The sequence below is a fragment of the Arachis ipaensis genome, chromosome B9, assembly GCF_059453495.1.
Source record: "Arachis ipaensis isolate K30076 ecotype BB chromosome B9, ASM5945349v1, whole genome shotgun sequence".
Classification (NCBI taxonomy): domain Eukaryota; kingdom Viridiplantae; phylum Streptophyta; class Magnoliopsida; order Fabales; family Fabaceae; genus Arachis; species Arachis ipaensis.
The window spans coordinates 154787911-154859999 of NC_142444.1; the positions used below are offsets into that span (position 1 = coordinate 154787911).

General features: G+C 37.7%; 5 protein-coding genes and 1 pseudogene across 9 annotated transcripts in view; 5 read left to right on the forward strand and 1 right to left on the reverse strand.

Annotated features, from left to right (window-relative positions):
* The first annotated feature begins 10916 nt into the window (after positions 1–10916).
* Positions 10917–12343, forward strand: LOC107616218 (F-box/kelch-repeat protein At3g23880-like). Its single transcript, XM_016318205.3, has one exon. It carries the CDS (start codon positions 11055–11057, stop codon positions 12177–12179), a length of 1125 nt encoding a protein of 374 aa, XP_016173691.1. The 5' UTR covers positions 10917–11054; the 3' UTR covers positions 12180–12343.
* Positions 12344–22369: 10026 nt separating this feature from the next.
* LOC110266390 (uncharacterized) lies at positions 22370–23829 on the forward strand (the record flags this gene model as incomplete). Its single annotated transcript, XM_088499412.1, has 2 exons — positions 22370–23278; positions 23381–23829. A coding segment is annotated over one exon (723 nt), but the record flags the coding sequence as incomplete, so codon positions are not given.
* A 7013-nt stretch (positions 23830–30842) lies between these two features.
* Positions 30843–32338, reverse strand: LOC107618347 (omega-6 fatty acid desaturase, endoplasmic reticulum isozyme 1-like; annotated as a pseudogene). Its single transcript, XR_015899839.1, has 2 exons — positions 32162–32338; positions 30843–32008 (listed from the first exon to the last, which is right to left on the reverse strand). The product of XR_015899839.1 is annotated as an omega-6 fatty acid desaturase, endoplasmic reticulum isozyme 1-like (transcript).
* A 15239-nt stretch (positions 32339–47577) lies between these two features.
* On the forward strand, positions 47578–48869 carry LOC107616699 (F-box/kelch-repeat protein At3g23880). Its single transcript, XM_016318644.3, has one exon. It carries the CDS (start codon positions 47644–47646, stop codon positions 48769–48771), a length of 1128 nt encoding a protein of 375 aa, XP_016174130.1. The 5' UTR covers positions 47578–47643; the 3' UTR covers positions 48772–48869.
* Positions 48870–63865: 14996 nt separating this feature from the next.
* On the forward strand, positions 63866–65358 carry LOC107616689 (F-box/kelch-repeat protein At3g23880-like). Its single transcript, XM_016318632.3, has 2 exons — positions 63866–65165; positions 65256–65358. Exon 1 carries the CDS (start codon positions 64015–64017, stop codon positions 65116–65118), a length of 1104 nt encoding a protein of 367 aa, XP_016174118.1. The 5' UTR covers positions 63866–64014; the 3' UTR covers positions 65119–65165; positions 65256–65358.
* Positions 65359–67677: 2319 nt separating this feature from the next.
* The window catches only part of LOC110266389 (F-box/kelch-repeat protein At3g23880-like), a 4733-nt gene continuing 321 nt past the window's right edge, over positions 67678–72089 (forward strand). Inside the window, exons 1-4 of one of the 4 annotated variants that reach the window (XR_015899062.1) lie at positions 67678–69805; positions 70559–71145; positions 71383–71592; positions 72050–72089. The exon at positions 72050–72089 is cut by the window's right edge and continues 321 nt beyond it. Coding sequence is in view for 1 of the 4 variants with exons in the window: in XM_088497801.1 (XP_088353927.1) it covers positions 67819–68973 (1155 nt within the window). In the remaining 3 variants the exon portion in view is untranslated. Of the gene's footprint in view, positions 71146–71382; positions 71593–72049 lie in introns of those variants that run through there. The other 3 variants (XR_015899063.1, XR_015899061.1, XM_088497801.1) reach the window with 3 other exon arrangements.

Consider the following 72089-nt stretch of genomic DNA (forward strand, 5'->3'; position numbering starts at 1 on the left):
AAAGCAAAACAGAAAATGGAGAATGTGCGTCGATTACACTGACCTCAATAAAGCTTGCTCTAAGGACCCTTATCCACTCCCTAGCATCGATGCTCTGGTCGACTCCACTTCAGGCAACAGATACTTGTCCTTTTTGGACGCCTACTCGGGATACAATCAAATCCCGATGTATAAGCAAAATCAAGAAAAGACCTCAATTTTTAGTGGCTTTAACATGCATACGTTTGTTTTGTGTCTTTACTTTGTAATTTTATCTCTGTTGTAATTAGTTTATATCCAGCTTTCACTGTACTTACTGCTTAATGCCTTATTGTTGTATTACCAATAAAATTATATTTTTCGGGTTTTTACTGTTTTATTTTATTTTATTTTACCAATAAAACTATTTCGGAACAAATTGTTCATCCACAACACACCTGGTCTGCAGAATGAACCGACCATGTTATTAAGGTGAAACAATTATATAGTACTAAATGAACGGAACATTATCCATTAAATAAAATCAAATTCAAAATAGCTTTTTCGCAGAATGAACCAAACATGTTATTAAGGTGAAACAAGTGTATAGTACTAAATGAACGAAACATTATCCATTGTATAAAATCAAATTCAAAACAGCTTTCTGCATAATGAACCGAAGACGTTATTAAGGTGAATCAACTATATAGTACTAAATGAACGGAACATTATCCACTATATAAAATCAAATTCAAAACACTTATGTCTACAATTTAGAGATTATCAATTCAATTCAATTCAGAATACTTGCGTACATTCAATTCAATTAAATTTAGCAATTGTATTCTGTTCCGAGGGTTACCTGAAACCGAATGATGTTTGTGCTTGGAGGTGAGGCCCAAATGCTTGAGGGAGTGGTCTCCGACTTGTCCCGCGTCAGAGAGCTGCCGTCCGAGTTGCGTGTCTGAAAAGGTAGGGGGTGGTACCTGCAAGACACTCAAATGCCTAAGTCAGCAAGGGGTTAAGCATGTTTTTGATGTATTGGAACTTAAAGGTACCTGAGTCTGTCAGGGTATTTATAGGTGATGAACCAATAACCACCATTGGAGTAGTTCCACTTCTGGTGGTAGATAACCGTCCCTTCATCTTAGGGCTGTTGAGATCTCCTTTCTAGAAGTGGGTGAGAGATTTAGGGAGGCAGTTACTTACGTGGGTAAGTATAAGTTGCTCGTTTTCGTCGATTCCGACCTCCTCAAAGAGGTCGGATATATGGTAGAGGCTACTCTCTCAGTAGGGCCTTTTCAACTTTATTGGGCGTAGCTTATGTTTTGGGTCAGGGTATGAACAGTGCCCCTACTTGAGTCCGATCTCTTTACTTTGAGTCGGATTCAAGTATGAGTGAAGTCGGAGATATTTAGGTCGGTATCTTTTGTCAAGTCGAAAAACCAATGTGATTTTGAATAAAAGTGACGTGATTTCAGGTTGCCAACCGTCGCATCCGTTAGCTTTTCGCATTAACACGTGGGGGGCAGTTACGTTGGTAACGGCAAACCATTTAAATGAGTGGGACGTTTTACGCTTTCTCCCTCTTTCTCTTTCTTCTTTTTCGTCTTCCTCTGTGAACTTTCTTTCTTGCTTCCTTCGTCTTCCAGTGTTTGGTGCTTCAAAATGCTTGCTCTTCCTTTGTTGAGATTTCCCTCTCTTCGTTCTTCTCCAAAGAAAGGTTAGTTCCTTACTGTTTAAACTTTTTTCTGGCTTTACGGCATTCTTTACTGTTTCTGCAATTTCTGCCTGATGAACTAGGTGACTGTCAAGGGATTTTATGTGGTTTTATATGTCTCTATTGTCGTCTTGTTGCTGTACTCGTTAGAAGCCTTCAAGACCTGTTGTGTTTCGCTTTTTCTTTAAAAGTTTATTTCTTTGTGTCTATGGGCTGCTCTTTAAAAGAAAACTGCCCCTGTTTCGAACTTGTTTGTAATGATTCCCTTTTTTGTGTAATGTAGGTATACCATCCTATATGTCTCGATCATCTGTTTCCAAAATGTCTTCGAGGGTTCCTAAGGACTTGTTGAGATGGGTAGATGTCTCAGTTCTTTGTGAAATTCCTTTAGTAGATAGTGTTTTGTGGATGAGTTTCGAAAGCACCACAGGTTCTGCAGTTCTGGGGAGGATGAAGTGAAGTACGAATTGGTTGCCCCTGATTCTGAGGATCGAGTCTATTTTGGTCGAGTTATAGATTCTGAACCCCACTTCATTTTCATGTATGATTGTTTTTTCACCCGGCTTGGGGTGACTTTTCCTTTTTCTGATTTTGAAACGGAAGTCCTGTCTTACTGCAGAGTAGCCCATTCCCAACAAATTCTTGGGGTTTCATGAAAATCTACCAGCTTGTCAGTCGCAAGCTTGGTTTTCCAATTTCTTTAAAGATATTCTTCTTTCTGTTTCATCTTACCAAACCCTTTAGTGCCACTTCTAATAAAAACAAACAGTAATAGGTTTCCTTCCAAGCCATTCAAGGTCAGAAAGTCTTTTCCATTTTTGACGAATTCTTCCATGATTTCAAGAATTTCTTCTTCAAAGTCCGAGCCGTAGAGGGTCACCATCCCTTTTTTCTAAATGAGAATAATGAGCCTCACTTTCCACTATATTGGATAGAGACAACCTCTGTTGAAAAATAAAATTTAGTAGATTTGGACGAAGTCGAAGAGGATGTGGTCGAATTTCTCTGAGAGGCTTGGGGGTGGGCTCCAAACCTCGACACAAAAAAGTTCCTTCTCGGAATTCCAAGTTATATTGGTACCAAGCTAGGTAGCCGTTTACTTTTTATTTGTAGATTTTTTTTTTGCTTTTCCGACCTATCTGCTTTTCTGACCTGTTTGCTAACGCCCTCAAGTTTCTTTTTCAGAAAAAATGAAAAGTGGATCTAAGGCGTACCTTAAGGTCCAGGAAGCAAAGAGGAACGCTCGCGCCCGAGCTGCTCAATCGCAAGAGGGCAGAACGTCGGCGACACCTTCTCCTCAGAAGTCGGATTCGGGGACCTCTTCCTCTTCCCTGGGTAAGTTGGTAAATCCTCTTCCTCCTCCTCCTCCTCTTCCTTTTTTAGTTGCTATCCCACCTATCCCTCCCTTCTCGGAGCCAAGTTCCAAGAAGAGAAAAACCTTGGAGCCTGATTTTTCCAATATTGGCAACGCTGGATTTGACGGAGTGAAATTCTGTGAGAAGCACATTATGCCCCGCAGTTCCATTTCTATGGATGATGCTTCGATCAGAAATCATCTCCAGGTTTTGATTTGGGGAGGGATAAGGACTACTGAGGATTGCACTTCCCTCCTGAAAGAGCTGGATAGGACTCCTCTGAATGCCACTTAACGTTCTTTGGAGTCCCTTCAGGCCGAGGTGGCCACTCTTCGGGGGGTAGAAAAGGAGCTGGAGGAGGAAAAGGCAACCCTCAAGGCCGAGCTCCGGAAATCACGTGGTGGCAAGCCACGGTACTTTACCCAGGGAATCTCATATCTCAGATCATTTGATTATTCAAGCCAAATATCATACATAATCATTCATAACATTTCATAGTCAATTCAACGCCTTTTCAGCTTTACTTCACCCCCAAGTTATCCCCATTTCCTAACTTCACTTGATTATCAAACTTAATACTGTTATTTATGACTAGAAGAATGAAAATAGATGTATAGAAGTTTGAAATTGGGTTTAAAACTCAGAAAAAATATGTTTGCTGAAATAGGGGCCACGCGTACGCGTGGCTCACGCATACGCGTGGGAGTGTAAAAAGGCAGCTCACGCGCGCATCCCCTTGTCATGCGTACGCGTAGATGAATACTTCATGTCACGCGTACGCGTGGGCTATGCGTACGCGTGGACATGCATGCTGGTCTATTATGCGTACACATAGGGCTACCCGCGTACGCACAGTTAAAAATTCCATGCCATGCGTACGGGTGGGCGTACGTTTTCCTAAAAGCCTGATTAGGCAGAAAGCTGCAGAATTACATAATTTTTAACCAAACTTCCGACGCTCATAACTTAATCATTTTAAATCGTTTTTCATCCGTTCTTCGAACAGCATAAACTTCACGAACCCAATTTTAATTTAAAACAAGTTGGAAACAAATTGAGGGTCCAGAAGCTAAGTTATAGCTCGCCGAAGTTTGGCCCAAAACCAAATTTTGCAAAATTCCCAAACCTCATTTCCATTCAAAAATGATTATTTTCATCACCAAACCTGCATTTTTCAATACAGTATACCCTTCCTCATCATCACAACAATCACCACAATAAACCTACCTCAAATAAACATTAATACAGATATACTATTCAAATCCATCAACCAAAACCAACCAAAAACCATAGTTTACAAATCCTAGGCTTATAACACAATTCTCATCACAACAACCACCACAATAATCATACCTCAAATCAATAATTTACCAAATCATCAATTAATCAACAAGCACCAAACCAAACATGTTTCTCAACAAGATACTAAACAATAAATATACACATGCATTCCAACTTATCCTACGGTCATCTAGGCTAAGTTTTCACAGAATATTATATATTAAATACAAAAAACCTAAACCATACCTTGGCCGGTTTTCACGTATTGTCCAAGGTAACTTACTGAAATAAACACATCCCCCCAAAAGTTCAATAAAACAGCTTCCTCTAAGTTCTAATATCCACAATTTCAAGCTCCAATTATTTATTCATAACCTAATACACATTCATAACACATATATACCCAATTTAATACCCAAGGCATAAATTTAGTAAGTTAAATAGGATTTATGATATCTTCACCTTACCCAAGCTTCGTATAAGCAAGAGTGAACGTTTTCCTAAAGCTAATTGGATCCTAAAACATCAAAGAGCAAAGAAATTCAATACTTCCACTTAATTTTCGAAAATTGGGGAAGAAGAGGCTGAGAGTGAATAAGCGGGTTACCTATAAAATTGTTCTGGTAGAAACGTAGAGCTCAATGCGGTGGTCACGTAGCCACAAACGGTGCGGCGATCGGAGCTCGAACGGAGGAAATACGGGATTTTAAAGTTAGCGTAAGGGTTAATCTTCTTCTCCTCTTCCCTGCTGTTTCAGCGTTCTTTGGTGAATGGGGAGGAAGAAGATGGGCTTCGGTTCTTTTAAATGCTAAGCCGGTTGAGCCCACGGGCCCAGTTTGGGTCCGGCTCAACCGGTTCGGCCCGTTCGGTCCAATCTTGGACCGAATTCTTCGAAATTAGTGTCAAAATTCTCGTTTTGATTAGCTCTATCCTAATTTAATATAATATTCACATTTCTAATTTTTTTATTAAAAATTAATTTATTGACTAATTATTTTTTAATTTAACGGGGTTTATATCCTACCCATCTAACAAAGAATTTTGCCCTCAAAATTCAAATTTAGTTACCTGAAAAGAGATGTGGGTAGTCTTTTCGCATATCTGATTCGAGCTCCCAAGTATGTTCCTCAATACCAGCTCGACTCCAAGCTACTTTTACTAGTGATACTTCTTTCTCGCGCAATCGTTTAACGCTAATGTCATCAATTCTCACCGGAATTACTGGAAGTATTAGATATTCTCTCACTTGAATCGGTTCCGATTCCAGAACATGACTTGCATCAGGAGTACACTTTCGAAGCTGTGACACATGAAACACGTCGTGCAAGTTCGAAAGATACGGAGGTAAGGCGTTTCTATAAGCCATCGGCCCAATTCTTTTCAGGATCTCAAACGGTCCAATATAACGGGGATTCAGTTTCTTAGTCTTAATGGCTCTTCCCACTCCAGTGGCTGGTGTAACCTTCAGAAAAAACATGCTCTCATTCTTCAAACTCCAAAGGCTTTCTCCTTTGATTAGCATAGATCTTTTGACAGCTTTGGGCTACCAGCATTCGACTACGTATCTTCTTTATCTGCTCAGTAGTTTTAGTTATCATCTCAGGCCCTAATAAGCTCTTTTTTCCAGTTTCATACCAACATAGCGGAGATTGACATTTCTTGCCATATAGAGCCTCATACAGAGCCATTCCGATGCTCGTATTGTAGTTGTTGTTATAAGCAAATTCCGCTAGTGGCATATATCGATCCCAGCTTGCCGGCTGGTCTAAAACACAAGCCCTTAGCATATCCTCTAGAGTCCGGATAGTTCTCTCTGATTGACCATCTGTTTGAGGGTGATATGCAGTACTCAAACTCAACTGAGTCCCAAATGCACGCTGAAAGGCTCCCTAGAACCTTGATATGAAACGAGGATCTCTGTCAGATATAATGGTAGAAAGCACGCCGTGCAATCTGACAATCTCTTTGATGTACATTCGAGCCCATTCTTCCATTGTGCAACTTATCCGGATGGGGAGAAAGTGAGCTGATTTTGTTAGTCGATCCACTACCACCCAAATAGCGTCATAACCAGTCCGAGTCCTAGGAAAACCTATCACGAAGTCGATTGCGATACTCTCCCATTTCCATTGTGGAATCTCTAAAGGCTGAAGGGTTCCTGATGGTCTCTGATGTTTGATTTTAACCTTCTAACATGTTAAACATTTAGATACATACAATGCCACATCATTCTTCATTCCTGGCCACCAGAACATTGATTTCAAATCTTGATACATTTTGGTACTTCTTGGATGGATTGAAAACCCGCTCTTATGAGGTTCCTTCGAGATACTTTGTCGCACATCTCCGACATCTGGCACAATAATTCGGTTCTTAAACCTCCATAAACCATCCTTATCTTCTGGCACTCTCCACTGTTTTCCTTGCTCAATTGCCGGCAATACCTTACGTAACGCTTCACCATCTTGATGAGCCTTCAGAAGTTCTTATTTAAAATAACTTGAAATTTGCAACTGACTCAAACACAGAATTCCAGATTCTTCCCGAACTCCCAATTTCAAACCCTGAAATGCTTTTAGTAACTCTTCTTCTCGTAGCATCATCCAAGATGCATTCAAAGACTTCCGACTCAAGGCATCCGCCACAACGTTTGTTTTTCCAGGATGGCAATTCAATTCGAAATCATAATCTTTCAGAAGCTCCATCCACCTCCTCTGACGCATATTCAACTATTTCTGCTTAAATAGATACTTCAAACTCTTATGGTCTGAGAAAATGCAAAACTTAACGCCATAGAGATAATGCCTCCAGATCTTTAGAGCAAACACAACTGCAGCAAGTTCTAAGTCGTGAGTCAGATAGTTCATCTCATGCGGCCTTAATTGCCATGAGGTGTATGCTTCAACATTTCGGTGCTGCATCAGAACGCACCCCAAACCCTTTAATGATACATCACAGTACACTTCAAACGGTTCACTTGGCTGAGGCAATACCAACACAGATGTAGTAGTCAACCTTTGCTTCAATGCTTGAAAAATCTCTTCGCACTCCGAAGTCCAGACAAAAGGCGTATCCTTCCTAGTCAACTTAGTTAAAGGTAAGGCAAGCTGTGAAAATCCCTTAATGAATCTTTGATAATACCCCGCCAAACTTAGAAAATTCCTGATCTCTGTCACTGAAGTTAGTCGCTCCCAATTCATTACCGCTTCTACCTTAGCAGGATCCACAGCTATTCCTTGCTTGCTCACTACGTGACCAAGAAATTTCACCTCACTCTTCCAGAACTCGCATTTAGATAACTTAGCGTATAACTTCCTGTCTTTCAAAATTTGCAGTACAGTTCGCAAGTGATCAGCATGCTCTTCTCCAGTCTTAGAGTAAACAAGGATATCATCAATGAAGACAATAACAAACATGTCCAGGTACGGCCAGAAAATCCTGTTCATATAATCCATGAATACTTCCGGAGCATTGGTTAATCTGAAAGACATCACCGTATACTCATAATGACCATAACGTGTTCTAAAAGCAGTTTTCAGAATATCTTCACCTCTAACCCTTATTTGATGATACCCGGATCGCAAATCAATCCTAGAGAACACACCGACACCCTGTAACTGCTCCATTAGGTCGTCGATTCTAGGTAATGAATATTTATTCTTCACAGTAATCTTATTCAGTTGCCGATAATCGACATACAAGCGCATACTTCCGTCCTTCTTCTTTACCAGTAACACTGGTGCTCCCCACGGAGAAACACTTAGTCGAATGAAGTGCTTACTCAACAGATCTTCCAGCTGAGCTTTCAGCTCAGCCATTTCTAAAGGTGACATCCTGTAAGGAGTAATCGATATCGGACCGGCTCCAGGTACTAACTCAATTGCGAATTCAAATGCTGGCTTAAATAGTATGTCGGCTAAACTGCCTTGGTCTACCAGGGTTCTGTGCAAGTGAGCATTGGCAAGGATCATGGTGATTACTACTGGATTGTCGTGCCCGGGTACAATGCCCTGTCCGTCTTCTTTGGTGAAAGAGATTGTTGGGAGATCGGGTCCATCATTCCCAACTTGGTAGACTTCTTTTAAATGTCTCTTCTGAGACGACTTGGTCAACCGCCCTCCAGTGAATCCTCCCGATATCATGTGAACGTGTCGTTTTAGAGTCTGTGGGAGCGGACCTCTTCGGTCAAATTCTTCGTCGTCTCTTTTTCTTTTTCTGTGATTGTTTGACCTTTCCATGAGATATCTGTCTAACCGACATTCCCTGGCCAGCTTTTCTATCATATTTTTAGGTCGTAACAGTCATTTGTTGAATGTCTGTACAGCTTGTGGTACTCACAATATTCATTATAGCTTCCACCCTTTTTGTTTTTTATTGGACGTGGGGGAGGGAGCTTCTCGGTGTGACAGATTTCTCTATAAACGTCCACGAGAGAAACTCGTAACGGAGTATAATTGTGGTACCTTCTAGGTTTCTCGGGTCCGACTTCTTCTTTCTTCTTGGGCTCCCTCTCTTTTTCCTTTAGCTGATGCGGATGCCCAAGTCGCTATCTCAGTTATTGTAACCTGGCATTTTCCTCCATGTTGATGTACTTTTCAGCTCACTCTTGCATCGTTCAAAGAAGTCAGGTGCCTTTTTGAGATAAATTGGGAGAAGGGTCCTTCTCGGAGACCATTGACCAGCCCCATATTACCGCCTCAGTAGACAGGTCTTGGATTTCCAAGCATGCTTTGTTGAATCTTTCCATATAGTCACTCAGGGGTTCTCTGACCTCCTGTTTGACTCCGAGTAGGCTGGGTGCATGCTTGATCTTATCTTTTTTAATTGAAAATCGTGTAAGGAATTTACGCACTAGGTCGTCGAAACTCATAACCGACCTAGGGGGCAGGTTGTCGAACCACTTCATGGCCGCGTTTGTCAAGATTGTCGGGAAAGCCTTGCAGCGAGTAGCGTCTGAGGCGTCAGCCAAATACATCCGACTTGAAATTGTTGAGGTGGTGCTTCGGGTCGGTTGTCCCGTCGCATAGGTTCATGTCGGAACTTTTAAAGTTTCTAGAAACTTTAGCCCGCATGATATCTTCGGTGAAAGGATCTTCTCCTCCCAATGGGCTATCTTCCTGAACTGTGCGAGAATCCTTGTTTCAAAGGTTGGATTCTATCTTTGAGAGCCTCTCCTATAGCTCCCTTCGCCGTTTGATCTCCTTCCTTAGGCTTTTCTCCGCTTTTCGTTGTTGCTCTAATTCCTGCTCCAGTTGTTTAAGTCGACCATGGTGTCCATGTAGCAATCCCATGAGGTCGGCGCTATGAGGTTGTTCTTCCCCTTCGGGGAGACGAACCTCGGATGGGATTCTCCTTTGGTGTTGGTCATCGGAGGGGCCTTCACCATGAGGTCCCTCCATTCTTAGGGGATGTATCACTAGAGCTTGGTTGTTGTTTATCCTATCTTGGTATTCTTGTTCTAATTTAGACGCTGTGCGTCCGTCTTCATACTGATCGTTTGCCATGGAGTGTTGTTTTCCAGGTCCCCGGCAATGATGCCAATGTTCCGAGGGTTACCTGAAACCGGATAATGTTTGGGCTTTGAGGCGAGGCCCAAATGCTCGAGGGAGTGGTCTCCGACTTGTCCTGTGTCAGAGAGCCGCCGTCTGAGTTGCGTGTCTGAAAAGGTGGGGGTGGTACCTGTAAGACACTCCAATTCCTAAGTCAGTAAGGGGTTAAGTAGGTTTCTGATGTATTGGAACTTAAAGGTACCTGAGTGTAGGGTATTTATAGGTGATGAACCAATAACCACCATTAGAGTAGTTCCACTTCTGGTGATGGATAACCGTCCCTTTATCTTAGGGCTGTTGAGATCTCCCTTCTATAAGTGGGTGAGAGATTTAGGGAGGCAGTTACTTACGTGGGTAAGTATAAGCTGCCCGTTTTCGTCGATTCTGACCTCCTCAAAGAGGTCGGGTATATGGTAGAGGCTACTCTCTCAGTAGGTCCTTTTCAGCTTTATTGGGTCTGGCTTATGTTTTGGGTCAGGGTATGAACACCATTCAATTCGATTCAAAAAACAATCCAAACCTCGTTCGCTTGATTCGTTTCAGAAGAATAATCCAAATTGCTCTCATTCAACTGATTTGAAGTTGAATCATTCATTGTTTTGATAGAATATTGAAATCCGAAAACGAAGAAGAAAACGAAGAAGAATAGGAAAAAGAAGGACGAGCAGCAGAAAAGAACAACGAATAGAAGAGAAGAAAAAAGAAGAAGAACAATGAGCAACAGAGATTGCGTATCCAAATCGTTAACATTGAAGAATGTCTATGTTAAAGAAGAAGTTTACGTAATTCTATTACGTTAATATGAGAGAAAGGGGCGCGCGTGGGGAAAAGGGAGAGGGACGTTAACAAAAAAAGTGCTTGGAGACTTAGTTAAGTTTTTTATATGAATACGGAGCATTATTATTCTAAAATTTAGAAAATATGATTAAATAAAAATTAAAAGATAATATAATAAAGTAATTAAATTTAAAAATTAAATCCAAACACCATATTAACTAGGAGCAATGCTAGGGGGCCAGCAACATTTGTGATTGGTAGCCATCAACTAGCCATCAATGATGATTTGATGGTGTGAGATTGGCGTGAGATTTCATCCAATGACTCACCTTTCTCTACTGGTTACATGCTGGCCAAAATGCAATAAAATTGCTGCCCCCTAGACTTTTCCTATTAACTAGTGTTACTGTTACAATGCGGGGAAACCTTCTCGGAACCACCGACAAGCGGCCGAAACCCCTGTCTCCAACAAAGGCGCCACCCATCCTTCCGAGCGAGGTGATCGAGGAGATCCTGGTGAGGGTTCCGGCGAGTACCCTTGTGAAATTGAAGATTGTGTGCAAATCATGGAATGCACTCATCTCCAACCCCGTATTCGCCAGAGACCACCTTCACTGGTCAAGAGCAGATCCAAGCATGACCCGCCCACGACTGATATATAGCTTTTCAAATGATCGCAAAATCCGATTTTCGAACCCATCCTCCCCTCTTAATGAAGATGGGTTCTTCGAGATGGATGTTGGTCTGGATATCTTGGGTTCCTGCAATGGCTTGATCTGCCTCCGCTGGATTACCGGTTATCTGCGGCAATCCATCAGATTGTGGAATCCCTGTACCAGATCAGCATCCGATTGGTTGAAAATTGCGTCGCAACCGGGTAACATGTATGGTTTTGGCTATGATCGTGTGCATCATAATTACAAGTTTCTATATGGCCACAAAATTCACACTTTCGGTTCGAATTCTCGGACAACCATCGTGCAAGATCCCCCATCTTACGACCCCAAGCCGGCGATAGGGACGTTTGTGTATGGCACTCTAAATTGGGCAGCTCAGGCTCGTAGCAACTTTCTCGAATGGGTGATCCTTTCCTTTCACTTAGCCAACGAGAATTTTTGCCCATTGTCTCTGCCTGGTATGGATAATAGTGACGAGCGTTATGTTCCTGCCGTGGGTGCGTTGAGGGACAGGCTTTGTGTTTGTTTGAAGGAAAAGTATGGTCGTTGGATCTTCTGGGTGATGGAGGATTATGGAGTCCAAGAGTCTTGGACTAAGTTCATCACCATATTTAGTAAGCGGCATCAAGAAACTCTAACGTGTTATTCATTTAAAGCCATGTACATGACGGAAAATGATGACGTTCTGGCTGTTTTCTTCAGTCCGTATGATAATGTATCTTTCAATTTAGTTATTATTGAAGCAAATGATGGCCGAGCATCGCAACGAAATCTTTACATGGCAGGTCATCAGTACTGCTATGTTTACCATGAAAGCTTGGTTTCGCCCTCCCATTTAGGTCTTCCAAGTTTTCACTACTGATTAAATCAAGTCAGTCCATGTTTATTGCTTAATGACTTTCTGTTATTGTAAGTGTTACTCTCATTCATCAATGCAGTTTATTTTGTTGTTTATCTCAACTTGGTGACTCTACTTTTTGTCCATATGATTATCCCCAATGGCTATCTCTATCAGTATTGCATAATCTAATGCATAATGTTGGAAAACACTAAGGTAGCGTTTGGTGGAGAGACAGAGACGGAAAGACTGAGACTGAGACTGAGAGACAGAGACCAAGAGACAGAGATTGAATAAATCGCAGTATTCTGTTTGGTGCAAAATGGGAGACAGGAATTGAAACAAGAATAAAACTCTAATTTAATTTGCACAAAGGGTAAAATTGGAATTAATTAATTGAAATGAAAGTATTTTAAGTATAAAATGTTATTAAAGTTTCAGTCTTTATCTCTAAAAATTTTAGTCCCCTGTGTCCTACTTTTTGGAGGTACTGAAATACTGAAATTTTAGAGACAGACAAAAATTTTAGTATCAGTCTCTAAACTAACAAACACGATACTGAGTCTCAGTCTCTCGGTCTTTGTCTCAGTACCTCAAAACAAACGCTACCTAAGCAATGCATGAAAGATGTATACTATTGGATTCCTAAATCTTGGGTTCATGACAATTAATCAAAAGCAAAGGTCCTAGGTATGCAGGCACTTACTCTTTTTGCCACCACTTCCATAAAATTTCCAGTCATAAAATACATACTAAATATAGGAGTAGCTTCAACATGAGAACTCTTGTTGAAATTGGTGGGAACAAGGAAAACTTTCAAGTAAATATATTCAGCAAGAGAAGCTCTGATTAACATTTAAAATAATGGTATGACTTGAATAAATTTGTAGTTATATATACAACATAGGTGACAATCTACTAGAACATCAAAGATAATGCTACCATTTTATGCTATCAACCACTGACTAAGGTCTTAAACATTCTTCAACAGATGCACTTATTAGATTTTAAACCTTTAATCACTTTGATCCACTCTTCAATTCTGTTTTCTATTTTGCTATTGCTGTTAAATTTCTTACCTCAGGTACCAGTTGTTACAGTGAATCTCAACATGCTTCCTATTCTTGAAAATCCAAACACAAGTTACTGATCAGATTTGAGTTCGAGTTAAATTGCCATACCATGCTCCCAAACCCAAATTATACTGGAGGTGTCCCTTTCTGAATCCATTGCACAAAAGCTTTGATCCAAGGTTTAAGAAACAATTAACAACAACATCAACTAAGGGGCCCCAGTCAGCAGCAATTTGTATTTGGACTTGATGCAGAATACAAATGAACTCTCTTCGCAGGTGAGTTCAATGACTCTAACAATAATATGATTACTTGTTTAAAAAGAAGTGACTCAGATAATGCAACTATCAATTTTATCCTCGTCCATACCACTTGTAGCCAGTTGGTAAATGAGATATCAATCCACGGTACATGCAATAGGAGCAAGAGCTTCATTTTGCTTTTCCTCAAGTCATTGATGATTCCATTATGCCCCACCACAACTATATAAGATAGCTGGAGGCAGAAGCAAATATTGAATTGGAAACCACAAAAGCACCAAAATCAGATAATCAAATATTGTGAAGATGTGAAGAGGTATCCCAAGGGCTTCAGAGTAGATGATAGAGTTTGATCTATTTCATTCTTAAAAAGTTCCACACAAATTTGCATACAATTATGGAATAAACATGCTCTGCAAGAATAAAAGGATAAATTTTCTTTTGAAACAAAGAGCAATTCAATAACAGTCTTACGTATTCAATAACAACTGATATTTCTTGCTAATTATTATAGCATACTACAACATCCATTTCAGATACTTCTTATAGACAACTTTAAGATATCTATTTCACATTGTCAAGACTAATTCTCAACACTTATAAACTTTCACAATTCATTGTGTGGTATATGAACTACAGCGCTTCTTCAAAATGCAAGTTTTAAAAAGGAACTCTTACATTCTGCGGTCTGCCAATACACGTGGATCACCACCCAACGAATAAAAAGAAAAATTAATTTCTACTGTATCATATTTTTTTTATATAATTAATTAATTATATATATTATCATATCATTAAAAAGTAACTCATTTTTAAATTTATTATTTAAAATATTATTTAGACGTATGAATTTAATTTGATAAACTTAAAATTGACTATCTATTTATTGTTTTGTTTAACTCAAAAATTACTCAAAAGAGAATTATTTAATTTTATATAACTATTCAATTTATTTCACATTCGTCTCTCTCAAATAATTTTTGTAAAATAATGTGTAAACAGTGAAAATGATCTCTCAAATCTTATTTCTAACATATAAGTCAAATTAATTCTGTAATTTTTGTTCAACCAAATTAATCCTCCAATTACTGGCGTTAATTGTGTTAGTCCCAAATTTACTGAAGCTACTGGACTTTATTTCCCAAACATCAAAACTTCCCAAGAGCTCTCTTTCTCTCTCTCACACGCGCATGCATTCTCCATAACTAATGTTCTGAAAATCGGTTTAGATTGGTCGGCCGAACCAGTTGAATCGTAAACTGCTGAAAAAACGAAGGTTTTGAAAACTGAACCGATCATCGAATCACTCTAAGTACTGGTTTATAGGTTCAACTGGTTCGACCGTGGTTGAACCGTAAAAACCGTTTTATAATAAAATAATAAATAAAATATAAATAAGCACATGAAAATATAATTATAGTCTAATCTAAACTTTAAAATATCATTCAAATTAAAAGTATTACATAAATCAAATGTTATAATCTCATTCAAATACAAATTCAAAAATCAAAAGTCAACAAACAAAACAACCAATCAAACATAACATAGCAGCATCAAAATGATCCAAGTTTGTCATCAATCATCAAAATCCTCCATAACTTGCTGCAGATTTGCGTCATTTATTCCATCACCTTCATTTCCACTACTTGGACCAAAAAAAGCAAGTGGTGCAGCATAAAATGTACTAGTACTACCACCACCACCACCTTGATCTAAATCAGCATCAATCTCATCTAAGAAAATATAACACATTATCAATAAATTAAAGATCAAAACTATTGTAATTTATTGTCTGATCAATAAACTATAATACTCACCAAGCAAGTCTTCAATATTACTTGGAAGATCAGGCTCTTTTTCAACAACCTCTTCCGTCACCCAAAAATCAACCTTATCAATAGTTTCAATATCGATTGGATCATATTGCGACTTTTGCTTTCTTTTTTTTCTTTCCTTCCTAACAAATTTAATACAATATATGATAAGCCTAGTATATTAGCTATACAAAATCTAATGATATGAAATGAAAAGATGAAATAATTATTAGGTCCAATCCATTCAATCACCTCTGAAAACAAGTCACACAAGCTTGAAGCATTTTTAACCATACTTGAGGCATCTACAGATTTCACAAAGCATAACCCTTTCGAACAATAAACCAAAAAATTAATCAACGTTCTTTGCCTTTGATCTGTCCAACCATCAGCCATGAGAGTACATCCAATTTCTTTCCAAGCCGACCTATAGCTATCAACAACCATTTGACACTCCCTTTTGAGATCGGCTAATAAGTTAACCCTCAAAGAGTCATAAGAAGGACCTTTATAACCAGGCCCAAAGCCAGCTACACCATCCAACATATCTTGAAAAAAAGGTGACATAACCGCATTGAAAGGAATCCTACAATCCAAAAGTCATCTAGCCACTCGCTTATCAACTTCATGAAGCGCCTCTATGTTTTGAAACACACTTTTCAGACTTGGTTGACTTCCCGGAGTTGTTCTTGGTGCAAACATAGGAGGAATAATGGTTTTTGCTTTCTTTGTTGGATCGCCTCCAATAACCTCCTTAGTTGGTAACTGACTCGGAGTTTGTTGTTCTTCTTGCGGTATTGCTTCATCAATTGCATCCTCACACTCATCGGTACCATCTTCGTTGAAACTTACTTTCCTTATACTAGTTTTACTTTTCTGAATCTCTTTCAATAAATCTTCCATTTATTTTTCTACATCATACGGGACCTTAGAACACTTCTTAATGTCTCCACCTATCTTCGCCAAATGATTTTTTATTCTATTAATTTCCCTGCCCCCAAAAGTACTCAGACGAAATAAGCATTGGTAATGCGGTTTTTCATTTATATTTTATAAAGCAACGTATCTCCAAGCAGGATCAGTTTTCCCCCGAACATTAGAAGTTTGTGACTGACTTTCGTTACTCGCGGGAGGAAGAGAACGTTCATTCGAAGCAGAATTATTTTCAGCATTATTATTCCTAGGTAGTTCTTGGTTGATACTTTCATCCATACCTAAATATTACCAGCAATCCAACCCAATAATCTCAACTCTAAAGTTCACAACAAATGAACAAACAACATCCAAAATTCAAAGTTTAGCAGTTCATCATGTCTCAAAATCAGTGTTGACAAAATCAGAGTTCACACTTCACACAATCAGAGTTCACACAATCAGATTTCACAAAATCAGAGTTCACAAAATCATGTCACAAAATCAGAGTTCAAAAAATTCTTTGTTCACAAAATCATGTCACAAAATCAGAGCTCACAAAATCAGAGTTCACAGTTTCATCAGATTTCACAGTTTCATCAGAGTTCACAGTATCAGATTTCATCACAGAATCAGAGACTCATAGTCAGTTCATCATGCAACAGTTATTCAGTGATTCAATCAAACAATCATAAGTTCATAACTAAAATAAAAATTACCTGGAACTCTATTGCTTTCTCTCAGAGCTCGAAGGCACCTTGAGGCTTCAGGCTTCAACGCTTCAACCGAACTCTATTGCTTTCTCTCAGAGCTTGACGGAGGTGACTGGTCGAAGTGGCTGAGTGCACGACGGAGCTGAGTGCGCGACATAGCTGACGGCGCGACGGTGCTGACTGCGCGACGGAGCTGACGGCGCGACAGTGCTGACGGCGCGACGGATCGTGATGGCGTTCAGGCGTTCTCTATATCTCTCTGACCCAGTGACCCTTGATGAGAGTGGAGCTGAAGTGCTGAACTGTGGGGCGTGAAACGAAACTGCGAAGGGCAAAGGGAATTAGGGTTCACAAAACGCAAAACGGCAGCGTTTTGCTGCACAGCTAAAAAACCGGCCGGGTCCCGGTTCGGTTCGACCGACCGGTAACCGGCCGATTCGTCGGTTCAATGCTGGTTTTCTAATTTTACGGTTTTCCTTAATGTTCGAACCGCTTTAGTGTCCGATTCACAGTTTGACCAGTTTGACCGGCCGGTTCGAACCAGTTTTCAGAACATTGGAAAAAACAAATCAAGCAAATGATAAAACCGCTAATTTCGAAAACCACAATTGAACTGTCGAACCGGTCGGGGACCGATCGGTCGAACCGAACCGTGATTTGGCCGGTTTTCTTATTAAGGAATCAAACGTCGTCGTTTCATCAAGCTGCTGCACAGTGCACACTAAGTCACTTACATAGCCCTACCCAGACTCCATCACCCAGAATCCAGATCCAGAACGCCTCTCTGACACTCAGTCCAGGGCTCCTCTCATTGAGCTCCTGGTCGTCCCTCACCTCCATCCAGCCACCGCCTGCTACCGCCGCTGTCGGAACTTTGAACAGCCACTGCCTGCTCCCTCACTTCCCCTCCATCGCGCAGCCGCCATCCCAACCTTCCTTCCCTTCCATCGCGCGGCCACCGTGCGAACGTGGAAGCCTCCGTCGCGTAGCCACGCCGCCGCCAGCGCTAGCTCTGCTCCACCGCAGTCACTGTCCCATTCGAAGGTGCTCCTTGTCTCGGTGTCTCTGTCTCCCTCTCGATTGCTCTGTTGAAGGCTTCTTCTAGCTTTTAGGCAATTTTTTTAACTATAATTGAATAATTTTTCAATTCTGTGAAGTGTGAATTGTGAACTGTGATCTGTGATTTTTTTTTCTGTGAACTGTGAACTTTGTTGAATAATTGTGAACTGTGAAGTGTGAATTGTGATCTGCGATTTTTTTGTGTGAAATGTGAACTGAAGTTACTGAACTGAACTGAATTGTGAGCTTTGTTGAATAATTGTGATTAATTATTTTTAGTTAAGTCGTGAACTACTGAAATTTGTTGTTTGTTGAATAATTGTGAACTGTGAAGTGTGAACTGTGATATGTGATTTTATATTTTTATGTGAACTGTGAACTGATGTTACTGAACTGAACTGTGAACTTTGTTAAATAATTTTAATTAATTATTGTTAGTTAAGCTGTGAACTACTGAACTTTGTTGTTTGTTGAATAGTTGTGAACTGTGAAGTGTGAACTGTGATCTTTAATTTTTTATTTTTCCGTGAACTGTGAAATGAAGTTACTGAAATGAACTGTGAACTTTGTTGAATAATTGTGATTAATTATTATTAGTTAAACTGTGAACTACTGAATTACTGTGAACTACTGTCCACGGCCTCTTTTGCCAGAAAAGCCTCTACATAGGCTAGTTTATGCGCATCCAAAATGTTTAGTCATTCTACTAAAATGTGTGCCCTGTTCGGGTCTATTTTGTGCTTCTGTGTGGTGTACTGGTGTGTGAACATTTTTGATTGGTACCAGTGTAACAGAATAACCCTGTGGTTGCATCATATATACAGTTTCAGTTAGCTTGTCATTTAGGAAGGCATTGTCAAAATCGAATTGCGCTATATTATGGTATCAGAGCATTTCTTCCTGTAGAGCCTGAGGAATGGACCGACTATGCTTCAATTGCATACTCTGAGCATTTGTCATGTATTAGGTCTTGTCGGATGACGAGAATTAGAGCTTTAAGCACATGACAGTCTGTTGATTAACGCTGTTAGTCTTGCATTGCATAATTCTTGGAATTAAGTTTGGCCTGCTTAATACTAGTGAATTATGTATATAAAAGCACTAATGGGTTGTCATAGATGATATACGAGTTTTGAGTAAAACGAATCGCAGGTTTTGGGAACGTTAGAAACTACTTCTCGAGGCTATTCAGTTGTGTATCTTGGATTTTGCTCGAGTCGATCTGTTCTTTCATGTCCTAACTTGAAGTTCTCGTTTGCTACTCCTCTTGAAAAGTAGTTTGATGTTCCACTCTATTCCTCTATTCATATGTATTCTTGTTTGATCCTAAGTGCATATGATTGTTTGAAATCCTTGTTGTATCTGTCTTTCTCTGTTTGAGTTCTTCTTGATTCACGTGTTCTTTGATACAGCTTTGAACTTATCCTATTGCGTTGTACATTTTAACTCCGGATTCCGAGCCCATTCTTAGAGAACTTGTTGATTCAATTTTTCTCTTATTTGACAGTGATCACAGCCAATTTTGAGATTTTTATAAACATTGCTGTTGAATAGATACATACTTGTCTATATATGAAACCTTAAAGATTTCTTATACAGTTTAATAACTATTTATTCCTAATATCTCGCCTGTACTTTTACTGGTTTACGGAACTGCATTTACTTTAAATTACAATTTGACTTTCTAGTAATTTTACTATAGTTCCAATGCACATCTTCATTTGATTCTGTATTTGGATATTTTTCAAAATTTTGAAAAGAAAGGATTTACCACTTTTGTCTCGGTTGAGTTTCGTTTGATGAACTACACTTGATTTATTTTTGGTTTGAGTCTGATTTAGCATACCACATTGTTTATGCCATTGCTACTTCTTTTAAAAATGTTGGACTCATAGCTTTCTTCTTATGAACGGACTAAATTCTCTCTTAAGCCTTCCATCTCTACGGATGCCATACTTGACTTTGTCTTTAACTAATCTTTTGCACCTTGTGAACATTACCATTGGTTTTGGTTCTCCTTCGATCTCTTGTAAATTTCATCCTTATGTGAGTCAGTTTGATTCGTTTCAAATTAGTGCATCGTTTATCTTCTCATTGTTTCTAACAGAGTTTTAGTCAAAGATTTATTCTTGAGAAGTTACTAATGATTGAGTTGTCTTTTCCTGTGATTTTTGTATCCTTTTGAATCAATTGAAAGCTGGTTTGATGTCCCACGCCTAGTGGATTTTGTTTTAACTATTTTGATTTAAGATTCTTTCTTTTATGGCTTGACTCCTTTTAAGTACATTCTAATCTTCCTGAATATCCTTTTGAGATGGTGATTTCAAGAACACTTGTGAGTCTTGTTTTTGAACTTTTAAGGAAGTTTTGAATTCTCTTTGAAGAAATTCTAAACAGAATTTATTTTTTCTGTTGCTTAATTGAGATTGAAACCATTGTTCGATTTTGACGAAGTTAATTTTTAAGTTGGCATGCGCTATTTTAAATGAAGTTTTTGAAAAGCTTCCTTATTTAGTAGAAAACCGGTTCGTTTGTAACGCACCACTTGTTTCTTTTACCAATTTACACGCAAACTTTTGCCTCGGATTTTCTCTTCCAAGTAGAGTTTAACTTTTTCTTTCGTCCTTGCTAAGACTTCCATACACGCTTGTTTGAATATGGACTTTGGGATTTTCCGAACAAGCATTTGATTTCTCTCCTGAGTTTTGTGAATTACTTTTGGTTAAGATTGTGCACTTAACTAACTTTCTAAAATATTTGATGAAAATATTTTAGCTCTTAGCCAAGCCGGTGTGCATATTGTTTTTAAAACTCTACATGATATATTTCAACATGAAATTGTATTAAGGCAAAGCCACGTTTATGCTTTTGTTACTCTCTTGGAGAATGTTTGTTGTGTAACTTCTCTTTCAGATTGCGAAGTGATTTTTTTGCAAGTTTTCGTTTCTTTTAAAAACAATGTATTCGGAAGTGTTTTTAATCGTGCTCTTGAAGTTCTGTGAGCTTTGTCTTTGGTTTGAGGAATTCTTCTCTATAAACCTCATACTTCATTGACTCAGCTTGAATTTGTTTCAAACTAATGCGCTGATTTTCTTCTTATTAATCCTATTGGATTTCTTTGTTTCAAGGGTTATCTTTGAAGTTGTCAATTAAATTGTGTCTAGCAAACTTCATTACTTGAGTATCCTTGTTTGTCTAGAATTGGATACATTCTCTCAAATTGATGAGTATTAACTTTGACAATTGTCTCTCCTTTCTAAATCTTGTATCCTTCTGAGTAGACTCGAGAATTGTTTTGATATCACGTGCGACTTATAGACGTAGTAACGCGATGCGTTAGTTCTTTAAGACGTGATGTGTGTATATGGAAGGCGAAACGGTAGGTATACAACGTTATGAGCTGTGGGTGTTTTGTTTCTTGCAAACGAGTTTGCGGGTGTTAGGCTTATGATTGGCTATGAGGTTGTAAAATGATTGGTGGAGTTAGGAAATTGAAATTCTGAAGTGGGAACAAGATTTGTCAGCGAACGTTATGCCGCTGTTTAAATATCAACATGCCTTGCAGCCTTTTACCACATTTATTACCACTTTGCCTTGTGAACGCCTATTTTGATTTGCACCCTATTTTGGCACCTGAAGTGTTTGTAAAGCCTTCAGATCATATGACCTTGTGCATTGAGCCCATCTTGTAAAGTTTGCTTTACAACCACACTCATACTTTTGTATCTTTATGCATACGACCACCCAAGTATTTGGAAACCGTATATATGTTTATATTTTGAGATATTTTTACTTCTTCCTTAAATATGTTCAAAGGTGAACTGTTATGAAATTTCTTTTGTTTTGTATCAATTTTTGAGGACGAAAATTTTTATAAGGTGGGTAGAATGTAAGACACAGAATCTTTGAAAAGTCTTATTATGATCAAGTTTCAAATCGTATAGTTATTTATAGCCTTAATTTCAGAAATAATTTTATTAAAGATAATTAAGGCACGTTTTGATTTATTGAATTTGAGACAAGTTATGATTATTATCCAATTTTATAATTATTGGATTATTTTTTATATTTAAATTATAAAGTTAATAGTTATAAAATAATAAAAATTTTATATGATTTGGATTAGGTAAGTAATATTTTAAATATTACTATTGCTATTTTAAAAAAATGAAGAAATTAAGTATATTATTTCTAATTATTTGATTTAGGCATTTTATTAAAAGTAATTTGTAAAAATTGATGAGCAAATAGTATTTTCTATATACATTTAATGTTGGATTTAATTTGGGTTTCAATTATCATATTATCCCCAATTTCAAATAAAATTACTAAAATACCCATAACCCTCATTTTTTTAAATGAAACCCTAACCCTAAAAACCCTAACCCGTTACCGTTTCCATCAGAAGCTGCAGCAGCAGCCGCAAGCCCCTTTCTCCCCCCAAAAACGAAAAGCGCAGACACAAAACAGGGGAGGAGAACTTCTGAGAGAGCTGAGGGAAAGAGAGGGGGCTTCACCCACGCCGCCATCGTCCTCACTGCGACTCACCACGAGCCGCCGATCGCGCTCCAGTTCAGCCCGCCACCGCCGCACCATCGGCGCCGTCGCCAGGGAGAGCAGAACCGAGGAGAGGGTTGGTCCGCGAGTGATGGCTGTCGCGGGCTTGGGGGCCGCCGCGCCTTCGTCGCCACCGCGCCCACGCCGCGTCGCTGCCGTCACCCTCCCTACATCGCCGCCGTCGAGCTCGCGAGCGTGGAGGAGGCACAGCGCCGCTGGTTTCGTCGGGTTTCCGCCGTCGAACCTGTCCCTACCACCGCTGCTGACCACACGCACAGAGAGAGAGGGTGCGCGAAAAAGGAGCCGCCGCGAGGCTGGGCTCGCCGCTGTGGAGGGTCGCCGCCTTCCTCCACCATCACCGAAGATCCATCACCGGAGCTGCTGGGCTCGCCGTATGCTACTGTTGTGTCGCCGGAACTGTCCTGGGGTTTTGCCACTCATTCAGATTCTGCTCTGTTTTGGGTTAGTGCTGTTGCTATTGTTTTGGCCGCCGGAAAACCTCGATGCCGCCACCTCTGCTGCCGGAAACAGCCGCTGAGTCTTCTATGATGGGAAGCTCTAACCCTGCTTCAGCTTCTTTACCTGTTAATTTCTCCATGGGCCATGAGAGTTGTTGCTAAGGCTGGTTGTGTCAGGAGTTTACCGCGAGTTGCCGTCGTTCTTGTCACCGGCTGTGAAGTTGGTGTTGCCGGAATCCACCACTGGTGCAGCCGCTACTTGGTTCCCTCGAGTTTGGTAAGCGTTTTGTTTGGAAGAGTCCTTTAATCGCTGTTTTATTAAGTTTTGCGGCGTTAATTGCTATACGATTGAGTTTCGGTTGTTGTATGTTGCGATTAGGGTTGTTGAGACTGTTGTGAAAGTGGATTGGAACCGAGGTTTTGGTTGCCGGGATTTCGATTGTTGATTTCGGGTTGAGGCGGAAAGGACTCTGTGACGCGTTTGGGCTATAGTTTTGCGTTGAGGTAGGGGGCTTTCCGAAAACTATAGTTTATTGTTGGAATTATTACATATGGATACTGATGTGAGATATTGTGTATTTGGTGATTGTAATTGCCTTATGTATTATTTGATTGACTAGTATGGTTATGGATGTTGGTTTGGCTGAATTGTTGTGCGGCTTTGTGAAATGTAATTTTTTGAAGTTGATTCTTTAAAAGATTTGAAATCTGAGTTTAATCCGTTGAGGATTGGTTTGAATTGAGTCAATTATTTTGATGATGTGAAAAGTCGAATACACTTTTGAATTTAGCCTGGATTACTTTAATTGACTTGGTTTTGGGACAAATGCTTTGTTACTGAGTCGTTTCTTTAAAGCTTTGGAAATGAGTTAAATCGGTTGATGTTGATTTGATTTTGAAACGGTTTCCTTGAGATATGCCAATGAGGCGACTGTTGGATTATGCTTGAATTGGAATTGATTTTTTTGGATTTTTGGACTGTTGAAAGGGATTGAGGAACGGTTTAGTTAGGACCCGAACTGGGTGGCAAAGTCCAAGTTTTAGGGGAGATGTTGCCGAAATTTCTATAGAATCCGAGTCCTTATTTGAAATGTTATTTGGAGAATTTTGAGTTTAATGCCTTTCCTATTTATTTCAAGGATTGTGAAATTATGGCTTCTTTTATTACCTTTACTTAGAACAATTAAGAAAGCAATGAAGTTACACTTTGAAAGAATTTTTGAAAAGAGAATCATGATTTCTCCTTATTTTCCAAGAAGAATTTTGGGTACAAGTCATTCGAAAGAGAATTTTGCTTTGAGGCTGTTTTAAAAAGGTAAAACGGGTTTATGTTTTTCTTTATTAAACATAAAGATTGTCCTTTGGAAGACACTGCTATAGATAAAATCACATAGTACTTGGTCTAACCACTACGCTATAAATTTCTTCATAGCCAACTCCCTCAGGTTGGTGAAAACCTCTACCCACAAGTCTTGCCTCGTATCTCAGAATCTTCCCATATTGATCTCTTTTGACAGCAAAAATCCATTTGCCGCGAATTATGATAGTTACATTTTTAAGTCAGTCCCTTGTTTATTCATTCATTTTTTCAATTTGTTTCTTATTTGTCTTGCTTAGGTATATGCAGTTGATGCCGGCGCCGACATTGTCGGGCAGGTAATCATCCAAAATGACAATCTTATTCTTAAGTTTGGCTTGTGTCTAGTTAATTTCCTGTCACAAAAAATTGCTAAGAACCAACTCTGTTTAAAGCTTAAACTATCACATAAGTGTAGCTTGGGTTCTTGGTTTCCACTTACTTTTACCTTTCTACAAGCAGGTGACAAATATTGTTGTCACAAATGATCTTTCAAATGTTATCGTTGTACTGAATGGACGATTTGAGGTAGGTTACTATGAACAATAAATTTTAAACTTCGAAAGAGTTTTTGTACTTTTCTACTTTAAATTATGATGGTCTAGACTTACATCTGGCAAGTAGAATTACCAAACATTTTGGATGTGCGGTCTGAATTTGATTTCACTTTTATTTTTTGAATTGGATAACGAAATCAAATTGTCACTGGCTAAATCTTAATTTAAACAATTAAGAATACCTTTTGATTGCCAAAATCATTTTGGTTTCTTCAACTCCTTAAAGTATATACATTTTTTATTGAATTTTACTTGCTTTATGTTGATGAGTAGAATGTTCAAATAGAAAAAAGGTGGATGTGATGGTTTTTGACTGGATATGCTTATTGACAAGGTACTTAGTTTGTATTCTTTTAGTTGAATGTTGAAACCCATTATTGTAAAATCATATATAGAAAGTTTTAAAATATAGTTCTTTATTTATTAAAATTGAAGTAAAATAAAATCCTCTTCTTTAGGACATGCTTTCATATTTCATCACTGCCAGAAATAGCTGACTCAAATCCACAGGTCTAATCAGACCTTTTTTTCAAGTGCAGCGGTAATTTTTTTTGCAAATCTATAAATACCAACTCAAATTTTCTCATGAAAAGTTATTTTGTTAGGTTTACAAACCTTGATTTTATCTTTATTTTTTACTTAATTTTATTTTGTAAATTGTATTTATGAATAATGATAAATTATAAGGAAATAAAACTGCTTAAATGCAATTAGAAATTCAACAAGATAATATTGATTTCTTGATTTATGCATGTAGTTGTACGTGGCTCCTTTCACCAATCCTGAACGATACCGTGAAAGAGTTGATTGTTGGCTCAATATCACCTCGCTTTCAAAAACAAAAACTTGACCTTCCTCCAGCCGAGCTGAATAAAAAAAAGTAAATCAACGTCTGTAAAGTGCAAACATTGATAACAAAATCTATCTATTAATATTCTATTATATTAATATACAATAAGAGAGTAGTAGTAGGTCCTTTACTCGACAAGTGTATAGGCTAATTGTTCAACAAGTGTTGAATTCAAATACATAACAAGTGTCCAGTCAAATCTCTGTACAAGAAGGAGCTCGATGGAAGTAGCGCTCTCTCTGAACAAGAAGGAGCTCGATGAAAGTAGTATCTGGCAAGTAAGACAGATAATGAAGGTGGTCGGTGCCATGGTCAAAGAAAAGAGAAGAGGGAGGTAGAGGCTCCGAATCTGTTTTCGGCGACGGCAAGGATGAAGAACAATGAGTCAAAGGTGATGGTGGTTGTTGATGCAACCGCAAAGAGAAAGGACAGTGGCATCGGTTAGTGGTGTTGCAACCGTAAGTGAAAACGGAGCAACTGGCAGCAAGATGAAGAGAACGAATAGCTCTGAGATCCTACTATCGAGTGTTGCAAAGGTCATTTTTTTCAAATTAAAATTTATTTTATTTTTTCTTTTTTTTTTAAACTATACAAAATTATTTATTTATGTTTAATCTGCATTTGTTTTAGCTGAAGGTTGAGGCTGGGCTAAGTTGATAGAGGAGCTAGTGGTATGGTTGATTTGCACTTGTTACAACAGCATCCTTTCGAACAGCTTCAAATCATCTTCAATTAATGCGTATAAGGTATTTATTTTTGTGTGCTAGAGTTTTATTGCTGTCACGTTATGAAATATTATCTTTTGTGTTGCTGACATCTTGATTAAACATTTGGATGAATGGATATGTACCCACTAATTTTTATACTAGATGTCTAGATCAAACACTAGTTTTACACTTGTTATATTAAAAAGAAAAATTTAAAAAAATGCTAACTATATTAAAAACACAAGATATACCTTGCACACTATAAGTAAAGATTTTAAAAAGAAAATAGTTTAATAAGAAAATAGTTTGTACCTGTTCCCAGTATGTTAGATTATCGTTAGGCCCAGTGTAAAGAACCGGCACTGGATTCAATATATCCACTACTAACTCTTGTTCCTCTTTTTTTGAGCAAATTCAGCATGAAACCAAAAAGCAAAATCGTGTACCAAACTTAGAAATAATATATAAAACAACTTTTAGAGTTGCATAGTAAACAAGGTGCGTAGGGATCTATCAGTTGAACCAGCATCATTTTTAGAGAAGGAAGAAGTTTAAGTATTATAAAATTGAAGGGCAGACATAAAAAAAATTACCCACTTCAGTGCTGTCGACGTAAAAGGAGTTCGTACATTCGCTATGGAAATACTATAGCAGTCAATATCCATCACATGTAATGGTAAACAATAAACTTTTTCAAAAGATAAAATTACAAGCAAGAAAAGAAGATATTCAAAAACACTGGATAGTCTTGCTGCATTATTTGTTGTCCTTGTTTTTTTTGTTTGATTTTCTTGTTTTGGAGGATTTTTACACTTTTTTTTCTCTTTCTTTATATACTCTCTCACACACAAGAAAAAATTCAAGACTGTTAACATAAAACAAAATCACAAAAAAATTGTGATTCACCTTGTGAGGGTGAGCCAAAAGTTTTTCTTCTTTGATTCTGTCTATGGTCAGTTGTTGAAATGCGTTTCGTTTGGTGAACGGTTTCATGCGTGACACTGCAATTATTTTAAATTGCACCACAAAATAAGTATAGTCAAAATTTTTTTCAATGACAAATAAATTTTGACTATACTTATTTTGTGGTAAAATTTAAAATAATGGCAGTGTCACGCATGATACCGTTCACCAAACGAAACGCATTTCAACAACCGATTGTGAACAGAATTAAAGAAAAAAAACTTTTGGCTCACCCTCATAAGGTGAGTCACAAATTCTTTTTTGTGATTTTGTTTTATATTGACAATCTTAGATTTTTTTTTTTTGTGTTTGAGAGAGTAGATGAAGAAAAAGAAAAAAAAAATGCAAAAGTTCTCTAGAACAAAAAAAATCAAACAAGGACAACAAATAATGCGGTAAGGCTGTCCAGTGTCTCTGAATATCTTCTTTTTTTGCTTGTAATTTTATTTTTTGAAGTTTATTATTAACCATTGATGGATATTGATGCTATAGTGTTTCCATTCCTGAGGTAGCGAATGTACGAACTTCTTTTATGTCAATAGCTCTGAAGCGGGGTAATTTTTATATGTCTACCCTTCAATTTTATAATACTTAAACTTCTTGATTCTCTAAAAATTATGCTGGATTCAACCGATAGATCCCATGCACCTTGTTTACTATGCAACTATGAAAGTTGTTTTATGTATTATTTCTAGGTTTGTTACACGGTTTTGCTTTTTGGTTTCATGTTGAATTTTATAGATCATCAAAAAAAGATGAACAAGAATTAGTAATGAATATGCTGCCAGTTCTTTACACTGGGTCTAACGATGATCTAACACACTGGAAACAGGTACAAACTATTTTTTTGTTAAACTATTTTCTTATTAAAGTCTTTACTTATAGTGTGCAACATGCAGTTGAAACATTTCTTTAATTTTTTCTTGTGTTTTTAATATAGTTAACATTTCTTTAAATTTTTCTTTTTAATATAAAAAATGTAAACCCAGTGTTTGATCTAATATAAAAATTAGTGGGTACATATCCATTCATCCAAATGTTTAATCAAGATCTTAGCAATACAAAGGATATTTCATAATGTGACAGCAATAAAACTCTAACAGACAAAAATAAATACTTTATACGCATTAGTTGAAGATGATTTGAAGCTGTTCGAAAAGATGTTGTAATCACTACAAATCAACCATACCACCATTAGCTTCTCTGTCAATTTAGCCAAGCCTCAACTTTAAGTTAAAACAGAAGCAGATTAAACATAAATAAATGATTTTGTATAATTTAAAAAAAAAGAAAATATAAAATAAATTTGTAATTTAAAAAAATGATCTTTGCAACACTCGATAGTAGGATCTCAGAGCTATCAATTCTCTTCATCTTGCTGCCAGCTGTTCCGTTTTCACTGAAGGCAGCACTACCACTAACTGATGCCGCTGTTCTTTCTCTTTGCGGTTGCATCAACAGCCACAGTCAACCTTGACTCATTGTTCTTCATCCTTGCTGTCTACCTCTCTCTCCTCTTTTATTTGCCAGACGCTCTCCTAACCATGGCACCGACCACCTTCATTCTCAGTCTTACTTGCCGGATACTACTTCCATCGAGCTCCTTCTTGTTCCTCACCGGTGATACCTTTCTGTATTTTGAACCACCACTATATTTATGTTTACTCACATTTGCTTCAATCCGACAATCAGAGAGAGAGAGCGCGCTCGAGAGAGATTTGAATTGGACACTTGTCGAGTAAAGAACCTATTACTACTCTCTTATTATATATTAATATAATAGAATATTAATAGATAGATTTTGTTATCAATGTTTGCACTTTGCAGACGTTGATTTACATTTACATTCAGTTCAGCTGGAAGAAGGTCAAGATTTTGAAGGCGAGGTGATATTGAGCCAACAATCAACTCTTTCACGGTACCGTTCAGGATTGGTGAAAGGAGCCACGTACAACTACATGTGTCAGTATTATCTTGTTGATTTTCTAATTGCATTCAAGTAGTTTTATTCCCTTATAATTTATCATTATTCATAAATACAGTTTACAAAATAAAATTGAGTAAAAAATAAAGATAAAATCAAAGTTTGTAAGCCTAACAAAATAGCTTTTCATGAGAAAATTTGAGTTGATATTTATATATTTGCAAAAAAAAAAATTACCAATGTACTTGAAGGAAGGATTAGACCTGTGAATTTGAGTCAGCTATCTCTGGCAGTGGTGAAATATGAAAGCATGTCCTAAAGAAGAGGGTTTCATTTTACTTAAATTTTAGTAAACAAAGAACTATATTTTAAAACTTTCTACATATGATTTTACAATACTGGATTTCAACATTCAACTAAAAGAATACAGATTAAGTATCTTGTCAATAAGCATTTGGCCCATCCAGTCAAAAACTATCACATCCACCTTCTTTTTTATTTGAACATCTTACTTTCAAGTAAAATTCAATAAAAATTTTATATACTTTAAAGAGTTGAAGAAACCAAAATGATTTTCGCAACCAAAAGGTCTTTGTAATTGTTTAAATTAAGATTTAGCACGTGATTTCCTTATCCAATTCAAAAAATAAAAGTGAAATCAAATTCATACCGCACATCCAAATGCAAGTCTAGACCATCATAATTTAAAGTAGAAAAGTACAAAAACTCTTTCGAAGTTTAAAACTTATTGTTCATAGTAACCTACCTCAAATCGTCCATTCAGTACAACGATAACATTTGAAAGATCATTTGTGACAACAATATTTGTCACCTGCTTGTAGAAAGGTAAAAGTAAGTGGAAACCAAGAACCCAAGCTACACTGATGTGATAGTTTAAGCTTTAAACAGAGTTGGTTCTTAGCAATTTTTTGTGACAGGAAATTAACTAGACACAAGCCAAACTTAAGAATAAGATTGTCATTTTGGATGATTACCTGCCCGACAATGTCGGCGCCGGCATCAACTGCATATACCTAAGCAAGACAAATAAGAAACAAATTGAAAAAATGAATGAATAAACAAGGGACTGACTTAAAAATGTAACTATCATAATTCGCAGCAAGTGGATTTTTGCTGTCAAAAGAGATCAATATGGGAAGATTCTGAGATACAAGGCAAGACTTGTGGGTAGAGGTTTTCACCAAACTGAGGGAGTTGGCTATGAAGAAATATATAGCGCAGTGGTTAGACGAAGTACTGTGTGATTTTATCTATAGCAGTGTCATTTGGATTACTCTTAAAGGCAATTCGATTTTGACAATGCCTTCCTAAATAGCAAGCTGACTGAAACGGTATATATGATGCAACGACAGGGTTATTCTATTACACCGGTACCAATCAGAAATTTTTGTTGATAACTATTACAAGTCACTAAATTACTTAAGTTTCCAATTTAACACACGTTTCCAACTCTCACTATGCATCAGAACTTGTTCTTGTACCAATAAACACCCTTCTGAGAAGCTCCATCATCTGGCTCCACATAGAGGCACTCTTTGGCTTCTCTCCACAATGCCTTGTAAAATGGGGTGCCATCAAATTGGTAATAATCACCCAATATTGGCTTTATTGCATTGGTTGCTTCCATTGCATGGTAATGTGGCATTGTTGAGAACAAATGATGAGCCACATGTGTATCAGTTATATGATGAAATGCCTTATTCAGTATCCCATAATCTCTGTCCACTGTTGCCAATGCTCCTCTTAACCAGTCCCATTCGGATGAATCATAGTGAGGCAATGATGCATGTGTGTGTTGCAAACAGGTTATGGTAACTAGAAACCCATTCACAATGAGCAATGGCACCCCATAAACACATACCACCCAACCCAAACCTTTCAAAGTTGCTATGTGATATAGCAGATATGTTACAGCAAAGACAGATGAATCTGAGTCCTGAGACATAAATTAGAAGCCTTTCCCTGTTAGAGTATATGGGAGCATAAGGGTCATAGTGGCTTGCAAATCTATCATAGGGTCTGCCAGAAACATTGAAGGCCAAGTACAAGGGCCATCCTAGTGTGAGTGTGATGAAAAGGGAAATAGCCCTCTCTAGTGGATTGTTCATGTACTTGTTATACCGTGATACCTTTGATTTTGGTTTCAGGACAAACACTTAGTCGCGGTCGAGGGAACCGGTGTTGGAGTGGAGGTGGCGGTGGCTGATTTTCCATGAGAAATAAGGGACTAATAGACAAGAGTGAAGGATCAAACCAACCATGTCATCAACAAGTTGATACTTGCTGAAGGCATGGTGGCCACACTCATGAGCAATCACCCAAACACCAGTGAGAATGCAGCCTTGGATGGCCCAATAGATTGGCCAAGCAAGGAAGGAAAATGGGTATGGAAGCTGGTGGAAATAAGTGGTGGCAATGTAGAAGAGTAAGTAGGCCATTAAGAGATCATAGACAACATAGGAGAATGATATGAAAAGAGAACGTTCAAAGCAATGTGGTGGAATTGCTTTCTTGAGTTGGCCAACACTGAATGGAGGGTTTGAATGTGGAACCCTTGAAAGAGGCTTCTCTTGAGCTTCAATCTTAGTGACACGCCCTCCAGCTCCCATTGTTGTGTTGTTAAAGCTCCTGTTACCAATGTAGAAAGAAAGAGTTAGCACTTAGCACTACTACAAAGCAAGTGAATAATCAGTAATCTAATGAATGAATGATAGTCATTGCAGATGAGAGTGACTTAAACCATGACCAGAAAAACAGCAAAGAAAGGATTTCTGATATTACAGCCAGTTATTTGAAGTTCTATCATGCCAAGTGACTAGTATGAGTGATGATGTTTTGCACCCTTCATTTGACAAGAAAGCATGCATCTTCTATAATGAGCGACAGAGCAAAAGAGCATGAAGAGTGTGTCAGGGGTTAACCACTACAACACACACAACTTTGGATTTTGGATGGTGGTAGCAGTGTCACAGACTCACATGACACATGCACAGAAACATTAATTTCAGACTATATATATACAGTTGTAAGGGGCATGATTCTGAGGTTCACTTGTATTAGTATAGGTGTGAGGTTGACATGCAAAAACTATCATAAACCAAACACAAATACACAATGACAAAATCATATATCAGTGAGGGCCCAGAAGCAATTATGATACATCAATTTTTTGCAAAGTGGTTGCATCCTTGGTATGTTCTTCAATGTTTGCATACTTCAGTTCACTTAATGAGATCGTTTTATTTATTTATTTTTTTTTCATTCGGTTGATGGAAAAGAAAAAAGAAAAAAAATCTTTATTTACAAAATGGTAAAGATCTAAATGCATACACATATTTTATTAGTGCTGATTTTGGGCTGGTAGATAAGATCGACTTTTAAGGCTCCTATGTCTTACTTATTGACGGTTGTATCTAGCTGTTTAAATTTCAAGTAATATTTAATTAGTTTAGAAATTTAATTTTAATACACTAATAAATTAGTTTTAGCATTTTATACATACATTTGAATAATTATATTTTTAATAAAAAATACTAAAAAATTATTAGAATTTATTATTTTTGGCTATCAGTTAGTCATTAATATTTAATAAAAGTATGTCGTTGAATTACTGAACTAAAGAAATTGAATTAATGATTAAAAATAATTTTCAAAAAATAATAAATTCTAATAGTCTTAATCATTTCTCTTATTTTATTAACTATGTGAAAATGATCATTCAAAAAGAATAAATAAAAAATAATTTTGTAAAATATTTTATTCGATAGATACATCAAAATTAAATTCTTAATTTATAACTAACACTCTCTTTTTATCTTTTATTTTTAAATTTTTAAAAATTCATTTTAAATAATGATAATTTAATCATTTAAAGTTATTTAAAAATTTTTCCGTTGCCAAATACTTTACCGCATATATTCTTATTTCCTTTAACTACTTTTTTATTATTATTATTATTATTATTATTATTATTATTATTATTATTATAACAACAACAACTATGATCTTGGCAAATGCTAACCTACATCAAACTTTGGTAGATCAAGACAGTTTTGCATATATTCTGTTTAAGTTTGCCTTTGATAAGCTAGGGTTAAAGGAAAAGAATCTAAAGGCATATTCGGATAACCTCTTTGGATTGGGAGATATCCTGATCCGACCTTTAGGTTACATCTTATGATACACCACCTTCGAAAAGGGAGCCAGGTCGAGGACACTAAATATCGATTTTATTGTAGTCAACGAAAATTCAGCATACAATGCCCTAATAGGTCGGACAACCCTAAATCGACTTGTAGCCGTCGTTTCTATCCCACATCTCTGCATCAAGTTTTCCACTGCTGAAGGAATTGCCACCATCAAAGGAGATCAAAGGCTATCAAAAAATACTATAATGAGAGCCTCAGTTTGAAAGGCAGCTCAGGGGGCAAAGAAGTCAATACAATTGAGTTAGACGGAGTCCGAATTCGAGGAGAACTACGACCCCAACCATAAGGCAAAATAGAGGAGATACAAATCAGGGACCACCCCAACAAAACAATGAGTATAGGGGCGAACCTGAAAGAAAGCCTTGAAGGTTGTGGTAGGCTTAGAGAAGGGGGTTGAATCTATGCCTTTCTTTTAAGTTACTGAAAGGACCCTTTAATACAAACTTTAATTTCTGATTCTGTTTGAACTCAGTAGCGGAAATTTATGAGATAATTTATTTTTGTCTCATGAATATCAGAAAATAGAACATTGCAGAGAAAAGAAAAGCTAACACCAGCATATATCCTGGTTCAGTTGCCTTGTGCTATGCAAACTACATCTAGTCTCCTCCACAACAATGGAGGAATTTCCACTATAGTTAACAGTATTACATACCCAATTTCACAGGATTGACACAATCCTTTCACACTCAAGTTCTAACCTAACTTGACATTGGCTATGCTAATACTTAACTATTCACTCCTAGTGCTAATCCAACTAAGAAAGGAATACCTCACAGGTACAAGATACAACACATAGACATACCTAAAGAAATCTGAAATTAACTCTAGGCTTTTTTCTCAAGTGTATCACTCAGCCTCTTTTCACTCATGGCTTTTACTTGAGCTCTCTCAATAAGCCTTTTCACTCAAGAAATTACAGAAAGATAAACATTGAAAAGTAAAATACAATCTGTAAAAACATGAAGGAGATGGACTTCATCAACAGCCTCTTTGCTATGTGATAAACCAGACATGCAAGCATCAGATTCAGTTCTTCAGTATTGGCTAAATACTTCTTTGAAAGAAAGCATTATCCAAGTAGAGGAACTTCTTTACAGAACACAACACACCAAACTCTGGTTTTCTCCCCTTGCTTCTGAATGAGCAGAAAGTCTTCTTTAATCTCCTTGCATGTTGCTGAACTCTTCTTCATAGGTCAACTTCTTGAGCCTTGAACTTCACCAACCCAGCCGATCACCTTTTTCTCAGTAATTTTCAAAATAGAAACTTTGCTTCTGACTTCTCTACCTTGACCGAAACCCATAAAGCAGCAACCACAAGAGTCTTCCAATGGTCAACCGAATCTGAGCCATTGAGAAGCTACTTGGTCCCCAAGAATCACTTGTGACCGTAGATACACAGTAGTAAAGAACAGAAATCTTTTTTTCCATATAGCTCAAAAACAGAGTGGCAGAGAGTTGAGGATGAAGAGAAGAAAGTGGGTTGCATGTATGAGAAAATGGGTTACCTTTAACCTTCTGATCTTTTCTTAATAAGGCTTGAAATGGTTGATTAGACCTTACCTCCTCTTTGCTTAACCTTCTCTTTCCTTCTTCTTTCATGAGTAGCTTAGGGACTAAGCTCTCTTTCTTACTTTTTCTGAGTTCAGTGATTTGACTGAGACAGAGAAGAAAGGAACGTTGCTTTGAAAGCAAGATGTAGGGATTTGAAATCAACTCGGGCTTGGATCGGGTTCTTCTCAAGTTCAGCCCGTTGGTGCTTTGTCTTTGCTTCTTTGAAGAATTGAGCTTGAGATGAATGACTTGGGCTTTTTTTGTTTTCACTTACCATTCAGCCCACCAGCAGATATCTTTTGTTTGATGTTGGGCTGCTGCAACACTTATTTTTGGCCTGCATCACTTATCCAAAATAATCAAAACTAATTGAGTGATTAGCCCACTAATTAAATGTTTGTCATCATCAATTAATTTTTTAACTCAACAATCTCCCCCTTGATGACAAACATGATTTAAGCGATAATCAAAAGGAATTGAATTTGAGTAAGGTTTAGAAACTCCCTTTGATTTTTGTCATTTGCTTTTATGTTGCTCCCCATTTTCTTTTCAAGATTAGCTCCCCCTGGATTTATGCTTTCCTCTTTTTTCATGTTTTACATTGTACTTAAAGAGAACACAATAAAGAGCTACACACATTTATCTTGTCTAAGGAATATAAACAAACAACACCACATAATCAGCCCAATCATCAAGTTAATATCAACAGCAACATTTTCAACATGTGAAAACAAACTTTGATGCAGTGATCAGACAAAAGATCACAAAAGAAACAATAGTAGATAGTAGCAAAGGAAATAAATAATAGTAGCTGCAGCAAAGTCAATAAAAATCATAGGACCCATTCACCATTCCCTATTGTCCTATTGCTATTACTCCCCCTTTTGTCATCAAGGGCGGATAACAAGCAAGATCAACAAAAAAAAACCTCTTAAACCCTGCAGGAAAGAGTTAGAGCATAGTTCAAAGTACTAACCAAAAATATCAGAAGTGCAGTAGTATTTAGAGTTATTACAGTCATCCAAGATAAAACAGTTCAACAGTAGCTAAAGAAACAGAATTCATGAGACAAAAAGAGAGCAACAGCAGTTTTCATGAGACAAATCTAGGCATTAGAACCATTCCCCTCCAAATCAGCTTCCTCTTTAACATCAGTGGCAGGGTCTTCATCCTTTTGAAGATTATCAATGAAATTCATGAACACAGCCACTCTATCTCTTGACTTCCGGAGAAAATTCTCATGCTTGCTTGCTAGCTTCCTTTGTTCTTTACTCATAGTAATGATGTGATTGGATTGGGAGACAAATTCTTGAACAACATCCTTGACAACATTCAGCAAAGCAGATTTCTGGCCAGTAGAGATGGAGGTACCTCGGTGGAAGGAGGAGGAGATTCCTCAGGGACAAAGTCATCATCTTCATCGTCTAAGACAACCTTTTCAGATCGAGTAGGTCCTTTTTGCTGTTTCACTGAACCACCCCCTTTAGATATGAATGTCTATTTTCATAATCCTCATTTGACAGGTCAACACCAAAATGCTCAAATATGCAAGTTAGAAACATGCCATAAGGTAGTGCTTTATCTTTCTCACTTCTAACAGAATCAAACATGTATATAGCCATCAAATAGGCAAAAGAAATTTCTGTTTTCGTGATTAGGGCATACAAAACAAGTGTGTCTGTGTAAGAAACCCTTTGATATGAACCACTTTGAGGAAGTAAGATGTGGTTGACAATTCGGTGCAACTGAGCACATTTATATCCTAAGACTTTGTGAGTGGGTGTGATGCCATCAATTAAGGAAACATGTTCACAAATGTGAGCCAAAACATCATGGTAAGAGATATCAACTCCTTCATCCTACTTTACAGACGTATAAGCACACGGCCCAACATCAGTGTACTTTAAAAAATTACTGATAATTTCATCATTTAAAATAATGTCTCTGCCCTTTACATAAGAATGCCCACTTCCTTCATGGTAAGTCATGTTTGCATAAAACTCTTTGACTAACAGAGGATACACAGGTTTTTTGATTTTGAAAAGGTGATTTCAGTCTAAAAATTCTAAATTTTCAACAAAAAGAAAACCTTTCTTTTTCAAAGTAGGTAAATCCGCAAAAAAAGAGGGACACAGAGTACGATACTGAATAACTCCTTCATAAAAATCGTCGTTCATGGCAGATTTGAAACGATGGGGGTTATAGTTGGAGTGAGATGTCATGAAGTGAGATTTGTGAGAAAAAGGATCAATGTCTGGTTCTCTAACAGATTTGAGAGGCAGACAAGGGTTACCTCTTTGTGAACGCAAAGGAACAGACCTAGACTTTGGCTGAGTAGGCTCGGAAACTAGTTCCTCGGCTGCCGGACGTTTGCCTTTGGATGAGCTTGGTTTTGAGGAGTCAGGTTTTGAAGGAGGAGCCTTTGGAGGAGGCGTCGGCTTAGCAGAGGCAGAAAATTTGGGTGTAGTTTTGGTCCGTGCCATTGGGTCAGTTCTTGGAGGAGAGGTAGGAGGAGATGGTGAGGGTGTGAAGGTTCGGTCTTGGGAGCGAGTGGAAGGCTTTGAGGAAAGCTTGTACACTTTTTCACGAGGAGCCCTTTTAGCAATGGTTATCTTCCTCATTTGGTTAGTTTCAGGCTTTTGAGGGAAGAGAAGCAGTAAAGATAGTGGAGGAAACCGAGGAGTTGAGGAGAAGTTAATGGAGGAAAGAGAGTGAGTGTTGGTAACCGTACCCAAAGGAAGTTTTTTACAAACCATGCAACTGCATCACCTTTTGAAATGACTTGAAAAGACATGACCTCATAAAGGAAAGATTTGATTTGATTTTTAAAAAAAAATTAATTTTTAAATTTCAAAAAATTAAAAAAAATTAAATCAAACTAAAAATCTTTTTGGACCAGAAAACATTAAATGAAAAAAAAACCTTTAAAAAAAATTAAACACTCAAGTAAAAAAAATATCAACCAAACAAAAATAGAACATTCATATTTGGGCCCAGAGATGGTTGAATTTAAGGAAACACATTGGACCACTCTGGATCTTATTTTTGAGGTTGGCCCAGATCAATTTTCACTTGAAACAAGCCCAGAACACACTGATTCAGGGGAACGTTCTTCTTCTACCTAGAATTGTTTCATACCTGTTTATGAGACAAAATGCTCCAGCAAATATATCAGCAATTTTTAAACAAAGAATCATAACTCAAAATTTCTAGACTTGTCCTAAGCATGTAGAATCTGTCCTCAGCTAGTGGTTTTGTGAAAATATCTGCTAATTGCTCCTCTGATTTAACAAATTGAATGCTAATATCCCCCTTTTAGACATGTTCTTTTATTGAGTGAAATTTCACTTCAATATATTTAGTCTTAGAGTGCAAAACTGGATTTTTAGAAATATTAATGGCACTCATATTATCACACAATAAGAGAATATTTTCAGCATTTAATTTGTAATTAGCAAGCTGTGTTTTTAACCATAAAAGCTGAGAACAACATGAAGAAGCAGCTATATACTCAGCCTCTGCAGTGGATAGAGCCACCGTTGGCTGCTTCTTACTTGACCAAACATTTAAGAACCTTCCAAGGAAATAACATAAGCCTGATGTGCTCCTTCTATCAACTCTATCACCGGCAAAAACTGCATCACAATAACCAACTACAGAAAAATTATCAATCTTAGAATACCAAAGACCAAAATTAGATGTTCCATGAACATATCTAATGATCATCTTAACTGCAGAAAGATGTGACTCTTTTGGCTTGGATTAGAACCTTGAACACAATCCAATACTTTGCACAATATCGGGTCTAGAGGAAGTTAAGTACATAAGAGAACCAATCATTCCTCTATACCTAGTCTCATCAACATCTTTCTCAGTTTCTCCCTTATCTAATTTTGAATTAGGGTGCATGGGAGTTCCCATGGGTTTGGCATTTTCCATACCAAATTTCTTAACTAATTCCTTGGCATACTTTTCTTGATGTATGAAAATACCCTTTTCAGTTTGTTTAATTTGTAGCCCAAGGAAGAAATTAAGTTCACCCATCATACTCATGTCAAATTCACTTGTCATGAGTTTTCCAAATTCAGAACAAAGGGATTTATTGGCCGATCCAAAAATAATATCATCAACATATATTTGGACTAGAATAAAAGAATCATTAGAATTCTTGATAAATAAAATTGTGTCTGTGGTGCCTCTTTGAAAACTATTTTTCAAAAGAAAAGAACTAAGTCTCTCATACCAAGCTCTAGGAGCTTGTCTTAAACCATAGAGAGCTTTAGATAATTTGAAAACATGATTAAAATGCTCTTTACTTTCAAAACCCGATGGCTGCTCCACATACACTTCTCTATCTATCACACCATTCAAAAATGCACATTTCACATCCATTTGATATAATTTAAAACCACAAAATGCAGCATAGGCTAAGAGAAGTCTTATGGCTTCCATTCGGGCAACAGGGGCAAAGAATTCATCAAAGTCTATTCCTTCTTCTTGATCATATCCTTGTGCCACCAGCCTTGCTTTGTTTCTTGCAATGCTGTCATCTTCTCCTAACTTGTTCCGAAATATCCATTTGGTGCCGGTCACTTTCTTTCCACTTGGCCTTGGAACCAAAGTCCACACTTGGTTCTTCTCAAATTCAATAAGCTCATCCTCCATAGCTTTAACCCAAGAAGGGTCACCAAGGGCTTCCTTGACATTTTGAGGCTCTATTTGAGAGAGAAGGACAATGTTTGTCTCTTCATTGGCCTTTCTAGTTGAAGACCGAGTTCTAACCCCATGAGAGACGTTCCCAATAACAAATTCCTCAGGGTAATTCTTCAAGAATCTCCATTCACGAGGTCTGGTGGACTTGGAGGAAGATTCAGGTACCAATGGATTCTGGGTGCTGCTGGCTTCAGGATTTCCTTCAGATTCATGAGACAAAATGGAATTGTCTCTTGAATTTTCAGCAACTGCAGTTTCTGGTTCAGTTTGAACAGAATTTCCATTTTTTTGATTTTGCACAGTTTCAACATCCTTTTGAGATTGATTTCCTGCATCACAATCTTCCAAAATGCTTTGCACCAAGTTAGTATCACAAAATGTAACATGTATGTACTCCTCAATAATCCTAGTATCTTGATGATAAACTCTATATGCTTGACTAGTTGTGGAATATTCTACAAACAAACACTCATACGCCTTTGGATCAAATTTACCCAAATTATCCTTGTTATTTAAAACAAAACATTTGCATCCAAAGATATGTAAGTATTCTAAGTTTGGTGGGTAGCTTTTCCAAAGTTCATAAGGGGTTTTTTTCAAAAATTTCCTTATGATTATTCTATTCAAAATGTGGCAAGCTGTGTTAACTGCTTCAGCTCAAAGGAATTTTGGAACATTACTCTCACAAAGCATAGCTTTTGTCATCTCTTGTATGCTTCTATTTATTCTTTCCACAACACCATTTTGTTGTGGTGTCCTTGGACAAGAGAAGTTGTGAGATATTCCAAATTTCTCACAAAAAGATTCAAATAAATTATTTTCAAATTCAGTTCCATGATCACTTCTTATTGAGGAGATCTTCAAATTCTTTTCATTTTGAATTTTCTTGCAAAAAGGTTCAAAGGCCGAAAAGGCTTCATTTTTGTGTGCAAGAAATAAAACCCAACCAAACTTAGTATAGTCATCCACAATCACTAAACCATAATGTTTACCACCTAGGCTTTGAGTTCTTGTTGGACCAAATAAATCAATGTGTAGCAATTCAAGTGGTCTTTTAGTAGAGATGTCTTTCTTTGGTTTAAAAAAACTTTTTGTTTGTTTTCCATTTGGCAAGCATCACAAGTGATGTCTTTGTCAAACTTTATCAAAGGAAGACCTCTTACTAATTCTTTCTTCACAAGTTTGTTTATTTGAACCATATTTGCATGGCCCAATCTCTTGTACCATAACCACTTTTCATATTCTTTAGAGTGAAAACAAGCTACATTTTGATCCTTTAGTTCATCAAGAGTAAGTCCATACACATTATTAAAATGCTTGGCAACAAAAAGTACTTCATTTGTCTTTTCATTTATAACACAGCATTCAAGCCTTTTGAAAGTCACTAAATATCCTAAGTCACACAGCTAACTTATACTCAAAAGATTGTGCTTTAAACCACATACCAAAAATACATCATCAATAAAAGTAGATTGTTCATTACCTACTTTTTCAACAGCAATTATTTTACCTTTACCATCATCTCCAAAGGTCACAAAACCTCCATCATACTTGCTTAGTTTGATGAAGTAAGTTGACCTTCCAGTCATGTGCCTTGAGCATCCACTATCCAAGTACCACATATCCTTTTTGTTCTTGGATGCTAGGCAAATCTGCATAGAAAGCTTCAAATAACCTTAGGTATCCAAATTAATTTGGATCCTTTGAAGTTAATCCATCTTGGTTGCCCAAGTGCATTGAAATCACAAACAACATTGTAAAATTTGTTTCCTACAACTCTCTTTTCAATGAAACATTGTGCATATGAGTGACCAAATTTCTTGCAATTAACACAATAATTTTCTGATGTGTGTCGCTGAAATTGAGGTGAATTATTTTACTTGAAATGATTAAAGGTTGAAATTTTCTAGTTTTTGGAGGAGATGCATTTCTTTTGATAAACTGATTTTTATTGAAATTATTCCTCTTTGCAAAAATATTTTCACCAGAATTTTTGAAATCCTTTGGATTTTTCGAAAATGAGGTTTTGTTGTAAAAAAATGGTTTCTTAAAAGCTACCTCATTTTTCGAAATGTATCCCAAACCTGGCCTGTTTGAACTCGGTTCGGTTCTTGGTGAAGGCTCAGTTTCACTTGTGTATGCTTCATCAAATTTTTCTTCAAATGTTGGAACATATCCAATACCAGATTTGTTTGGTATAGATTTGGTATTTGATGAAGAAGCCACAAACTTTATAGAGGAAACATTGGAAACTGCATCTTTCTTGGCTATGTAACCTAAACCAGATTTTTTAAATAATGGTCTTTGGCTTGCAAGCAATTTGTCCAAGTTACTAGAACTTTGAGTAAATTTTGCTAAGTCGCCATTCAGTCTTTTAATCATGTCATTTAATCTTTTATTTTCAGCAATTAACTCATGAGAAGGATCCACAATGTGCTTTCCTTTTAACTTTTTAAGTTCAGATTTTAGAAATCTGTTTTCTTCAATAATGTCCAAAGCACATTCTGTTTCCTTCACCTTTTCTTTTAAATATCATTTTCAGCTCTTAACACATCTCTTTCAGATCATTGTATTTGTCAAGCAGTTTTGAGGTGTTCAAGGTGAGATCATCAATGATAGCATGTAAATCTTCCATAGACAAATCAAAGTAATTTACCTCATCAAAATTATTGTTTCCAGCCATGAAACAGTCTTTGTCTTCACCTTCAGATTCTTCTTCCTCATTGGAGTCGTTCTCGAGATCCTCCTAAGCTGCCATGAGCACTCTCTTCCTTTCCTTCTTTCCTTTGTCATCTTTTTTGAGCTTTGGACAGTTTAGCTTGAAGTGTCCAGCCTCCTTGCAATGATGACACGTCACTTTGCTCAAGTCTATCTTGTGTTCTTTGAGCTTGAACCCTTGTATTTTCCCTTGTTCTTCATCATCCTTCCAAATCTCCTAGCAAAAAACATAAGCTCATCATCTAAAATACCATTACTAGACTCACTCTCTTTTGATTCTATTTTTGACTTGAGGGTTATTTCCTTTTTCTTTGAGTCTGTGTTTGTGTGTGTGGTTTCATAGGCAAGGAGTTTTCCTCTCAGCTCATCATAGGTTATGGGGCTTAGGTTGTTACTCTCGGTTAGGACAGTGGCAGTGGTTTCCCATTCTTTTGTGAGGCTTCTAAGGAGTTTTCTCACTAAGGTTTGTTCTGAGTAGTTTGTACCCAAAGCATCAAGGTTGTTGATTATGATTGAGAATCTCTCAAATGCTTCATCAATGCTTTCTCCATCCTTCATGTTGAACATCTCGTATTCTTTTCGCAGCATATCAATCCTCGTTTCTTTGACCTGTTTAGTGCCTTCGTGTGTAACCTTGAGTTTTTCCCAGATTTCTTTGGCTGTCTTGCATCTTGACACCTTTCGGTACTCTTCAAAGCTGATAGCATAGTAAAAAAGGTTGATGGCTTTAGCATTCAGCTCCATCTTCTTCTTGTCGTCCTCATTCCATTCATCTTCTTCTTTTGGAGTCACCACTCCATCAGCACTTATTTTTGTTGGAATCTTGTGACCGCTCGTAACAATCTTCTATATGTTGTAATCAATAGATTGGATGAAGATTCTCATCCTCTCTTTCCAGTAGGCATAGTTCTTTCCGTTGAAGAAGGGTGGCCGGTTGTTTTACTGGCCTTCAGTGAGGATGTAGGCAACAGTGGTTGTGCCCAAGTTGTTCGCCATTGGATCTTTACTCCAAGCGGTTAAGCTTGATTCTTGAGACCTTAGCTCCTGATACCAATTGAACGTTGTGGTAGGCTTAGAGAAGGGGGATTGAATCTATGCCTTTCTTTTAAGTTACTGAAAGGACCCTTTAATACAAACTTTAATTTCTGATTCTGTTTGAACTCAGCAGCGGAAATTTATGAGACAATTTATTTTTGTCTCATGAATATCAGAAAACAGAACATTGCAGAGAAGAGAAAAGCTAACACCAGCATATATTCTGGTTTGGTTGCCTTGTACTATGCAAACTACATCCAGTCTCCTTCACAACAATGGAGGAATTTCCACTATATTTAACAGTATTACATACCCAATTTCACAGGATTGACACAATCCTTTCACACTCAAGTTCTAACCTAACTTGACATTGACTATGCTAATACCTAACTTTTCACTCTTAGTGCTAACCCAACTAAGAAAGGGATACCTCACAGGTACAAGATATAACACATAGACATACCTAAAGAAATCTGAAGTTAACTCTAGGCTTTTCTCTCAAGTGTATCACTCAGCCTCTTTCCACTCATGGCTTTTACTTGAGCTCTCTCAATATGCCTTTTCACTCAAGAAATTACAGAAAGATAAATATTGAAAAGTAAAATACAATCTGTAAAAACATGAAGGAGATTGACTTCATCAACAGCCTATTTGCTATGTGATAAACCAGACATGCAAGCCTCAGATTCAGTTCTTCAGTATTGGCTGAATGCTTCTTTGAAAGAAAGCATTATCCAAGTAGAGGAACTTCTTTACAGAACACAACTCACTAAACTCTAGTTTTCTCCCCTTGCTTCTGAATGAGCAGAAAGTCTTCTTTTATCTCCTTGCATGTTGCTGAACTCTTCTTCCTAGGTCAACTTCTTGAGCCTTGAGCTTCACCAACCCAGCCGATCACCTTTTTTCTCAGTAATCTTCAAAATAGAAACTTTGCTTCTGACTTCTCTACCTTGACCGAAAGCCATAAAGCAGCAACCACAAGAGTCTTCGAATGGTCAACTGAATCTGAGCCATTGAGAAGCAACTTGGTCCCCAAGAATCACTTGTGACCGTAGATACACAGCAGTAAAGAACAGAAATCCTCTTTTCCATATAGCTCAAAAACGGAGTGGCAGAGAGTTGAGGATGAAGAGAAGAAAGTGGGTTCCATGTATGAGAAAATGGGTTACCTTTAACCTTCTGATCTTTTCTTAATAAGGCTTGAAATGGTTGATTAGACCTTACCCCCTCTTTGCTTAACCTTCTCTTTCCTTCTTCTTTCATGACTAGCTTAGGGACTAAGCTCTCTTTCTTACTTTTTCTGAGTTCAGTGATTTGACTGAGACAGAGAAGAAAGGAACGTTGCTTTGGAAGCAAGATGTAGGGATTTGAAATCAACTCGGGCTTGGATCGGGTTCTTCTCAAGTTCAGCCCGTTGGTGCTTTGCCTTTGCTTCTTTGAAGAATTGAGCTTGAGATGAATGACTTGGGCTTTTTTTGTTTTCACTTACCATTCAGCCCACCAGCAGATATCTTTTGTTTGATGTTGGGCTGCTGCAACACTTATTTTTGGCCTGCATCACTTATCCAAAATAATCAAAACTAATTGGATGATTAGCCCACTAATAAAATGTTTGTCATCATCAATTAATTTCTTAACTCAACAAGCCTGAAGAAACAACTCGTTGAATTGTTAAGGAAAAATTTTGACCTCTTTTCCTGGAAAGCCTCTGACATGCCCGATATAGATCCCAACTTGATGTACCATAGGCTTGCTGTGTACCTAGGCTCCCGACCTATTCAGCAAAAATGTAGAAAGCTCGGACCAGAGCGAACACTAGTCGCCAAAGAACAAGTGCAGGCTCTGCTAGAAGCAGGATTCATAAGGGAGATCAAGTATCCGCTCTGGCTGGCCAATGTGGTGTTGGTAAAAAAGCAAAACGGAAAATGAAGAATGTGTGTCGATTACACTGACCTCAATAAAGCCTGCCCTAAGAACCCTTATCCACTCCCTAGCATTGATGCTCTGGTCGACTCCGCTTCAGGCTACAGATACTTGTCCTTTATTGACGCCTACTCGGGATACAATCAAATCCCGATGTATAAGCAGGATAAAAAAAAGACCTCAATTTTTAGTGGCTTTATCATGCATACATTTGTTTTGTGTCTCTACTTTATAATTTTATCTCTGTTGTAATTAGTTTATATTCAGCTTTCACTGCTTAACACTTTATTGTTGTGTTACCAATAAAACTATATTTCTCGAGTTTTTACTATTATATTTTATTTTATTTTACCAATAAAAATATTTTAGGACAAATTGTTCATCCACAACTCACCTGGTCTGCAGAATGAACCGAACATGTTATTAAGGTGAAACAATTATATAGTACTAAATGAACGGAACATTATCCATTATATAAAATCAAATTAAAAACAGCTTTCTGCAGAATGAACCGAACATGTTATTAAGGTGAAACAATTGTATAGTACTAAATAAACGGAATATTATCCATTGTATAAAATCAAATTCAAAACAGCTTTCTGCATAATGAACTGAAGACGTTATTAAGGTGAATCAACTGTATAGTACTAAATGAACGGAACATTATTCATTATATCAAATCAAATTCAAAACACCTATGTCTACAATTTAGAGATTATCAATTTAATTCAAATCAATTCAATTCAGAACACCTGCGTACATTCAATTCAATTCAATTCATTTAGCAATTGTATTCCATTCAATTCAATTCAAAAAATAATCCAAACCTCGTCCGCTTGATTTGTTTCAGAAGAATAATCCAAATCTCTCTCATTCAACTAATTTGAAATTAAATCATTCATTGTTTTGATAGAATATTGAAATCTGAAAACGAATAAGATAAATTCACAAATCGAAGAAGAAAACGAAAAAAAAGAACGAGCAGCAGAGAAGAACAAAGAGCAGAAGAGAAGAAAAAAGAAGAAGAACGATGAGCAGCAGAGATTGCAGATCCAAATTATTAACATTGAAGAAGAGATTTACGTAATTCTGTTACGTTAATAGAAGGGAGAGGGGGGCGCGTGTATTTCACATAACTTGGAAGAGGGGGAAGGTGTGTTAACAAAAAAGTGTTCGAATGACTTGGTTAGATTTTTTATATGCACGTGGAGCACTATTATTCTAAAATTTAAAAAATATGATTAAATAAAAATTAAAAGACAATATAATAAAGTAATTAAATTTAAAAATTGATTAAAAAATTAAATTTAAAGGACAAATAGCATTATTGATATAAAATATCCTTTCGGATCAAATCGGGTGTATGAAAATATATTTGACCCAATCCAAAGTTACACTTATAAAAATGCCAAATCCAAACACCATGTTAAGGGCAATTTACTATAATAAATAATATAGAAATCAATTTTATCAAAATGTATAAAATAAAAAATGGATACAAAAATGTATTTTTTTCATAATCTATATAAATCGCGATAAGAGTATCGCGGTTTAGGTGCAACGAGAAATGAGCATGTTGCGGTTTACGTATGGACGAAAAATGTGCATAAACCACGAGAGGGATGTAGCAGTTTATGCGTTAGTATACAATTTATATAAACAAAGACGGAATAGAACTTTGTTTTATGTTTATATAAACTGTATACTAACGCATAAACTGGCTACACTCCTCTCGCAGTTTATGTTCATTTCTTACACGTAAACCGCAACACCCTTATACCGAATTATATATATTCGTAAGGAAAAGTCTAAGGGGTCAGCAACTTTTGTATTTTGTGGTCAGTATTTAACTATCAAAAGAAAAGTGAGTGATGTAATCTCACACCATTGAATACACTATTGATGGCCAATTGATTGTTACAAAACACAAAAATTGCTGACCCTAGCACTCCTCTATTCGTAAATCGCAGAATTCTTGTCACGGTTTATATAGATTATAAAAAAAATGCATTTTTGGATTCATTTTTCATTTTGTGCATTTTTTTAAAATTGGTTTCTATTTTATTTATTACAGTAAATTGACCCCATATTAACTAGTGTTACTGTTACAATGCGGGGTAACCTTCTCGGAACCACCGACAAGCGGCCGAAACCCCTGTCTCCAACGAAGGCGCCACCCATCCTTCCGAGCGAGGTGATCGAGGAGATCCTGGTGAGGGTTCCGGCGAGTACCCTTGTGAAATTGAAGATTGTGTGCAAATCATGGAATGCACTCATCTCCAACCCCGAATTCGCCAGAGACCACCTTCACTGGTCAAGAGCAGATCCAAGCACCCGCCCACGACTGATATATAGCTTTTCAGATGATCGCAAAATCCGATTTTCGAACCCATCCTCCCCTCTTAACGAAGATGGGTTCTTCGAGATGGATGTTGTTCTGGATATCTTGGGTTCCTGCAATGGCTTGATCTGCCTCCGCTGGATTACCGGTTATCTGCGGCAATCCATCACCATCAGATTGTGGAATCCCTGTACCAGATCAGCATCCGATTGGTTGAAAATTGAGTCGCAACCGGGTGACATGTATGGTTTTGGCTATGATCGTGTGCATCATAATTACAAGTTTCTATATGGCCACAAAATTCACACTTTCGGTTCGAATTCTCGGACAACCATCGTGCAAGATCCCCCATCTTACGACCCCAAGCAGGCGATAGGGACGTTTGTGTATGGCACTCTAAATTGGGCAGCTCAGGCTCGTAGCAACTCTCTCGAATGGGTTATCCTTTCCTTTGACTTAGCCAACGAGAATTTTTGCCCATTGTCTCTGCCTGATATGGATAATAGTGAGGAGCGTTATGTTCCTGCCGTGGGTGCGTTGAGGGACAGGCTTTGTGTTTGTTTGAAGGAAAAGTATGGTCGTTGGATTTTCTGGGTGATGGAGGATTATGGAGTTCAAGAGTCTTGGACTAAGTTCATCACCATCTTTAGTAAGTCGCATCAATTAGATCGATCGTTTTATTCATTTAAAGCCATGTACATGACGGAAAATGATGACGTTCTGGCTGTTTTCTTTAGTCCCTATCATAATTTATCTTTCAATTTAGTTAGTATTAAAGCAAATGATGGCCGACCATGGCAACGAAATCTTTACGAGGCAGGTCATCAGGACTGCTATGTTTACCATGAAAGCTTGGTTTCGCCCTCCCATTTAGGTCTTCCAAGTTTTCACTACTGATTAAATCAAGTCACTCCATGTTTATTGCTTAATGACTTTCTGTTATTGTAAGTGTTACTCTCATTCATCAATGCAGTTTATTTTGTTGTTTACCTCAACTTGGTGACTCTACTTTTTGTCCATATGATTATCCCCGATGGCTATCTCTATCAGTACTGCATAATCTAATGCATAATGTTGGAAAACACTAAGCAACGCATGAAAGATGTATAATATTGGATTCCTAAATCATGGATTCATGACAATTAATCAAAAGCAAAGGTCCTAGGTATGCAGGCACTTACTCTTTTTGCCACCACTTCCATAAAATTTCCAGTCATAAAGTACAAACTAAATATAGGATGTAGCTTCAACATGAGAACTCTGTTTTGTGTTTCAAAAATTGGTGAGCACAAGGAAAACTTTCAAGTAAATATATTCAGCAAGAGAAGCTCTCATTAACATTTAAAATAATGGTTATATATACAACATAGGTGACAATCTACTAGAACATCAAAGATAATATCAACCACTGACTAAGGTCTTAAACATTCTTCAACAGATGCACTTATTAGATTTTAAACCTTTAATCACTTTGATCCACTCTTCATTTCTGTTTTCTATTTGCTGTTAAATTTGTCTATTTTGGAGCCCTTAAAGGGCATTTTTGTCCTCAGAACATCTATGTAGCATCAAGCTGCCTGGAAATATCCTAATTGCAGGTGGACGTTGTGCTTTATGTTATTGCTTCCAATTCTTATTCTAAAACAACAAATTCAAATTAATTAAACATTTTCTTTAATTTGAAATAAGTTTTATAAAAAGGGAAACACGTCATAGCCCAAATTTATTATAATTAATTAATTATATTCAAAAAGAGATCAAGAAGTTATTTGCAATGATTTCAAATTTCATTACTTAGCACCACTCTATAATGAGAACTCCGACAGAAAAGCAAATGGTATCATAAATTAATCTACAACAACAAACATTGTGTCTTATTATGTTGTATTATGTCTAAGCGATATTATTAATACGATATTATTAATACGTAGATTGTTTTTTAAGTTTTTTTTATTATTTGTCGTCTGTTCACTTTTCATTTCATTTACCCTCTTAATGGAGTATTTTGCTAATTTTCTTTTTATATATCTAAATAACCGATGAGATTTTACCATCTTACTTATAATAAGTGCTACACCAATTTTCTCTCTTATATCTTCGTTTTTTATTTTGTCTATACGTGTGTGGCCATTCATTTGTTTCAGTATTTTTTTTTCTGTCATACTTAATTTATATTTATACTCACCTTTTACTATCTAATACTCTGATTCACATAATATAGCCGGTCTAAGAGCATAATTCTATTAAAAAAAATTTATAAGAGGATAAAGTTTCAATCTATAATTAAATTAAATAATAGAAGACACTAAAACATGAATAAGAGGATAAAAAATAAGGTAGAAAGTATGCACAAATTGATAATAAATCAAAAAAATTTTCATCCTTTATAATATTCAATTTAGGAACACCTCATATGCTATTAGTCTATTACAAACCCTACAAAATCTTGAACCAAAGTAAATATGCAAAAGTATCTGGGCTAACCGACCTATAGTGTGCAATATTATTCACATTTAGCTTCACCTAGAAAAAAGAAAATGATCTCCTAAGCAAGTAAGAAAGTATATTCAACAATTTACATTTACAGGTTAGTAATAATAAGTATGTTTGGATATACAAAATCGTGTTTGACAGAGAAGACATTAATAGAGATAATGTATTCAAAGACACTGAATTAATGTATTTTGTGTCTATTTTAATAGGAAAGACACAAAAATATTAACAAAAAATACAACTTATTTTTTATTTTTTCTCTTTCATTATTCTTGTTAATTTTTCATAATTCTTATTTTTTATTATTATATTTTTTTCTCAAATTTTTTAATGAAAAAATAAGAATAAATTATATTTTCATAATTTATTCTAGTTTATCACTAAATAGAATATAAGAATACAAAATTTTGTGTTTCAGTCATTTATGTCTTGTTCTTAGTGTTTTGTCTTGTCCTGTTCTCAAAAACAAACACAATCTAGCAGATCAAAATGACATTAACTTTTCTAACAACTAACTATCTTTTTTTAGACTTTTGCAAGAAGAGGTAAATACCAAATCGGTACTCGAAAGATTTTGGCGCTGACAAAATGGTACTTGACTTTTGTTATTAGCAAAATAGTACTCGAAAGATTTTAAAATTTAACAAAATCACTCCTAACATGAAAAGATGATGTCACAGTGAACGGAAAATACTAATGTGACCTTCGGAAGAGAGCTCCGACGGTGGCAGAGAGCTCCGGCGACGTTAAAAAGCACCACCAACCCTCCTCCTTCCTACCACCAACCCATTCTTCTTCTTCTTTTTCGGCGCCGGGGAGGAAGGACGCACACAAAGAAAGGGCCGAAGAGCTGGTCGAGCCGGCACCTTCTTAACCGTGATATTGGAGAGTGTGGGGTGCGAGGTAGCAGAGGCGGGAGGCTTTGGGGTCTTCGTAGATTCCAACAATACCGCATACTTCACGTGATTTTTCATCGTCATTGGAAAAGGAGAAGAGAGACAAGTGTTGGTGTTATGACTTGGGAATTGGAGAGTTGTGGTTGGCGGAGCCAACGGCACGTGTTGTGGTGGCGGCGATGGGTTTAAAGAGGGTTTTGTTGTGGAAGAGAGGGAAAGAAGAGGTTTGGAGATATAGTTGGTGGTGGTGGAAGTGGCGCGCGGCAATTGATGCGAGAGGAGAACAGAGATTCAAAAGTGAAGCAGCGGCCATAAGAAAACGTGTCGCCCTCCTCCATTACGCCACAGTGGGTCGTACTCTCTTGCGTCGTCGTCGTATGTGTCCTGCCTCGCTCCCGGCGCCGGAGAAGGAGAAGAAGAATGGGTTGGAGTTGGAAGAGGGATTGGTGGTGGTTTTAACGTCGTTGGAGCTCTCTTTCGAGCATTTTCCGTTCACTGTGACATCATCTTTTTATGTTAGGAATGATTTTGTCAAATTTTAAAATTTTTTGGAACTATTTTGTCAATAACAAAAGTCAGGTACTATTTTGTCAGAGTCAAAATCTTTCGGGTATCGATTTAGTATTTACCTCTTTGCAAAAATAATATGAAATCACCCATTAAAATAAGCTATTAAGATCATGTACCAATGTATTTGTATATAAATATATATGGTTTAATTTATTTTTAATATGTATTTATATTTTAATATATATTTTATACTAATGACTAAGTTTAGTAGCTGATTTTAGTGTACACATAATATAATTCATTTTTTTATTAGTGTTTGTTCATACCCTGGCCCAACGCTAAGGCCCAGGATCCAAGTAAAAATGCTCAAACCAAAAGGATTGAGCCTCACAATACACAAACCAGATGCCACGAAGTCGGCTATCTTCACGACTTGCTCTAAAGAAGTCGGTACGAGGATCAGCTGGCAGATAAACCCTCCCTCAAGAGGATAACTGCCCCTAGAATCTCTCTAACCACTTCCAAGAGCCATATCTCAACCACCCTAAGATAAATGGGCGGTTATTCCCCTTAAAAGGTGGAACTACTCCAATGGTGGTTATTGGTTCACCACTATAAATACACTGACACCTCTCAGGTATCTCTAAGTCCCAATACTCTCTAGACCTGCTCACATCCTTGCTGACTTAGGCATCGGAGTGTCTTTGCAGGTACCACCCCCATTCATTCATACACACAAGTCGGACGGAGGCCCCCAAGGCGCAGACCCGCTCGAAGGCTTCCTTCCTCAGACGATTGGGCCAACCCAGCGAGTCCAGCCCAACAATCTCCGGTTACCCATCGTAACATTGGCGCCGTTGCCGGGTCTCGAGAGATCAACCAGTGATGGCGAACAGATCCCCCGAAGAGGGTCATGTGGAATCAGATTACGAACAAGAGAATCTGGATACCGGAAACAATGACGCAGACCTGACCCTCCACCAGGGAACCAACGATCAGCATAGAGAAGGTACCTCCGGAGTCAAAAATCCGAAGGTGAACTCCTCAGAAGGGCGCGAATCGGAGAAGGACGGACAGTCCCATACAACTGAACTTATGGGACTAGTCCATGTCCACCAAAGCCGCCTGGAACAATTGGAACAGGAGTGGGAGCGACAAAGGGAGACGGAAAAGAACCTAAAAGAGGAGATGGAACGACGAAAGGAGTTAGAAAGAAAACTCTTAAAGTTGGAATCCTCCCTCAAAGGTCGGAACTCCCGCGACGAGCGAGAAGAGTCGCCCCTAGGAGGGGAGGATCCCTTCAGCGAGGATACAATGAGGGCAAAAGTTCCGAGGAACTTCAAAAGCCCCGATATGGACCTCTATGACGGAACCACAGATCCGAAGCATCACCTAAGCAATTTCAAAAGTCGGATGTATCTGGCTGATGCCTCCGACGCTACACGATGCAAAGCTTTTCCGACTACCCTGTCGAAAGCAGCGATGAAGTGGTTCGACAGCCTCCCCCCGAGGTCAGTCACCAGTTTTGAAGACCTCTCAAGGAAGTTCTTGATGAGGTTCTCTATCCAGAAAGACAAAGTAAAACATGCACCAAGCCTCCTTGGAATAAAGCAGGAGGTCGGAGAATCCTTACGAGCCTACATGGAAAGGTTCAACAAAGCATGTTTAGAAATCCAAGACCTGCCCACCGAGGCAGTCATAATGGAGTTAGTCAATGGGCTTAGAGAAGGCCCCTTCTCATAGTCCATATCAAAAAGACACCCCACCTCCTTAAGTGATGTACAGGAAAGAGCTGAAAAGTACATTAACATGGAGGAGAATGCTAGGCTGAGAGATTCGAGTTGGCGACCTGGGCATCTCCCCTCAACAAAAGAGAGGGAGAGGGAGCCCAAGAAGAAGGAAGAACTCGGTCTCGATAGACCAAGGAAATATCACTCTTATACTCCTCTAAAGATTTCCATAGTGGATGTATACAGAGAGATTTGCAATACTGAAAGACTGCCACCTCCCAGGCCCATTAAAAATAAAAAAGGAGGGAGTCGCAGCGACTACTGTGAGTACCATAAAATATATGGTCACTCGACAAATGACTGTTACGACCTTAAAAATGTGATAGAAAAGCTGGCTAGAGAAGGCCGGCTCGACAGATATCTCATAGAAAGGTCGGACGGTCATGGGAAGAGAAAGCGAGACGATATGGATAGAAGAGACCCACCACCGCAGACTCCGGAGAGACATATCCATATGATCTCAGGAGGATTCGCGGGAGGGGGACTCACCAAGTCCTCTCGCAAAAGACATCTCAAGCGAGTCTACCAGGTCGGAGGAGAGTCATCCGACCTCCCCACCATTTCATTCACAAGAGAAGATGGGCAAGGAATAATCCCTGGGCATGATGACCCAGTGGTAATTACTATGATCCTAGCCAATGCCCATCTCCACAGAACCCTAGTAGATCAAGGGAGCTCAGCGGACATCCTTTTCAAGCCCGCCTTTGACAAACTAGGGTTGGATGAGAAAGAATTAAGAGCCTACTCCGACACCTTGTACGGACTAGGCGACATACCGATAAGACCACTAGGATTTCTACCCCTACACACTACCTTTGGAAAAGGGGAAAAATCCAAAACTCTGAGTATAGACTTCATAGTCATCGACGTAAGGTCAGCATATAATGCTTTGATCGGCAGAGCTACCCTTAATCGACTCGAAGCGGTGGTGTCAACTCCGCACCTTTGCATGAAATTCCCGACCCCAGCAGGAATAGCAACGGTGAGGGGAGATCAGAAGTTGGCAAGAAAGTGCTATAATGAAAGCCTGAACCTGAGGGAAAAAGGCAAAGAAGTCCACACCATAGAGCTCGGCGGTGCAAGGGTCCGAGAAGAGCTGCGACCACAGCCGGGAGGAAAAACTGAGGAAATACAGGTCGGCAAAGAGGAAGGAAAAAACACCAACATAGGAGCCAACCTAGGGGAAACCCTAAAGCAAGGGCTGATTAAGCTCCTAAGAGACAATTCCGACCTCTTTGCCTGGAAAGCCTCCGACATGCCCGGGATAGACCCTGAGCTTATGTCCCACAAGCTCTCGGTGTACCCAGGGTCCCGACCTGTACAACAGAGAAGACGCAAGCTTGGCCCAGAACGAGCCCTAGCAATGGAAGAGCAAGTGCAGGCACTCCTAGAAGCCGGCTTCATCAGAGAAGTCGAATATCCAACATGGCTAGCAAATGTAGTTCTAGTCAAGAAGCAAAACGGCAAATGGAGAATGTGTGTCGACTACACCGACTTAAATAAGGCATGTCCCAAGGACCCTTATCCGCTCCCAAGTATTGATACCCTTGTAGACTCTAGCTCAGGGTATCAATACTTGTCGTTCATGGATGCCTACTCGGGATATAACCAAATCCCGATGCATGAGCCAGACCAGGAGAAAACATCATCCAGCACGCCCAGAGCAAATTTTTGCTATGTGGTCATGCCATTTGGGTTGAAAAATGCAGGAGCCACATACCAAAGGCTGATGAACAAAGTGTTTGCCCCCCACCTTGGGAGCTTAATGGAAGTTTATGTAGATGACATGTTGGTGAAAACCAAGAAAGAGGCCGACCTCTTAACAGACCTCTCGCAAGTATTTGACACCATAAGGTCACACGGGATGAGGCTAAATCCCGCAAAGTGTACCTTCGCGGTGGAGGCTGGAAAATTTCTAGGGTTTATGCTGACACAAAGGGGGATCGAAGCAAATCCCGATAAGTGTAGAGCTATCCTGGAAATGAAAAGCCCGACTTGCTTAAGAGAGGTCCAGCAGCTAAACGGCCGACTTGCAGCCCTCTCCAGATTCTTGGCAGGATCAGCACTAAAATCCCTTCCACTGTTCTCCTTATTGAGAAATGGATGTCAGTTCGAGTGGACTCCTGAATGCGAAGAGGCATTCCAAGAGTTCAAAAGATTCTTGAGTCAACCTCTGATTCTGACCCGGCCTGTAGTTGGAGAAGACCTCGTCCTATACTTATCTGTAGCAGACAAGGCTGTCGCGTCAGCCCCGATAAGAGAAGACGAGGTCGGTCAGCATCCAGTGTATTTCATCAGTAAAGTTCTACAAGGCCCCGAGCTAAGGTACCACAAACTAGAGAAGTTTGCCTACTCCTTAGTGGTAGCCTCACGAAGGCTACGGCCTTACTTTCAAGCTCATACAATAAGAGTCTGCACGAACCAACCCATAAAGCAAATCCTCCAAAAGACGGATGTTGCAGGGAGAATGGTTCAATGGGCAATAGAGCTCTCCGAGTTCGACTTGAGGTATGAAACTCGGACGGCAATCAAAGCTCAATTCCTCACCGACTTCATAGCTGAGTACGCGGGAGACCAAGAGGAAAAGCCACCTACATGGGAACTCTATGTAGATGGATCCTCAAACAAGACAGGAAGCGGCGCAGGCATAATATTGGTCGATGAAAGGGGAACCCAAATAGAGGTTTCCCTCAAATTTGAATTCCCAGCTTCAAATAATCAAGCAGAATATGAAGCCCTGATTGCTGGATTAAAGCTGGCAGAAGAAGTCGGTGCAACAAAAGTGATGATATATAGCGATTCCCAGGTAGTGACTTCCCAGATAAACGGAGAGTATCAGGCAAAAGACCCAAATATGAAGAGATACTTGGAAAAAACTTTGGAGTACCTCGGGCGCTTTGCAAAAAGCGAAGTCAAACACATAACTCAAGATCTCAATAACAGAGCAGACGCCCTCTCCAAGTTAGCAAGTACTAAGTCAGGAGGGAATAATAGAAGCCTGATCCAAGAAACTCTCCAAGAACCTTCCGTGGAAAAAACAGAAGAAAGGTAAGTGGTCCTTGAGGTAACCAGATTAAACCTCGGATGGATGAACCCCTTGGTCGAATATATGAAATTCGACATCCTCCCCAAGGAGGAAAAAGAGGCTAAGAAAATCCGGAGGGAAGCACAACACTACACTTTGGTGAAAAATATTCTCTATAGAAGAGGGATATCAACACCATTGTTAAAGTGCGTACCGAACTCGAGAACCACCGAGGTATTGGAGGAGGTTCACAATGGGATTTGCGGAAATCATCTCGGAGCCAGGTCGCTTGCCAGAAAAGTAATCCGAGCTAGATTCTATTGGCCGACCTTGTAGAGAGATGCCAGGGAATTTGTGAAAAAATGTCAACCATGCCAAATGCATGCAAATTTCCACGTGGCTCCCCCTGAGGAACTAATCAGTATAACTTCCCCATGGCCCTTTGCAAAATGGGGGATGGACCTGTTAGGCCCTTTCTCCCAGGCCCCGTAACAAGTCAAATACTTGATTGTGGGAATAGACTACTTCACAAAATGGATAGAAGCAGAATCACTGGCTACCATCACAGCCCAAAGAAGTCGGAGGTTCCTCTACAAGAATATCATCACAAGATATGGGATACCATATTCCATTACTACAGATAATGAAACCCAGTTCACCGACTCTACCTTCAGAAGCCTGGTGGCTAGTATGAAGATTAAACATCAGTTCACCTCGGTGGAACATCCGCAAGCAAATGGACAAGCCGAGGCAGCCAACAAAGTCATACTGGCAGGATTGAAGAAAAGGCTACAAGATGCAAAAGGAGCCTGGGCTAGGAGCTCCCACAAGTGTTATGGGCTTACAGGACAACGCCCCAATCTGCCACTGGAGAAACGCCCTTCCGATTAGTCTATGGCGTAGAAGCCACGATACCAATAGAAATCAGCGAACAAAGTCCAAGGGTGATTCTCCACGATGAGATCGGAAACGTACAGGGGCACAAAGAAGAGCTCGATTTGCTCCCCGAAGTCCGAGAAGAAGCCCGGATAAGAGAAGCAGCGCTGAAGCAAAGGATGACTACAAGATACAACAAAAAAGTCATTCGAAGAACCTTCACCCCAAATGACTTGGTCTTGATCAAAAATGACATTGGAGTCAATAAATCAGGGGAAGGAAAGCTCGCTGCCAATTGGAAGGGACCTTACAAAGTTAGCGAGGTCTTAGGAAAAGGTTATTATAAGGTGACCGACCTAAGTGGCACCGAGTTACCAAAGTCGTGGCATGCTTGTAACATGAAAAGGTACTATAGTTAAAAGCGAACTCTACTCCCTGATGTACTCTTTTCTCAACTTCATGATTTTTTCCCAAAATCAAAGGATTTTTTCTGGAGAAGGGTTTTTAACGAGGCATCATAGTGGAGGCTAAGGGAAAATAGGCCGTCAAAAGCCCTTAGTAGCAGTAAGGTACTTCCCCAATAAATAAAGATATTTTTTTTACAATATCTCTTATGAATTCCTTCTCGATTACTCTTTCCTACGAAACGCGCCGACTTAAGCTCGACAAAACGTGAAAATCCCATGAACCGACCTAGATGGTCGTCAGGATAAAAAGACGAGGTACAAGTCGGTGTAAAGAGGTTATAAAAGTTGATCGTGAGAAACTCGGAGACATTCCGACTTATAAGTCGAAATGAAAAACCGAGTAGAAAAGAAAACGCATCGCAAAAATAACCTAAGTCATAAAAGCTCAACAAAACAAAGTTGAGTATAAGGAATAACCAAAAAGAGATCAAAAAACCTAGGGAAAAAGCTTAAAAGCTGTCCTAAAGTCCTTAAAGCAAAAAGGCTCGGAAAGACAGGCAAGTGGTGCACGAAATTGTGATCTCAGGCAACGGCGCCAAAAACTTGGTACGCACGTCTTGATAAATTGTTTTTCATAATTTGTCACAACTTCGATACAACTAACCAGCAAGTGCACTGGGTCGTCCAAGTAATTAAACCTTACGCGAGTAAGGGTCGATCCCACGGAGATTGTTGGTATGAAGCAAGCTATGGTCACCTTGTAGATCTCAGTCAGGCGGATATAAAATAGTTATGGAGTTTTCGAAAATAAATAATAAATAGACAGAAAATAGAGATAGAAATACTTACGTAATTCATTGGTGAGAATTTCAGATAAGTGTATAGAGATGCTTTCGTTCCTCTGAACCTCTGCTTTCCTGTTGTCTTCATCCAATCAATCCTACTCCTTTCTATGGCTGGCTTTATGTAAAGACATCACCTTTGTCACTGGCTACTTTTTATCCTCTCTGGAAAATGGTCCGATGCGCTGTCACTGCATGGCTAATCGTCTGGAGGCATCACCGTAATCAATGGCTGCGTCCTATCCTCTCTGTGAAAATGGTCTGATGCGCTGTCACTGCATGGCTAATCATCTGGAGATTCTCGATCATACTGGAATATGATTTACTATCCTTTTGCGTCTGTCACTACGCCCAGCACTCGCGAGTTTGAAGCTCGTCACAGTCATTCAATCCTTGAGTCCTACTCGAAATACCACAGACAAGGTTTAGACTTTCTGGACTCTCATGAATGCCACCATCAATCTAGCTTATACCACAAAGATTCTGATTAAGAGATCCAAGAGATACTCATTCAATCTAAGGTGGAACGGAAGTGGTTGTCAGGCACGCGTTCATGGGGGAATGATGATGATTGTCACGTTCATCACATTCAGGTTGAAGTACGAATGAATATCTTAGAAGCGGAATAAGTTGAATTGAATAGAAAAACAGTAGTACTTTGCATTAATCTTTGAGGAACAGCAGAGCTCCACACCTTAATCTATGGAGTGCAGAAACTCTACCGTTAAAAATACATAAGTGAAAGGTTCAGGCATGGCCGAATGGCTAGCCCCCAAACGTGATCAATAGATCAAAAGATAATCCAAAGATGTCTAATACAATAGTAAAAAGTCCTATTTATAATAAACTAGCTACTAGGGTTTACAGAAGTAAGTAATTGATGCATAAATCCACTTCCGGGGCCCACTTGGTGTGTGCTTGGGCTGAACTTGAATGTTACACGTGCAAAGATCTTTCTTGGAGTTGAACGCCAGTTTGTAACGTATTTCTGGCGTTCAACTCTGGCTTGTGACTTGTTTCTGGCGTTTAACTCCAGACAGCAGCGTAGAACTGGCGTTCAACGCCCTTTTACGTCATCTAAACTCGGCCAAAGTATAGATTATTATATATTTCTGGAAAGCCCTGGATGTCTACTTTCCAACGCAATTGGAAGCGCGCCATTTTGAGTTCTGTAGCTCCAGAAAATCCACTTTGAGTGCAGGGAGGTCAGAATCCAACAGCATCAGCAGTCCTTCTTCAACCTCTGAATCTGATTTTTGCTCAAGTCCCTCAATTTCAGCCAGAAAATATCTGAAATCACAGAAAAAACACACAAACTCATAGTAAAGTCCAGAAATGTGAATTTAACATAAAAACTAATGAAAACATCCCTAAAAGTAACTAGATTCTACTAAAAACATACTAAAAACAATGCCAAAAAGCGTATAAATTATCCGCTCATCAGAGACATAGACATGGTGGTACATGTCTGCCATTTGTTTAATAAGACACAAATTTTTGATAGATACGCTAATACACAAGTGCTCATGAAATACATGTATTTAATGCGCTTTCTTTAAATTGAGACACAACTTTTAAGACACACAAACTTTTCACTTTGTCCTTCCACTATCACCTTCCTCCCTCGTCCTTCTTCTTTCTTCATCCACCTTACCCACCTCCCTCCTTTACACGTCACGCCGCCGCCCTCCTTTCTTCTCTTTTCCTTCCAACCCCTCTTCTCTTTGTCTTTTCTCGCATTTTATCCCCTCCCAATTCATCACTTTTAAAGCTTAATCTCCTTCATAATTCCTTCTTCCAAATCAAGATCTTCCGTTGTAGTCACTGTTGTCGTCATTGCTATTCACCATCACGCCTACTCTCTGTTTTCAGATTTGCCATTGCCTCTACTTCAAGTTGCGTTTGTCATCATTTTTGGTGTCGCTAGCTTTTAGATATGTTTTTCTCTCTCTCCTCTGGACACCTCAACCAAATGTAGCCTATGTCATTGTTTCCAATTCTTATTCTTAAACAATAAATTCAAATTATTAAACATTTTCATTAATTTGAAATAAATTTTATAAAAAGTGAAACACAGTTATATCTCAAAAATTGAGAACAAATGATTAGTGATGATTTCTAAATTCTAACTCTTATTTATATTTTTAAGACTAGCTATTCAATAAAATAAACTTTAATATATCCCATTGTCTTTCTAGTTCGTGCTCCAACTATTCTAATCGCTCTTGGTGTCCATGAACGAGCCCCATAAACTCTGTATAATCACGATCGTCAGAATCTCCAGGTTGATGGACTCCTGGCCCTATCCTCCTTCCTTCAGGGTTGTTTTTGTTCTCGTCTATGCCTCCTCTTCCTTCAGGACGTGGGGGAGGGGTACAACAATTGCATGATCATATTTAGTTTGGTCCTCTTTCTGGCGTTCTGATTCTAAAGCAGTGTATTTATTTTCAGGATATTCATCCATCATTGTCAAAGGTTGAGCTCTAGGTCTTTGACAACGGCGTCAATCTTTCGAGGATTATATGAAACAGATTATTTGGGTGTGAACGTGAGGTCCAGACTCTTTATAAATGATATGTTCGAGGTCTTCTCCGAATAGAGGTAGGTGTCCGATGTCTTCGAGCAAGATGGGAGTGGTATCTGCAAAGAACTCCGATGTTTACGTTAGTATGGGTTTAAAGCAAGTTTTCGTAGAATTGGGTTCTAGAGATACCTGAGTGCATCTGTGTATTTATAGGTGTAGATGTAGGATCAATAACCACTTTTGGAGTGGTTCCACCTTTAATAGTGGGCTATTACTTCCTTTTATATAGGAAATTTATTGAGATCTCCCTTCTAAATGAGAAGAGATTGTAGATGGTGGTTTGGATCCACCCATTATAGAAGAAACCACACTGGGTTGACGTTACCAAGCCTGACCTATTGAAAGTCGGGTAGTGCATTAGAGTGGTGTGGGACTTAGGGCCAGTTTGAATAGGACTATAGGTAACTTTTTTTTTTTTACTTTTAATTTATGAAAAGTTTATTAATATTTTGTATAATTTTTAAAATCAAATTGTAACTTTTTAAAAAGCTATTTAAGTGTTTGTGGAGAAGTTAAAAAAAAATTTTCTTATAATAAAATTTTTTATCATTCTTCTTTTAAAATAAGCACTTTTAATATAAATATTTATTGTTTAAACTCTTTTTTCAAAGATTTAATTACTCTGTTGGTCCCTATAGTTTCGCGAAATTTTTAATTAGGTCCCTATACTTTTTCCTGTTAATTATGTCCCTGCACCAAATATTTTTTTTCAATTAGGTCCCTCTTGGTAGTAATTGGCTTAATTGTATAGGGACTTAACTAAAAGAAAATTAGTGTAGGGACTCAAATAAAAAGAAAAAAAAGTGTAGGGACTCAATTAAAAAAAAAATTGGTGCAAGGACTCAATTAAAAGAAAAAAATATAGGAACCTAATTAAAAATTTTGCGAAACTATAGGAACCAACAAAGTAATTAAACTTTTGTGAAAACTGAGTCTTATTAAGATATTTATCCAAAACTGAGTCTTATTATAGATTGGGCTTGTGGTCCTTCTTGGGCCCGGCTTTAGGGCTGCATTTGTTTTTGTAGACAGGACAAGACTTGACACTGAGACAGAGACACCAAAAATTACTTTTTATGTATTATTTTTGGATACAATAGATAAGACACTAATATAATGTCTAGTATTATATTTGGATAAATATAAATAAGACTAAAATATAAGGTAAAATTACTAAAATAAAAGATAATAAAAAAGGGTAATAAGAGAATAATGAAAAATAATTACGGACAAAAAGAAAAAAAATTCATTAAAAATTCTGTATCTACCTTCCTATTTTCGTGTCCATCAATGTCCTTCGTTTAGAAGTGGACACAAAAAAAAAAAAAGTGTCCGAGAGACATTATGTTAGTGTCCATGTCTCTCTATCCAAACACGTTTTAAATATGTATTGTCCATGTCTCTATTGTCCAAACAAATGCAACCTAGTAGTCTAGGGTGAGACCAGAATCTATTTTAAAGGTCTGAACCTAATTCAAAATTAATCTAAAATAAACAGAGTTAGATAGAGTCGGGTCGATATATAATTAGTATGTACGATTTTGTAAATTTTATATAATAAAATAACAAAACTTTACTTTTATATATTAAATTTAATAAATGTATTTTAAAATAAAGAGTAAAATATACTTTTTATTTTTGAAATTTGACAAAAATTTTAAAAATATTCTTAAATTTTATTTTGTTTTAATTTTATCCAAAAAAATTTCGATTTGCATTAAATATATTCCTAGCAAGTGGCGGCTAATCTTTTAAAAATTTAGGATCAATTCAACAACAACTAATAAAAACAACCTTCAATATAAGCAAATTAAACATAATTGTCATAAATTATTGTTGAATTGGTCTTAAATTTTTGAAAATTTAACTGATATATTTGAAACAAATAAAAAATTTTTAGGACAAAATTAAAATAAAATAAAGTTTATGAATATTTTTAAAACTTTTGACAAATTTTAAGGACAAAGAATATATTTTATCCTAAAATAAATTATTTAAAAATAAAAATAATATCATATAATATAAAAAATTAATTAAAATAAAAAATACAATATTTTATTACTTTTACGGTAAAATATATATGGTAATTATAAAATAATAATTGTTATAGTATCTAAGAATATTTGTCTAATTTATTAAAAAAATTAATATTTAATTTTAAAAATATAAAATTAAATAATGATTAAATATTCAAAATTTATAATAAAAAATAAAATAGATAAAAGTTAGATACCAAAATGATAAGCACGGTAAAATTCACCTCATAAAATTTCCTTTGAGATCAAATCGGGTCTATGAAAATATGTTCCAAACCCAGTCCAAAGTTAGGCTAAAATTTTTATATATGAATAATTTTAATGTGAAATACAAAAATATTTGATCATTTTGGTGTTCTACACGGTTGTGGTAGTAACACAAAACGTCGTTGACGTTTTGCGATAAAAAAAATTTTTTAATCATGAAAGAACAAAACGTCGCTGACGTTTTGTAATAAAAAATATTATTTTAATTGAAGAAACACAAAACGTCACTGACGTTTTGTAAATGGCCATAGTTGTGCTCAACACATAGTTTGGTTCATGATGAAGGATTTCACTTCTAGTAATACAATATTAAAAAGAAAAAGTTCCCAAAGTTACGCTTATAAAAATGCCAAATCCAAACCCCGAATTAACTACTGTTACTCATAGCGCCGCCCCGCCCCTTGTTCCTCCACAATGCGGCCGAAACCCCACTCTCCAACGAAGGCGCCACCCATCCTTCCGGAGGAGCTGATCGAGGAGATCCTGGTGAGGGTTCCGGCGAGTACCCTTGTGAAATTGAAGATTGTGTGCAAATCATGGAATGCACTCATCTCCAATCCCGAATTCACGAGCGACAACGTTTACCGGTCAAGAGCAGATCCAAGACTGGTATATCGCTCTCGAAGTAAATGCAAAATCCACTTTTCGTCGGTGCAGTCTCTATTCAAGAACCCATCCGCCCTTCTTACCAAAGATTGCTGCTTCGAGATGGATGATGATCTGCATATCTTGGGTTCCTGCAATGGCTTGATCTGCCTCGGCTTGATAAGCGGTCCTTTTCACTTGGGATCCATCAGATTGTGGAACCCCTGTACCAGATCGGCATCGGATTGGTTGAAAATTCGGGCGATAGATGGTGACATGTATGGTTTTGGCTATGATCATGTGCATGATAATTACAAGTTTCTTGAGTGTTGTTGGAGATACGGCCACAAAATTCACACCTTCGGTTCGAATTATTCGACAACCATCGTTCAAGATCCCCCATCTTACCACCCCAAGCTGCGGATAGGGACGTTTGTGTATGGCACTCTGAATTGGGCAGCTCAGGCTCGTAGCAACTCTCTCGAATGGGTGATCCTTTCCTTTGACTTAGCCAGCGAGAATTTTGCCCCATTGTCTCTGCCTGATATAAATAATAGGGACGAGTATTATGATCCTGCGGTGGGTGTGTTGAGGGACAGGCTTTGTGTTTGTTTGAAGGAAAACTATGGTGGTTGGATTTTGTGGGTGATGGAGGAGTATGGGGTTCAAGAGTCTTGGACTAAGTTGCTGACTCTATTTAGTAATGAGCACGTATATCCACCCATATTTTATTCATTTAAAGCCATGTACATGACGGAAAAAGATGACGTTCTGGCTGTTTCCTCTCAATTTTTCAAATTAGTTATTATTAAAGCAAATGATGTCCGCACATCGCAACGAAATTTTGTCGACGCAGATCATCAGAATTGCTATGTTTACCATGAAAGCTTGGTTTCGCCCTCCCATTTAGGCCTTCCAAGTTTCCACTACTGATAAAATAAAATCAGTCCATGTTTATTGCTTAATGACTTTCTGTTATTGTAAGTGTTACTCTCATTCATCAATGCAGTTTATTTTGTTGTTTACCTCAACTTGGTGACTCTACTTTTTGTCCATATGATTATCCCCAGTGGCTATCTTTGTCAGTACTGCATAATCTAATGCATAAGGTGCATGAGGCAACAATTATCATATACAAGGATGACGTGTGAGTTAACAATTATCATATACAAGGGTGACCTAATGCATGAGGTTGAGGACATAAATTATGTGTCTTGGATTTTGAACCTCCGAGCCTTAGGGAGCAAGGCAACAACCTGACCATTGTATCATGTCTAACTATTAGGAACTAAAAATGTAATTAAGGGAACTAATTCTCTATCCATGGCTAAACCACTCATTTATGTATGCCACATTCTGATGCATGTTTTCATCATTTTTCGGGTTACTTCGTTTTATGTTTTCAAATGGTACTCGTCTTCTTATTTTGTCTCTACATGGGAGGGATCATGTATTACTTGGAATATGAACCAAAAACCATGGCCCTTTTTCTTAGGTAAACCAAAAACTAGAAACAAATCTACATTATCATAAACAAATTCAGAGAATATTTAGGGATGACTTTTAAGTTCTAACTCTTATCTATATTTTTAGGACTAGTTATTCAATAAAATAAACTTTAATATATCCTATTGTCTTTCTAGTTCGTGCTCCAACTGTTCTAATCGCTCTTGGTGCCCACAAACAAGTCCCATGAACTCTGTAAAATCATAGTCTTCAGAATCTCCAGGTTGATGGACTCCTGACCTTATCCTCCTTCCTTTAGGGTTGTGTTTGTTCTCGTCTATGCCTCCTCTCCCTTCAGGATGTGGGGGTTACAACAATTGCATGATCATATTTAGTTTGGTCCTCTTTCTGGGGTTTTGATTCTGAAGCAGTGTGTTCATTTTCAGGATATTCATCCGCTATTGTCAAGGGTTGAGTTCTAGGTTTTCGACAACGGTGCCAATCTTCCAAGAATTATATGAAACAGATTATTTAGGTGTGAACGTGAGGTCCAAACTCTTATAAATGATATGTCTGAGGTCTTCTCTGAATAGAGGTAGGTGTCCGATGTCTTCGAGCGAGATGAGAGTGGTACCTGCAAGGGACTCCGATGTTTACGTTAGTATGAGTTTAAAGTAGGTTTTCGTAGAATTGGGTTCTAGAGATACTTGAGTGCATCTGTGTATTTATAGGTGTAGATGTGGGATCAATAACCACTTTTGGAATAGTTCTACCTTTAATAGTGGGCTATTGCTTCCTTTTATGCAGGTAGTTTATTGAGATCTCTCTTCTAAATAAGGAAAGATTGTAGGTGGTGGTTTGGATCCACCCATTATAGAAGAAACCACACTGGGTTGACGTTGCCAAGCCCGACCTCTGGGAGGTCGGGTAGCGCATTAGAGTAGCGTGGAAGTTAATTAGGGCCAGTTTGAATAGGTCCATAAATAACTTTTTTGAACTTTTAACTTATGAAAAATTTATTAATGTTTTGTACAATTTTTAAAATAAAATTATAACCTTCTAAAAAGCTATTTAAGTGCTTGTGAGAAGTTAAAATAATGATTTCTCTTATAATAAAAAGTTTTTTTTATCATTTTTTTTTAAAAATAAACACTTTTAATATAAATATTTATTGTTTAATTAAACTATTTATCCAAAACTGGGTCTTATTATAGATTGGGCTTGTGGTCCTTCTTGGGTCCGACTTTAGTAGTTTAGGGTGAGACAAGGGTCTATTTTAAAGGTCCGAACCTAATTCTAAATTAATCTGAAATAAACAAAGTTAGATACAGTCGAGTCGATATATAATTAGTATGTACGATTTTGTAAATTTTATATAATAAAATAACAAAATTTTACTTTTTTTATTTTTAAAGTTTGATAAAAATTTTAAAAATACTCTTAAATTTTATTTTATTTTAATTTTATCCAAAAGTTTTCGATTTGTGTTAAATATATCTTTAGTGGGTGGTGGCTAATTTTTTAAAAATTTAGAACCAATTTAGCGACAACTAATAAAAACAACCTTCAATATAAGCAAATTAAACATAATTGTCATGAATTATGGTTGAATTGGTCTTAAATTTTATATTTGAAGCAAATCAAAAATTTTTAGGACAAAATTAACATAAAATAAAATTTATTAATATTTTTAAAATTTTTGATAAATTTCAGAAACAAAGAATATATTTTATCTTAAAATAAATTATTTAAAATAAAAATAATGTCATATAATATAAAAAATTAATTAAAATAAAAAACATAATATTTTATTAATTTTACAGCAAAATATATAGCGTAATTATAAAATAATAATAATTATAGTATTTAAAAATATTTGTCTAATTTATAAAAAAATTTAAAAATTAATATTTAATTTTAAAAATATAAAATTAAATAATTATTAAATATTCAAATTTATAATAAAAAATAAAATAGATAAAAGTTAGATACCAAATGATAAACAACCTAAAATTCACCTCATAAAATATCCTTTGAGATCAAGTCGGGTCTATGAAAATATATTCCAAACCCAGTCCAAAGTTACACTTATAAAAATGCCAAATCCAAGCACCATGTTAACTACTGTTACTGTTACTGTTACTGTTACTCATCGCGCCGCCCCGCCCCGCCCCTTGTTCCTCCACAATGCGGGGAAACCTTCTCGGAACCACCGACAAGCGGCCGAAACCCCTGTCTCCAACGAAGGCGCCACCCATCCTTCCGGGCGAGGTGATCGAGGAGATCCTGGTGAGGGTCCCGGCGAGTACCCTTGTGAAATTGAAGATTGTGTGCAAATCATGGAATGCACTAATCTCCAACCCCGAATTCGTCAGCGGAAACGTTCACCGGTCACGAGCAGATCCAAGACTGGTATATCGCTTTCGAGATAGTCGCAAAATCCACTTTTCGTCGGTGCAGTCTCTATTCAAGAACCCATCCGCCCTTCTTACCAAAGATGGCTGCTTCGAGATGGATGGTGATCTGCATATCTTGGGTTCCTGCAATGGCTTGATCTGCCTCGGCTTGATGAGCGGTCGTTTTCACTTGGGATCCATCAGATTGTGGAACCCCTGTACCAGATCGGCATCGGATTGGTTGAAAATTCGGGCTGACATGTATGGTTTTGGCTATGATCATGTGCATGATAATTACAAGTTTCTCGAGGGTTGTTGGAGATACGGCCACAAAATTCACACCTTCGGTTCGAATTATTGGACAACCATCGTTCAAGATCCCCCATCTTACCACCCCAAGCTGGGGATAGGGACGTTTGTGTATGGCACTCTGAATTGGGTAGCTCAGGCTCGTAGCAACTTTCTCGAATGGGTGATCATTTCCTTTGACTTAGCCAACGAGAATTTTGCCCCATTGTCTCTGCCTGATATGAATAATAGGGACGAGCATTATGATCCTGCGGTGGGTGTGTTGAGGGACAGGCTTTGTGTTTGTTTGAAGGAAAACTATGGTGGTTGGATTTTGTGGGTGATGGAGGAGTATGGGGTTCAAGAGTCTTGGACTAAGTTCATCACCGTATTTAGTAATGAGCGGGTATATCCACCCATGTTTTATTCACTTAAAGCCATGTACATGGCGGAAAATGATGACGTTCTGGCTGTTTCCCTTTGTCCCAGTGATTCTAGAATTTTCAAATTAGTTATTATTAATTCAAATGATGCCCCCAAATCGCATCGAATTTTCGGCCAACGAACTTTTGTCGACGCAGATAATCAGAATTGCTATGTTTACCAAGAAAGCTTGGTATCGCCCTCCGATTTAGGCCTTCCAAGTTTCCACTACTGATAAAATAAAATCAGTCCATGTTTATTGCTTAATGACTTTCTGTTATTGTAAGTGTTACTCTCATTCATCAATGCAGTTTATTTTGTTGTTTACCTCAACTTGGTGACTCTACTTTTTGTCCATATGATTATCCCCAGTGGCTATCTCTGTCAGTACTGCATAATCTAATGCATAAGGTGCAGCAGGCACCATCAATTCATGCTTGACTTTGAGACCTGCTAGGTTTCAAGTGAATATATTCAGCTGTTAACATTTAAAATAATGGTATGACTTGGATATATTTATAGTTGTATATACAACATAGGTGACAATCTACTAGAACATCAAAGATAATGCTACCATGTCATGCTATCAACCACAGACTAAGGTCTTAAACATTCTTCACCAGATGCACTTGTTAGATTTCCCTGTAACCAAAGCATGTTTTCATTATGTTCTTAGAGAAAACGAACCCAGTCCTAGTTTCAAACTGGAAGCAAGTCCATTATATTCCACAATACAAAGTTGAAGTTTTCAAAATTCCACCAAAACTAAACAAGCCAAGAAAAGCCCTCATCTAAGAATATTCTAAAACAAAATGCGACTCACAAGTTGAGCGAAGGGCTCTCCATCCTTGAAGATGATGAAGGTTGGCAGGGCCTCAATCCTTTATTTGTTGGCAATTGCAGTGTGCTTCAGGTCAATCTTGACTACCTGTACCTATGCAAATATTCTTTCAATGCTTTTGCTTCTTTGACTAGCTTATGATCACCCGCGTCTTGTTAAAAATGATTCTTCTGATCCTCTTGGGAAATAATTCGGAAACAACCTTTGCTATATGCTGTGCTTGCAGGTTAATTAGTTTCTAACATGATGTATTCAGACAGTTGTTTTTTTGTTGTTAATATGAGCTCTAAGAACGTGATGGAATATATCCTTTTATTATAACATGGAAGTTTAACTCTATGTATGGTATATGTAATGATTTTGGGTTAAAAATATAGTATCTTATAGGTAAACTTTCAATGTTAAGTTATGCTGTTGTTGAGAAATACACATGCACACTGGACACTGGTCAAGATTTAGGATTTTCTTATATGTTGTCAATGTCATTATGGAACTGCATGGTTAGCACAGCCCCAAGCACATGTCTAGAAAGTGGATAAATGGAACAAAATGAGTGACTAGATGGAAATTAGATCTTATACCATGGGGAACTGTGGTTGACTGGTTGTGAGCTTTCAGTAAAACACAAATGTTTACCATCCCAGCTTTAATAAGAAAAAAGAAAATACGCGGGATGCTGTAGGATAATGTCCAAAACCATCACTTTCAATTGAGTGTATTTCTGATCTAATTAATTTTTTCTGCTTTAATCTCCTGAAGCTTACAGTTGTAACCCTGCTTATGGATATTTGTTTTCTAGAAAACAATTTTTTATTCTGATGCTATGATCTATTGATTAAGTACTTAATTGTTTACTAATCACTGGTTGATTTTTAGGTTTTGATTTCTCAGTTTGTCTTCTGGGCCTATAGCTGAGTAGTAACCAATAGCAATACGTTGTTGATAAGGGCTTTAGTTGATTCGTACTTCTTTTCAATAGGATCCACCTGAAGACTCTGTTGTTACAATGTGTGGCCATGTCTTCTGTTATCAATGTGTATCAGATTACTTGAATGGTGATGGTAATACATGCTCTGCTCCTGGTTGTAAAGCAGCACTTGCAAAAGATGGTGTTTTCTCCAAGGCTACGTTGAGGAGTTGCTTGTCTGATGAACTTGGTGGTAGTAATTCCATAAAAGTGCATGATTTTGCTCGTTCACTAGCAGCAGAGTTAGTACACTTCATATAAAATCAAAGCTGTCCTTGAGATTCTACATTCAAATTGTAAACTGAATAGTTGTAGCTCTGGTTTACTAAATTCTGCTGGAAGCCATAGAGGTTCACCACCATCTTCTGATGATTCATATATTGAAGATTGCGACTTAGATGCTAAGATTATGAAACAGAAGAAAGTATTCACAGTTGACAACCGTAGGACCAATAAATGCTATAGTTTTTTGGACTAGAATGTTGGACTTAGTTGAGGCATCATTGCAACAATCCCCTATACAATACAGGAGACTTGATGGGATGATGTCTCTGAGTGCTAGAGACAGATCTGTTAAAGATTTTAATTCTGATTCCAAGGTTTGGTCTTCTGTCTTCCCTGACATTGTCAAAGCTGATAATTGTTTTATGCAAATCTAAAAATATGATAGGAAGTAGTATGAGGACCTATTTGGTGGTAGCTGAAGTAATGTGAAATTTAATCCTCTTTCTTGATCATTCTGTTGATGCATTGGTTTTATTATGGGAATTATTTACTGTTCCAAGTGCATTCAACCCGATAGCCTTTTGGTGTCTGACAACTGACATTCCTTCCAGGTAACTGTTATGCTGATGTCGCTGAAAGCAGGAAATCTTGGTTTGAATATGGTTGCTGTGTGTCATGTTATTCTTTTGGATCCGTGGTAGATTCCAACAAATGAAGATCAAGCTACTGATCGAGCTCATAGAATTGGACAGATTCGTCCTGTTACAGTGACACGGCTCACTATAAAAGATACAGTTGAAGACAGAATACTGGTTCTTCAGGTAATTCTACTGGTCTATTTATCAAGTTTTGCTTCATGCGTCAAAACACGGCGATACATTAGAAATAATTGGATTTAGGGCCACCAAAGTGGGGCTTTGCTGTTTGTGAATATGAGAGCCAACTTCAAAAGTCCTGATTTTTCTCCCCTTTATATTTTCCCTTTCTAATACTGTTTTAAATTTTTTGAACAGAATGGTACAAGTTGATAGATGACATTTTTAGGCCAACATTTTCCCTTTTTTAACTTCTAAAAAGTAACAGACTAATAGTATAACCTGCTACAAGGGCCGAATGGTATCAGCATGAGTTATCTTGTGGTCCAAGGGCAAGTTGATCTCATAAATTCCCATACCATTTAATTTGTGTGGTTGCTTGCTTTCATAATGGGAGAAGTAAGTGTGTGTGTGTGTCATTGATAAGCTGATGTTGTCATTCTGTTGGAACTATGTCTGGCAGGAAGAGGAGGAAAATGGTTGCATCCACTTTTGGCGAAGAC

Excerpts from the sequence above, each read along its gene's own strand:
- LOC107616218 (XM_016318205.3), top strand. The coding sequence starts at position 11,055 with ATGCGGGGAAACCTTCTCGGAACCACCGACAAGCGGCCGAAACCCCTG.
- LOC107616699 (XM_016318644.3), top strand. The coding sequence starts at position 47,644 with ATGCGGGGTAACCTTCTCGGAACCACCGACAAGCGGCCGAAACCCCTG.
- LOC107616689 (XM_016318632.3), top strand. The coding sequence starts at position 64,015 with ATGCGGCCGAAACCCCACTCTCCAACGAAGGCGCCACCCATCCTTCCG.